Consider the following 72089-nt stretch of genomic DNA (forward strand, 5'->3'; position numbering starts at 1 on the left):
CAGTCTGGAAGCATTTCTTTGATAATCAGGCTCAATCACTCCCTGAGGACTGGTCACAATCTGTCATCCTTCTTGATTACAGCATTAAAGAAACAGTACAACACTCGGCTGAGAAGTCAAACACTCCATCACACTCAGACTGAAGATTTGAAGTAGTAAGTAGATAATCTCTTACTAAAAGTGGAGTAATGTTTTAAACAATGAGTACAGCAGATCAGTAAAACAGCTGGTTATAGAATGTTCTTCATGTTTCTAAATTTCTAAATCAAAGTCTGGGATTCTTTTATATAGTTCAAAGAACACAGTGTTTTTTTACATCCTTCCACCTGTATTATTCTAAACTGTAAAATTACAACATCCAACTGTCAAACTATTTAAAATGTCAGAGATTTTGATAGAATTTTTAATTCATATTTTCTAATAGTTTGTTATTGTATTCAGTGTTTCTGAACAGCAGCAAAATCTTAAAATTTGCGCTGTAAATGCTTCTGCATTGTCTGTAACCTTTTAGACAAATACATTCTGAAAGATAGAGACTACTGTGCTTATTACTATTCTAACACTTACTCTGAAATGGTGAGATGCTGTAGATAGAAATCAGTACAGAACTCATCCCATAGCCCTCACAGTACATCACATCACATCGTTGTGTATTTTCTACACATAGCAATGAATCTACCCAATATGTTCAAGTACTTGCCAAAATATTTGAGCATTTGAGAAGGCAGCTATAAAATACACCGATAAATGAATCTTCAGTTTAAGTTGCAGTATCTTATGAAGAGAAGAGATATAAAAAAGATTTTAATTTCTTGAGAGTAAACTTTTATATTATACTGCAGACATAAATTGTCCCCATGCAACCTTATAACTCTGAGTTATTACTTTTTGATGTACATGGGAATACAATAACCATAATTTTTCCTTATTACACATCTATGTAAACCTGTGCAGTTGACATACGTTTATTATTAAAAACTCCTTCCTAAAATATTTAATGTTTCAAAACATGTTTAATTCCATTCAAGGCAGAACTGTGATGCCTCTTCTTACATGTAGCAGACTTTTTTATTACTAAAAGAATGTGACTTGGGTTGGGTTTTTTTTTTGTTATTTTAACATATTTTTATCTAATTGTTATTCATTATCCTATTATTTAGGTTAAAAAAACCCACAAAACAGTGGTCCACAAATTTTAAATAAGTTTTGCAGTGATAAAATTTGTGGACACTTTTTTCAACTGCTAATTATTTCACAAGCAGTGAAACCACAATTTCTTATTTATAGAAACTTTCTCATTGCAGGAGTCCAAATACTTTGTGGACTTTCTAAACATGTGAACAAAATGTTGTGCTAATATGCCAGATTTGGGAAAGCCCTTGTCAGTGAAGAGTCTGGTCAGATATTGAAAGAAAAAGAGACTTAAATACGAGGTATGACTATGGAGTTTTATTTCATTATTTCTGCTGCAAATTAAAAAAAAAAAAAGACACAAATACCATTAAAAACTGTATGATTTCTTTTAATGAAATATCTTAATAAAAATATTTATTTTTTTATACAGAATTTGGTGTTCACTAATGCATTCTGTAACACAAAATGTTCATTTAGAAAAAAAATAAAGAAAACAATCTTTTTCAAAATCCATGATATCACTAACATTTGATATTATCATGTCTCACGGGAAGGTATGTCTTTCATTGTTTAGGTGACAAAGCACTAATGGGGTAGATTTTTCCTCCTTTGCAGCTATTGTTGATATGAATGAAATGTACAACATTTTTTCTTGTATTTTCTTTTGAACAAGTACACTTTGTTTTCTTGCTAGTGGTCACTGTCTCCTAGGAGATGGATCACATTGCTGTTTGAAAAATTAATCCAACCGTTTGTTTTGCGTATAACTGAATGAGAGAATACCAGGAGAAGAGGATATTCAAGTAGAAAAAAGAAAAATTAAAAAAGACTTTATAAAATAGGAGCAACTAATAAATAAGAACAATATTTACCGAATCATAAATAGCAGTATGGGTTAAGTAGCACTGTGAGGTAGTATCATGAAACAACACCTGTCTGCAGTCCTCAGCATGCTTCAAGTGCTGTAGATCTGTTCCATAGAAAGAGACATCTGCACCTAAATCTCCTGTGACTGTGGCCCTCCTATCCACCCTCCTTTTGCTTGGGCTAAATAATTTTCAGGATAACTTGTCAAGAGTCAGAGAACCTGGTAGACATCTGTAGGGAGGAGCATAATAAACTGTATTTCACGGCCTAGAATCCCAAGAAAACTGCCTAGAAAACATCAAGGAAAGCAAGATAGGTTTGTTTACAGTTTTTACTTTTATAGAAGTAAATGGCCTCCAGAGCATTCTCACAAGATATTTTTGTTTGACAAATAAATAGCTTCCAGCAAAGTATTACTTCATTAGGGGAATTTCTGGCTAGGATTATTAAAAAAACTCAAAAAAACAAAACAAAACAAAACAAAATAAAACCAACCAGACACTTATATTAGCAGTTCTACTCACTTTTTTGATAGAAAAAACTTAGAAGTGCTTAAAGAATTAAAAAATCAGTTGTCAATCATAGTGAAACATTATTATTATGTTTTGGAGAATGATTTTTCTCCTTTTTCCAATGAAGTAGTTTTTTACTAAATGCAGTAGTACTCCTGAAGAAAAATATTTTGAAAAACATGTTGTTCTTCTTTTGCTTATATTGTGCCCTCTTTTTCTCTTTCATCCATACATATACAAAGTCATGTCCACACACTTGCATATACAGTCTCCTGCCCACTCTTCAAGAGGCTCAAGTGACAGTCAATCTTGTTGCAAAACCCACCATTTAAAATGATACATTTTCTTTTTCCCCACAATATGAAATGATTCAAAAAGGACTGCATCGATATATCTGTCATTGCAGTGCCTTGCCTTTCTGCCCACTTGTCTAGCTTGCAAAGGGGAGAGTGACAAGAAATCAAGAAGGACAAGTGGGTGGCAATCATTGGTCTCTATTTTGAGGAAACTATTTGGAAAACTGTAGAGTTCTTTTATCTGTCAGTGATATAACGGAGCCTGACATGCCTAGCAGTAGGCAGAAGCAGCTGTCAGTAGTAGTATAATTTATTAGTATCTTTTTCTGAATAAGGAGGCTGACAGATTAACATGGGAGCAAAGGGGAAATCTGCCAAGTCATTGGCTTGTACCTCAGGCTCAGACTGCTGATAGCCCACTGTGGAGTGTATATGGTATTAAATATGTATTGATTAATTCAGTGGCAGTCTACTGTCTGCATTGTCAGTGATAAGGAAAATTGCTGAGTCATCACTTCCTCTTTCAGCTAACAGAGAGACTCCAATGCTCAACACGCTGACTTTTAAAATTCTCAACAGGAATAGCTAAAGATGTTCACAAACAGGATGGCCTGGAAGATTTTTTATTTTTGTGCATGTTGTAAAGCAAAAACAAATCGTCAATTTAAAGAAAAAAAAAAGAGATGATGGATAAAGGAAGTGATTTTAAAATCACACAAGTAGTAATTATTGCCTAATAATTATGTAGTAAAAAAATCAATTTGATTGATGACACCATGGAGCTTTGATTTGATTGATGACACTACGCTGTTGTTAAGATCTAGACTATGTAGCATCCAAAAAACCAAAGTAAACCAATTGTCTGTGATTATTAGATAAATATGAGAAAGTGGCGGGGAACAGAAAACACCTGTTTTTTAAGTTCTTAGTATTGCTTTAGAAAGTGTCAGAAGGGAGATGACTCAAGAGCACTCTTGGGGGCAGAGTGCCTCTGCATAACACCATGCATAGGGTCCAATACAACATAGACTTGTGGTAGTTATCAAACACAGTTTATAAAGACAACATTTAACATCACTGTTTGTAGGCACAAATGTGACTTGGACCAGCCAGCTTGAATAAAGAGGGTAGGGACAAGTTAATGCAGCTGGCAAGCTACTTCCAATTATCAGAAACAGGTGCTGTGAGTTAATCAGTTTGGCCCTGGGTGATCACATGGGTGGAAGCAGCATATAAGGAAGTAGCCAGCAAAGGAAGGGTGGCTTTGAGTCAACTCTGTTGGTTGTACTATGTTGCCTGTGTATGTCTCTGCAAGTGTATTACCTAGCCTCTCTAAATCTTTGAATGAATATAGCTTGCACCACTACAACATTTGGTGACCCTGGTGTGATCAGCTGAATTTGTTGGATTAACAACCCTCGAAAGAAAATCTCCTGGATTCCTGTCTGAAAAGGCAAGTGAGCCGACTAAGTTGGTATAATGGGAAAAGCAATAAACACGGAGGAAAACCCTATTGACACCCTCCCGCATATCCTTGCTGAAATAGGATTCAACTATGAAAAAGAGAATTTCTTAAGCCTCGTAAGATGGGGACAGGATGTAGGTTTCTTCACCTCCCCACAGGAAGTATATGAAATGGGACATTGGCAAAATCTAGGAGATCACATTGAATGATGCTATTGGCCTTTGTAAACTGGTATCGTCCATCCTAAAACAACTGTAAATAAGCAAACATTTCCTCACATTAGTTCCTGCAATATGTAAGTTGTCTTTGTGGCTGGGGTGTTTGGGACATGTTTTTTTTGTGAAAGTTTCATGGTTTTTGTGGTTTTTTTCATATAGCAGCTCACAAACAAAAAGTAACCATGGAACTCTGTGGTAATATCTGGTAAATAATAGCATCTTAATTGTGAGTCCTGAATGTCTTATACTGAAAAGCAATCAGAATAGAAAAGACCAAGTAATTTTTAGGAATTTATGTCTCCCAAGTATCATGAACATGATTACAGACAAGAGCTGCTTCAGTACTTCGGGTTCATTATCTTAAAGAGTTTATTGAGAGCCTTTTAAGTCTTTGCAATGCAACAGAGAAAGAGAAACTGAATTAACAACTGCCTCAACTTGATAATGAAGCCAGAGAACAATTCCTAATTCAATCTATTGTTAATTGATATTGTGCTATTAATGTTGGAGAAAAAGGTAGCAGTGATTTAGAGGAAGGTTTAAGTGGTAATGTTTTTGCTCAGATTCTCTGTGGCTTTACAAATGGAGTGAAGTCATACTCTGAACTAATTTTCTACAATTCTTTCCTTTTAATCTTCTCGGCTGGTGGTAGTTCTGCAGAGAGAGACCTGGGAATCCTGGTTGATAATAAACTGAACATGAGGCAGCAATGTACCCTTGTGTACAAGAAGGCCAATGACATCCTGGGATGCATCAAGAAGAGCGTGGGCAGTAGGTCAAGGGGGGTTCTGGTCCCTCTCTACTCTGCCCTGGTGAGGCCTCATCTGGAGTCCTGTGTCCAGTTCTGGGCTCCCCAGCTAAAGAGGGACAGGGAACTTCTGGAGAGAGTCTAGTGCAGGACAACCAAGATGATCAGGGGACTGGAGTATTTTCTTTATGAGGGAAGTCTGTGGGAACTGGGGTTCTTTAGAGAAGAGGAGACTGAGGGGAGGTCTCATTCATATTTATAAATATCTAAATGGTGGATGTCAGGTGGTTGGGGCATCCTTTTTTTTCCCTGTTGTATCTGATGACAGGACAAGGGGTAATGGGATGAAGCTGGAATGGAAAAATTTCAATTTAAACATAAGGAAAAAGTATTTTACTGTGAGGGTGAGGGATCACTAGCACGGGCTGCCCAGGGAGGGTGTAGAGTCTTCTTCTCTGGAGGTTTTCAGAACCTTCCTGGATGTGTTCCTGTGTGACCTGATTTAGGTGGACCTGCCTCTGTAGGGGAGTTGGATGAGATGATCTTTAAAAGTCCCTTCCAACCCCTACCTTTCTGTGATTCTATGGTTCTGCACTAGACTCTCTCTAGCCTCTCTCAGCACAAGAAAAACAAAGGTATTGTTTAATAATCTGTCAACTAGATAAATGTAGAAATCTGATTATAATTTCACTTTAATTCAAATGTTGGAAACAAAAAAATGATTACTTTTAAATCCTCTTTTTTGTTTGAATACTTTGCTCATCTATTAGAGCTCAACTTCATAATTATATAAGCCTTGAAAATTATCTTAAACTTTCCTGGTGATACATAGATAGCTAGGTAAGTTTAGGTTATGGAAGCTTGCTTATTAAAACTTACAGTATTTGTTAGAAAATCACTCATATAGTTTTATGAAATTGCAAGTCCTGTAAGTCCACAAACAGAGCTATTAGAAAGACACAGCTATTTCTTGTAATATAACTATTGCTTAGCATTGATAGTTTCAAGACCTAAAGAAAATTTTTGACAAAGGTATCATGTTAGTTCTACATTTGAACATTTGGACACCACTGATAATTACAAGGCCTGGCTAGCCATAAACAAAACTGTTATCTGGGATGGCAGAGGTTTTAGGCCAGTTTTCATCCTGTTCAAGGACCCAGGAGTAAAGATACATCACAAGAAAAGCTTGTCTCTTAATCTAATAGCAATCCCTAATGACTGCTGAAGGAAGCAAGAAGGCACTGAAAGAAACCAGATAGAGGCATAACATGGGTGGGCCCTTTCATGGAAATGTAATGAATATTCATGTTTGTTGTAAATATAAGCTGAGAATCCAAAGGCTGAGACGGGCACGTTTGGTGGAGAAATCCCCTGTGTTACCCAGCACTGCAATAAAGAATACCTGCTTAATAGTCACATTGGCTATTGAGTCCTGACTGGCTTCTTCACGGCATCACTGGGAGCATGTTATTCCACAACTAAAAATTTTACAAAATTTTCTTACAACTTCCTTTGAAATAGCTTTTACTGGTGACTATGGAGTGTTTGTCATTCAGCCTTTAACTTTATTTTAGCAATACAGTAATTGAGAGATTTTAGATATTTTTCAGATGAATGGAATTGATTTGTTGTAGTAGGAAAATTTCAATTTTTTTTTCATAAATATATGACAGGAAACAGGTTTCTGTATTTGACATCCTGTTGTCAGGTAGCCCTTGTCATTATGTGTGAGTCTGTTGATACTGAATGTTAATTTTGTTTCCCAATGGACAGATTATAGATACTATTATGAAAATGCTAAATAAACTTAAAAGACCTACAACTTTGTTCACCATATGTATCATATTCAGAAATTCTAAATGAATCTTTCTCTTTGGGATGGAAACTATGTCTTTATTCTGGGAACTGAATAGGTTTTGCAGAGACACATATAGTGCCATTAGCAACATTTCTGAAACCAGAAGGGGTTGGAAGGGAGTCCTAGAGATTATCCAGTATGACACATGATCACGTTGCACAGGAACATGTCTAGTCAGGCTTTGAAACCCTCCAGAAAATGAGACTCCACAACCACTCTGGACAGCCTCTTCCAGTGTTCTCTCACCCTCACTGTAAAAATGTTTCATTGTGTTCAAATGGAACTTCTATTCCAGCTTGTATTCATCACTCCTTATTCTGTTGTTGAGCACTACAGAAAAAGACTTGCTCTGTCCTCTTGGCATCCACTCTTTAGGTTCATAATGTTCCTTCCAGACTAAACAGTTCTAAGTCTTGCAGCTTTTCCTCATAAGAGAGATGTTCCAGTCCTCTAATTATCTTGGTCCAGAAGTTCCCTATCTGTTTTGAAGTGGAGAGCCCAGAGCTGTACACAAAACTCCAGATGTGGCCTTACCAGAGCAGAGAAGAGGGGAAGAATAAATTCTCTTGACTTGCTGGACACACGCTTCTTGATGCATCCCACGATGCTATTGGCTGACTCATGACTAATTTGCTGTCCACTGAAACTCCCAGGTCCTTCTCTGCAGTGCTACTTTCCAGTAGGTCAACCCCAGCCTGTCCTGGTGCATGGGGCTGTTCATTCCCAAATGCAGGACTATGCACTTGTCCTTGTTGAACCTCATGAGATTCCTCTCTGCCCAACTCTCAAGCTGGTCGAGATCCTGCTGAATGGCAGCACAGCCTGCTGGGGAGTCAGCCAGTCCTCCCAGTTTGGTTTCATGGATAAACTCACTGAGGGTACACTGTTTCCTCATCCAGGTCGTTGATGAAGATGTTGAACATGAGTGGCTCCAGAACCAATCCCTGTGGAACTCCACTGGCCACAGACCTACAACTTGATTCTGTGCCATTGATCACCATTCTCTGGGCTCTGTCATTCAGCCAGCTCTTGATCCACCTCACTGTCCACTTATCCAAGCCACACTGCATGAGCTTTTTGATGAGGGTGTTATGGGAGACAATGTCAAAAGCCTTGCTAAAGTCAAGGCAGACATCCTTTGCTCTCCTGTCATCTAGCCAGCCAGTTATGCATTCATAGAAGGCTATCAGGCTGGTCAATCAGGATTGATCGTGGTGAATGTGTTGACTACTCTTGATAACATCTTTTCCTTTGTATATTTGTAAATGACATCTAGAATGTGAAATGTGACACAGCATACCAGTCTCACTGAGAAGGAGCAATGTGTGTAAAAGTATCTTCTTGTACAAAAATGTTTTTCTACAGCTAATTAAAATATTCAAATTTGGTTTCAATCTCCAAAAAACTTTTAGATGAGTCTTTTGTAGCCTCAGTTTTATGGTCACGTCTTGATTCTGTTGTGTGCTTTAATTTCTAGACTACTGAAAAAAACCTAAGAAAAATATAATAAAAGTCCACTAGAAATATTGTCTTAGCTTTAGAGTAAAAGGAGAAAAGAATATTTCATTCTAAAAAATTCAGAAGTACTTTTCTCAGGGATTGCAATGTAAAAAACTGCTAAAATAATATTTTTATTCCAGAATCTTGAAAGCTTGAATGGAATCCTTAATCCTACCCTAAGATAGAATATTCAATTAATTTATTATTTTTTTAGGAAAAACTATGTAGTAGGCAAGTGAATAGTGATTCTAATACACCAGCTACAAATCTATCCTAAATCCAGAGCAAGTCAGATATCATTAGAATAAAAGAACATTTCTTTTTTTCTTAACCACATCATTAGGGACCTTCAGAATGAGTCACTGGTCCTATCATCATGCTTAATATTTTATATGATAAAAGGCTTTTATCTACACACTCAAAGGAGAACATAGCCCCAGTGATGGACAGGATTATCCCAATGCCCTGTCAGAGGTATGAACCCTTGCCCTGGACCCCAGCACTATCCTAGGGAAGCCTCAGCCGCAGGGGCTTGAGGACATCCCACATCAGAAGTCAGCAGGGACAGCATTCAAAGACATCTCACAGGCTGGGTATGGGTCACTGAGTAAGACTACAGGGAAAACATATTGGGAGATCAAACAGGATTGGTCATGAGATGTTTAGAGGTGAAATTGAAGGTGGAAAAAGAAAGAGACTGAGGTTATTTGGGAACAGGCACAACAAAATAAAGGGATAAAAAGAGCTAGACACAAGTTAGCAGTACCTGGTCAGTATCTGTGTCTGGCTGTGCTCTGAACCTCACCAGCGTAGTCTCTCCTGTCTTATTAAACTCCAATTTCCTGGGTGAGGGACTCTATTCTATGTTTATGTGTATATGAGTGAGTCAGTGCTATCAGCAGGCCAGAAATCTCATGTGTCTAAGGGTCAGCAACTGAAGAGACCAGAGTGTGTGTGTATGATATGGGTGCTTATGTCAGTATGTGAGCACTATGTGCTCCAGAAATGATGGGAATATAGCACAAGTAGAATAAAAGTCTTGGATCCAGGCATTGGAGGTGTGTTAATTCTGAGCTAGGTGCTAGAAAGACTAAAAGATCTGTTTGTTGACTGCTGGAGAGACCAGAAGGTTCAAGTCAGTGTCTGAGGAGGTTATGGGGTCTGGGGTTCAGCTCCTGGTTTGGCCATAGGTCTGAGACAGCTACTGGAGAGACTTCTTTATATGTGCCCATGCATCTAGGAGACCAGACAGTGTAGAAACCAGTTACTGAAGACATTAATATTGTATGTATTTCTTTATATATATATATATATATATACACACATAAGTATAAAATGGGATTTTATGCTAAGAGAAGGGAGTGATGTATATATGTACTATGTGTATATGTACGTGTACCTATTGAACACACATTCAGCTTCACTCCGAGCTGGACCTAGGGAAATGAAGCTGTGAAAATCTTGAATCTGTTGGAATACTGGATTCAGCAGCTTCTAACTATTAAACCCCATTGGACAAACATATGATATAAATGTTATTACCTTTCTCCTAAGAAAAAACAGAAGAATTTCTTATAAATTGTTTTTATGCAGATGCTGAGAAATCTTTGCTTAAGCAGAAAGAATATTTTGTACATAATGACTTCAGAGACCTAGAGGCAATTTATAGCTGGCCAAAGTGCATATAGAAACAGGGAGAGTGATTTTAGATTTAAAGCAAGATGTTAAGTCTTCAGGGTATCAGCCCATAAAGATATTTAGTGGTTAATTTTTTTTTTAGAGGGGTTAATGTAGACATCAGTTATTGGTGAAGACAGAGTGTGTATGTCTCATCACTGATCAGATTAAGACTCCTTAGAGTAAATGAGTATTTGTCTTGGGAAGACTCATTTTTGAAGACGGCATTTGAATAGTCAGCTAAAAGGAGGGCTCATTGCAGCAATGTATATTTACTGCCCATTTTAATTTCCCAGAGCTTTGTACAGAGCCTGAGATGAGCAGCTATTTGACCTCAGAGTTACAACAACTTCTCTTTTTAAGAGGATGCACATCAATTTGATTTATTTTCTCTCATCTTTATGCTGATTAACTCTCTCCAGGCAAATATAGTTTTCCTGGTAAGGTCTCCCTGTGCAGTTCAAGAATCCATGTGTATACAAAGACTTCTTTCCTGTACATCCTTCCGATTATTTCCCTATCAAATATAAATAATTCAAGCTCAGACCACTCGTTATGTATCAAGAAAAACTAAGACAAAGCTCCAAGCTGTCTGAGATGCTTAGATGCTCAAGGGATTCTTTAATCATCATATGATTCTTCTGAGGTACAGGCAAATAACCCACATCCCAAGTACAATGTACCATTGTTCCCAAATGCATGTATTATTTTATGAGCTTACACCCAATGTTACAATTCCAGTGCATATATAAAAAAAATTATGATTGAATAGCCCTTGAGACGCACCCTACATTTTCCTTTCATCAATCTATTGTAATGAGAATACACAATCATATTCTCTTCAGACTTTCCAAAAAAGGATTTTTTAAGGATGATTTCTACAACAGAAAGTCTCTGCACAGCACTGTTTTATTAGTTCTCTAGCACACTTTTATCAGCTTCCTCCTGAGAGCAACTCTATTACCATTTCTCTTTAGAGAAGCACAACCTTTCTTTATAATCCTAAGGTCACACAGTTCAGTTAGTGCTTAACTGTTAGGTGGTGTCTATTTGAGCTGAGACTATACCTTGGTTATGAAATAATCTTATCCTTCATGATTGGCTGATTTGAAAGGTCTTCCTTTTCCAATCAGTTCTGGGTACATTCCATAAAAGTAGGGAAGCTTGTAAATTTTGTCACATACTTACCTGCAGATAACAGGTAATTTATTTCAGTAGGACAGGACCAGGGATTTTCAAAGGGAGATTTAAGTATCTGTCAGGGTGAGCATCTCTAAGTGATACCCCCTTGCATTCCTCTCTTCTGGCTGTCAGCCCCCAAAAACTGCCACCAGAGGTGTGATACATTCTCTACTTGGTACTCCTTTCATCTTTCCTTAGTTTGGATGTAGTTACACTGTGCTGTTGGGTTTTATCATCTGTGTTTGTATGTTGCTGCCTTTTTTTTAGCAGATCTAGAATTTATGCTGTCTCTTGGCTGTCTATTACTTTCAGGTCAGGCACATTTCTCCCTTGTTGTTTTTGATGAGGTAACTTTTATTATTCCGTACCTATTACTGTCAATGCACCAAGCTGAAGATGTCATTCTCATAAGGGATAGAGAAGGAAATTTTTAAACCCTGGGAATCTACCATAAAATATGTGTTTAAGATTTCTGATCCCCTAGTTTCTTTTAAAGAATCAGAAATAAGCCTCCCTCTGCCTTCTTGAGCATATTTGCCTGACAGTGAGAGTCTGGAATTTCAAAATTTTTTTTTATGCTTATTTTTCTTCCCTTTCTTTCTTAAAATGTCAATATCTCATTTGAGATATACTATCTTCATCACCTGAAGATATTGTAATACTGAAAAATGCTTCCTGATTAAAATTCGTGTTTCTCCTTATTTTCTGTGCTTTTGAAGTCAATGTAATTTTTTGTTTCTGTTAGATAGCTCTCAATCTTTTTTCGGAGTGCATATTTTTTCTCCGTTATACCCTGCCATTTTTCCTTTCTTTCTTGTTGTGAATCTCCCTGGATAAGCTAAATTCCTTGATGAGAGAAAGGCAATCTACTTTACAGGTTTGAAGTGTTCACTAAAAAAAAAAAAAAAAAAAGTTTCTTATGCAAATTTAAGGTGGTCAGAAGATCCTTTGTAAATATCACAGAGACTAGTTTAACTCTTTCCTTCTACTCTTCCTTTAGAGGAACTGAACAGAAGGAGCTTACGGGTTCTGATAAAACAATTTGCTGTCTACTTCATTTTAACAATCCAGAAATGGATTAGATAACTGTGTTTAAATTCTGTCTGAAATAAACCCTGTAGTTTCCATAATGAGTAATTCCAGATCTTCTACCTTACACTTCTGTGAGGTAAAGAGATGCAGTTCTCTACCAATTAATGTATGCCAAGTGCTCCTCTTGCACCATTTCCTGTATGATACTATGTAAGTTTCCCCCAATAATCCAAATTTGTTAATACAAATAAAAATTACTCATTTAAAAAGAACTTTCATTGATAATTTATATGAGAACCTCTTTTATGCAGTTATATCTTCAACCATTTGAGTACTTCGATTTATTTACATTTTTCAGTGCTAAGAGAACACTACAAACTCCATATTAAAGAGCAAGCCTGAGGGTCCAGTAGCAGTTAGCTTATGAAGTAAAATCAGCACACTGTGAAGTGCCTGCTTGCCATCATTTAGACCTATGGTGAACCAACAGTTACACATTAAAACTCAATGTCAATACAAAAGATATTTGTAGAGGTTTCACTATATTTTGGATCAAAGCCGGTAAAATATTTCTGGTATAATTTTAAAGTCTTTTAAAGACTCAGAAGATCATTTCTGAAGCAATTCTTAGAAAATTAAAAAAAAAAAATCCTTGCTTAAATCTTGAGGAAATATCCTTTAATTTCTACTTTTGTTTTTCAGTTATTATTTCTGTCCTTTACTATTATTCAAAATAAAAAGAAATAAAGTAAAATATTTTAATCAATGGAGTCAGTAATTTTTCCTTTATTCTTGTAATTTCTGCATAATTTTCTATGAAAAAATCTATGCATTTTAATTTTTCAATATATGATATATATATATATAGTTATTCTAGTAATTTTGAATCTTCAATGAATCTTTTGAACCTTTAATCCACTTAAGCAACATAACCTGTGCATCAGGCAGTCTATATTTTAAGCTATGTGTTTTCATAATTCATAAAACTTCATTACAATGCCTCTTTTAGATCAACTAAGCTGATATTCTGTATATTAAAGTCCCTTTGACTTCCTGAATACCAAGATCCCTAATCTGTTCTCTTTTGACCTGCCACTTTGTACTATTTTTAGAAAAAGTTAGCAGCTGTATGCTGTAGGTCAACCAAATTAAAGCTCAAGGTGCCATCAACCTCTCAGAATCTTTATATGGTAGGATTTAATTCAGATAATATATGCCAAAATGACCCTAACCTGTAATACAAATTATCTGTTCCAGATGATCACTACTAAAAGATCCCTTACTGTAAAGTTACTGATCAATGTATGCCTTAATAAGTAAGAAATATTAGGTTTCTGATGGACTTAATCTTAAAGGTCTCTTCCAGCTAAAACAATTACATGATTCTATGATTCTATACATAATTTCATATGTAACTTATCTCTGGAAATGTTTTCTCTTTGGTCGTGACTAATCTCTGATATGAAAAAAAGGTGGAGAAAATAACATAAGATCTATTTGACCAATTTTGTATCATGAGAAAAATGATTTCTCAAACTTACATACAACTAGAATAAGCCTTCTGAAAGTAACAATGGTTCCCTAGCACTCTATTTAATATCTAATTACCTCACAGTCAGGAAATTACATCTTATTTCAAGGCTGAGTTTGTCTAATTTTAGTTTTCAGCCCCTGTATCTTGTTACGTGTTTATCATCAGCTGGGGAGAACCGCTGTTCACTAATATTTTTTGTCATATGATCCTTTGTTTAATGATTGAGTCATCTCTTGAAGTTCGCTTTGGTAAAGTCAAACTTTTTAAGACTTACATCATAAGATTTATTTTCCAGCCCAAGGACCCTTTTTTGTGTTTTGTTAAATGTATAAATCATTCTGATAATCCATCATTTCTCTCATGAATGGACATAAAAAATAGACACAATACAGTATTCCAGTGGGTACCAAGAGTTTGTTACAAAATGACCCAAGTAGGAGCATTTTGCTGTACATAAATTTTATTCCTACTTGTGTACATCCAGGAATCTTATTAATCCTCATAACACTAAAGTAGAAGCTTAAGCTAAGGTTGTCAGGCCTCTCAGTCACTGTCTTCTTAGACAGCCTTTCATGTTGTCCTTATTTGATTTTCCTCAGTGCAATGTTTTGCATTTAGCTCTTGAATACACCTTTTGTTAGAATATAATCAGTCCACCGCATCTGAGAACAAGATGGTTAGTCAGAAGGAATCACACTGATCTAGTGGAAAAGTATGAGTTTCTACAGCTAGAGTAAGCAAGCAGAAAACAGTAACTCATGAAAACCAGATATTCCTTACATACTTTCCGCAATGGTAAATATACATTTGAAATTCCATTTACAATGTATGGAAAAAGTTAGGTCCATATTATAGCAATAACAAATCCAGTAAATTGATCAGGGAGATTTATAGTCATAGAACTGAACACCCACAGAATGAATGAGATTGGAGAAACCTCTGGAAGCCCTCTGGTCCAAACCTCCCACATAATTAGGGTCATCTAAAGCAAATTGACCAGGATTGTGTGCAGATGCCTTTAAATATCTCCAAGCATGGACACTCTATGACCTCTCTGGGCAGCTTGTTCCCACGTTTTGTCACCTTACAGTAAAAAAAGTGTTCCCCGGTGTTCAGACAGGATCTCCTGTTTTTCAGTTTATGTCCGTCCTGTCTGTCACCAGATGCTGTTAAGAAGAGCCTGGCTTTGTCTTCTTTGAATTCTAACTTCAAGTATTGATATTCATTGATAATATCCCCCTGAGCAGTTTCTACTTCAGGCTAAACATTCCCAGCTCTCTCAGATTTTTGTCATAGGAGAAATACTCCAGTCCTTTAGTCATCTTTGTGACACTTCATTGGTCTCTGTCCAGTATGTCCTTATCTCTCTTATGGTATGGAGTTCAGAACAAGACACAGCACTGGAAGAGTAAAAGTGAGAAAAAGCAAGGGTTACGATAAAGACAGTTTAATAAGTAAATCAAAGCAAATCAAGGAATTGATTAGCCACTTCACATGGGCAGGCAGATGTTCATCCATCTCCAAGAAAGTCAGGATCCATCATATGTATGAGTTACTCAGGAAAACAAACATCATCACTCCAAAAATCCTCCTCTGCCTTCATTCTTCCTCTCCTAGATTTAGAACCTGAGTGTGGAATATATCCCTCTTGATAGCAGACAGCCCTCTGATATGTCAGTGACTCCTCCCAGCTTTGTATTAATTAACTCATAAAAATCATCAATGAGACAACTGGTTTGAAAGAATACATCTCTCAAAGCTTTAGCTACCAAACTCTGTAAGGGAGTATATTCTGTGATTCATCTTTTCTGAAATTAGTTGTCTATGTCAGGTGAATCCTTTGTCATTTGGAAAAAAAAAAAAACACTCCAGTTTTTTTGAATCCCTCACACCAGGATTGCAAGGAAAGCTGATTACTTATCAGATAATAAAATGTTAAAATGTTATGGGGATAAATATTATAAGCAAAATAAATAGGTTGGCATCTAAGGAAGTACTTGTAGTAAACACCATATCATAAGCACTTGTACAGTGTTTTCACAGATTGCTTCAAAAGTCATGAGCCTCCCCCAACCTTTTAGCCAAGGTGCTGAAAATTGAAGAATTTTTCAGTGCCAATTCTTTCTTTTTCTCTCTATGCATGACCTCTGTCAAACCTGCCATGGATAGAACTGTCCTTTCACCTTAACGAGTAATCAAAGGACTACAGAAAAGAAAATAATAGCAACAAGACCAAAGAGCAAGGACAGACATGTACTGTTGAAGGTGAAAATTATACATGTCAATGAATGATATATACCTAATGACAACCTAATGACATATTCAAAGATCTTTAGTGCACATTAAATTTAGACCCTCTCTTACACTTATTCTATAGTGTTAAAGCCGAAGAAGTTCTGAATTTTAACCTAGCATAAATATGTCCGACATATAACAAATCTATAAATTGAACTTTAATATCTCTGATGGTTATTTAAAAGGAATGTTCAGCTTATTCAGAACCTGTGGAGAAGCAAACTAAACATTGTTATTTGATCACTTTTGTTCTGATGGATACTAAACCATGGCTTCTAACAAGGCAAACACAGTATAAATTACAGATACTTCTTTTGCAAAGTTTTATTACCCACTTCAGTTATTATTTAGCAGTATTGACACTAACTTACAGCTTACATGTGCTTTCCATATGACTTTTCTTAAAGTTAGGAATGATTTTTTTTTTTAGTAGTCAAATATAGTTTTAAATTAAAACTCAGTTTCCAAAACCAAAAGGAGTGTCTGGGAAAAATGTATCAAGAAACAAACTTCTGTGCATTTCAGCTTAAGAGCTGGTATCTACCAGAAGATTAAATACTGTGGTGTCAATAAAACTACTAAACTCCTTCTGGAAATTGCTGCAGTCAGAGGCAGCTGAATGGGTCCGTCTCTGTGTAATGTGGGATAGCAAATTTTAACCATTGAATACAATTCTCAAATCGTACTTAGAACACTGAAAACAACAATAACAAGAATAATGTTCAAGGGTAATTAGCAACAGTGAAAATAGTTATTTTATATCCAATTTTATAATAAATGATCTTTAGTAAAACTGTATATAATTGAAAGTGTGTCCATATAAATATAAAGGATATTCACACAGATGAAGCAATGCCTGAGATCACTAAACCTGCCTGTACATAATGCAACAGACTTCAAAGCTTCAGATTTTATATTAACTTTTTTAGTGTTTACAACTTCTTACTTTACTTTGAATAATTTTGTTAGTCTGAATTTCAGTAATTTCACCAATAACTGGAAAAATTATGAAATCAGAGTTCTAACTTTCTCTTCTCTTAAAGAAATAATAGTATATATTCCATAATTGAGATTGTAAGTGACTATAAAGAGTTCCCCTTCAAATTGTAAAATGCATTTTGATTTGCTTATTGTTTTGCCAGAATTTAATGGAGACAGCTTTTTCTGTTTAATATCTAGCACATACTCTTAAATGAAAAAAACCCCAAAAAACAACCAAGAAAAAACCCCAACAAAATAAAAATATTTCTTAATCTTGTAGTCTCATTATTATTGAGGAGAAGGACAGATAAAAATATATTGTCCTGTGTTTGTGAGGAACCACTTTTGTTTGGTAACAAGGAGAAGGGGCTGCAGTGAAAGTCTGGTAAAAAACTTCTTAAACTTTTCCCCAGCTCTGGACCCATCTCCAGCCCAACTGGGCCAATCTGATGCCTCTGCCATCACTATTTAAGGTAGGGAATTTGAAGTGTGTGATAAGAGGTGGAAGAGAACGGCCAGGTGGAGGTGATTATGACTACACAGACCCTGCAGTCAGGTAAGAAGGCCAGGAGGAGTGGTGCCAGACCAGAGACATCCTTGCAGCCCACAGCAAGAGATGGCAAATCCATGAAAGAGGAGGTAAGAGCTGGAGACTCCAGATCAGAAGGAGTGAGCAGTTTAGACTGCAACCTGGAGAAGTCAAACTGAGGTTGCAACACCCCATGGGAGTAGCCCGTGCAGGGCTGCCCAGTGTGTGGAAGACCCTGAACTGGAGCAAGGGAGGGCTGGCAATGAACACTTCTCCTCAGGAGTGCCATAAGTGGCAAGAGACATTAGGAAAGGACTGACTGCACCCCCCATTCCCTGCTCCTGGCACTGCTTATGAGGAGGTAATGACACTGGGGCCAGGGCTCTGAGCCTAGGAAGAGAGGAAGGGTGGGAGAAAAGGGATCTTAAAGGGCTGGTTGTACTTCCATCATTTGCCCTACTCTGTATTATTTCTCCATTGGATACTTTCCTTGTGTTATATTTTGGATTGAGGTGGATTAAATTAAGTTTTGTTTCTTTCCCCAAGTTAAGTAGCCTTGTCTGTTTTTTTCCGGGACCATAAGTGGCAACTAATTCGTCCCTGTCCTTCGGGAGTTCCAAAGTCTGTGGTTCTTAAGTCTAATCATGATCTTTTGTCCCTGAATGAGCCTTAACCATTACGTATATTTATAATCAATATTAAATTTCTTACATCTACACATTGAGTTCTAGCACATCTCTGCTTTATATTTGGAACGTAGCAGTGCATATCTCTAGTGCAAAGAGCATATCCCTAATTGGCACATCTACAGCTTTTCCATCAGTTCCAAATATCTGAAAATTGTTGTTTACGTGTATTCCATAAGAAAAATAGAATCAAATTGATATTTCAGTTACTTGAGAAAATCCTACCTTTACAAATTCTGGTCTTCAGCAGAACAAGGCACGCTCTCAACCACTGCTAACTTTGAATTCCAGCAGAGCTGTAGTAGTTAACAGGTTGCTGAACGGTATGTTATATTGGAAATCCTGGAGGAGATCATGAGGTTTTAGTTTGTTGATGTGACTAGTGATGGACAATTTACAGCCTTTTGACTGAACCAGTCACACTCCAGCATTATTTGGAGGGAAAATCTTTACTCAGCCTACTCAACTAGAAACTAGTATAATATCATTTCAGTTGACAAGAAAAAGACTACACTGAAAGTTTCACTTTAAAACTTGTTGATGGCCTGCACAATAAGGGAGCTGTCAGCACAAGTCTGTTGGATTGAATTGGCTTTTTCCATTTTTCATTAAGCAAATTAATCTAGGAATTTACAACAAAAAGTATTTTGAAAGAATGTATCAGCTACTAAGTCTATCTCAGATATTTAAGGGTGTCAGAATTATTTTTAAAGCATTAATAACTGCCCTTCTCTTGGAAGTGGCTTTATAAAGCAATGTCCAATAAAATATTTCACTTTTTCTTTGATTAACATCTGTTATTTGCATTGAGTAGGCTAGGTAGCACAAGATGGAATGGCAACGCCACCCGGTATTTTTGTTTGTTTTAAAGAAGTGACACTTCCTCTGAATCACCAAACATCCCTTTGGGAGCAGGATGCTAGTACTATGCCATTTTACTATTACAATAATAAAACAGATTAGCCCTGCTTCTTGGCCACTCAGTTCTTTTTTATGATTTGTTGAATTAAAAATGAAGGAAGCAAATAAAAATGAGCCAGGCTGAAATGGTTTTGAATATGTTATTTTGTGTTGGTCTCCTCCTAATATTAACTGTTTCCTGAGAGAGTTACTTTATTGTGCCTTAAGAAAGGTGTTGATGCAAAAATGTAGTCATTTTGTACTGCAATTTATGGTCTTGCACAGCTCTAGCTGAATTCTTTGGCTAAGTGCTTGCCATGGCTTAATCCCAGCTGGCAATGAAACACCTTGCAGCTGCTCGCTTACATTCCCCACCCCCAACTCCTGTGGTTGGATAAGGAAGAAAAAAGATCATAGAATCCCAGAATGGTAGGAATTGGAAGGGATTTCTAGAGATCATTTAGTCCAACCCCCCTGCTAAAGCAGATCCACCTAGATTAGGTCACACAGGAACACGTCCAGTTGGGTTTTGAAGATCTCCAGAGAAGGAGACTCCATGTTTACATGGCCATATACAAAGTATTAGTCTCATAAATCTACCTCAAAAGCTTGATTTTTAGCTGCTGAGTAGGCATAGATGTTGACTTTGGTGTTGTTGTTATTCAGCATTTCTGAAATTACATTCTTCTGCTAAAGCACTAGGAATTTTAGACTGCATAGATTATGAGAGTCTGGCCTTCACAGAATCACAGAATGTTAGGGGTTGGAAGGGACCTTTAGAGATCATCTAGTCCAACCCCCCTGCAGAAGCAGGTCTGCCTTCATAGATATGTTTTCTTTCCTAATGAATATCAGAAGCAGGCTAAATGTCTGATAGTTAAGAATGTATCTGTGTTCACTGAAGAAATGCTGTTAAGATATTACTTACTTTCACATAAACATAACACCTAAAGCCCTAGGCTGCTACGAGGAAAAATATGCATAATAAATTTAAAGTGTATTGGAGAAGGAATGTGGAAGTCCTCTGGGTAACTGGTATGTAGGTAGAAGCCAACACTGAGAAGTGAAGTATAAAGTTTTTCCTCTGGGCTTAAAAATGTGTGCAGGGCAGAAGATATTACTGGAGGTGAGAGAAATCGTTCTTTATCAGCACATCCTCTGAGTGGAAGAGACAAGCAGTCTAGCTTATGGAGAGTCAGTGAATCTCAGTGGCCACAAATGTCATGATGTTGCTCTGGTAAGAGCCTGGTAATCAGCTTCAACGACAATTAGGGACTTAAATTCATTGGAAAATGTTAGCAGATAAATTTAAAATCTAGATACCAAAAAAATTTTTATAAGCTACATTTATCCTTTCACAAAGTGGAATTCAGAGTCTGTTTAGCAATACCATATTAATTCTACCAAGTTATTATTTATTGCAGAGTTGATTTGAACTTGTTTTGAGCTGAAATTTTCATTTTTACTTTCTTTTACTCAGTGAAATAAGCATATTTTTTAAAAATATAACTCTATCAAAAATCTCTCTAAGCTGTTTTTCATTACTTCTCCTGAAAATAGGTTCTCCAGATTACATAGAAAATAATCTATTGAGGTGTTCTAATTCACAGTGAAGCTATAGAAAAGGCATCTCAAAGTTGTCAAAATAAAAGTATGGGAAATATTAATTTAAATTGAAAGAGTTGAATGAATATGAAAATTTATCCATAGATTCAGACTACTGTGTGATTATTTTCTTTATTTGCAAATTACCTTTTATAAAAGCTAAATTCCAGCCCTTATGAAATGCAGTTTATTTCCTTGACAAATACAGTAGTAATTTATCCCAGTTTTTGGAAGGATATACTTTTGGGAATAAAATGAAAAATGTTCCCTGAAAGAAAAATTCTTGATGAAGGAGTTTTTTGAGGTTGTTTTTGGTTTGATTTTTACACTGTTGTTAAATTTTGCAATGAATCAATGGACTCAATAACAGATCTTTATCTTATCAACGGGAAGCTTCTTGGAAGACAATCTGAATGAGTCCTTGTCCTTTCACTGCAGCTTGAAAGCTGATGAGCAAGATGAGCTTGTTTATGCTAATACCCACTTACCCACCTTGCTAGGAGAGTCAGCAACCTAGTAATATACTTTTGATATATTTTCATTCTTAATAAATAAATCCAAACCTGTGCCAAAGATTCAGTACTTACCCAAAATCAATTATTTTTCAGTCATTTTCGTTCTTACATTACCCTTGTTAAGTTTTTCCCTGTTCATCCCTCTGTCATACAGCAATGTCAGTTGTAATGCACAAGAGTGCAACTACTGAAGATTTTCCCTTTGATTCTTTTAGCACAGTGGAAGAATGTACATTCCTTCCCAACAGCATAATTATCTTTTTTTTTTTCAGTTCAGTGTGAGAAGCAAAGCTCCTGTAATTCAAGCAGTTGACAAAAATAAAGACGAAAAGTCTATACATCTTTTTTTCATTTTGCTTTACAATACAAGCAACATTACCTGAGAAGATCATATAACAAGCCCTGTAACTGCAGAGTAAACTAGATCCCTCTGAAATGATAGATCCCAGTGGAAGCAGAGTGTGCCAATTAAATGATCATACCAATTACAAGAGGCTCAGGGGGATATATTGTGCTGGTATGGTTTGTAATCGCTTTCATTTCATGGATTGATTAAAACAAGCAACAGCATCAGCTCCCCATCTTGATTACCTAACAGAGATGATTTATTTTGTATCCCCAGAGAGATGTGTGACAAAAATAGTGGAACTCATTGTACAATATGTGCCAAAATAATAATAAAGAAATCATTCCCAAGTGGCTTAGTGGAATTCTTTATCATTTACTGTTGAATACTCCACTGCCTGAGAAATATATTTTAATATCAAAGAAATAATTTGATATTGAGTTTCATCCTAATCCAAGAGGAATTAAATGTAAATATTTAGTTTTGAGCTGACAGCAAAGCTCATCACATGTAAACACAGAAAGTGAAATCAATGCTAAAACTGTGAGACTTCAGTGAAATCAGTACTTCATTCAGAAAGAAAAATAGAACATATCACCTAAAACCAAAAATAAACCAGTGCTCAAGTCAGTCACTTGTTTCTGGAGAAACTTAGAAGAGCTGTGCACTCTTAGGAAAAAAATAATTAAAATCCTCACTGTTTAAAAAAGAGAGGTTATTTACATTTATCCAATACTATTTTACTAGGTTTTACCCTTTGAAAACCCTGAAGAGATCCCAGAAAGTTAAAGAACCCCACACAATACAGATAATTTAATATATTTTCACGATTAGGATAATTCAAAAATAACTTTTGAAATAGAACTGGGGAAATGTGATTAGGGCAAGCTAGTTACCTTACTGAATTCTTTTAGTGGTATTTCACTGACTTTTTAAAATTGGATGAATCAAGAAAAGAGTGAGGTTACTCCTATCACCCACTTCGTGTGCTTCATTACAATGTGATGCAGAATACCTAAAAGAAGCAGTCTTTATTTTTTATAAAATCAGTAGGTGACTTCAAGCAGCTAAAATTAGATGCCTTAAATTATATGATGTTATTATCTTGCTGAGAGTCAACAGAGAGGTATACATCTGTATGTTTTATTGATTATGATTGCATACTAGATACACACAGCACTCTGGAAGCTCAAAACATTACAGTAAATTTACAAAATAAAAACAATGTTGTGCTCATTTTATTTTTAGTGGAATACATACTTTTGATTTTGAGCACTGTTTTCCTTTTAAATGACTTTTAATCTGATTATTAGGACCAATATTAAACCTTACCATTAACCTCAAGGATCTTCAAGATTTAATGTAAGAATACATTTTAGTGGGTTAAACATGGATTTTCAAACTTAAACATATTTTTGTATTTTTAATTTTATTTATATTTTTATATATATTTTTTTCCTCATATGAAAGATGTTCCAGTCCCCTTGTTATCTTGGTGGCCCTGTGCTGTACTTTCTCCAGAAGGGGGAGAAGAACCTCCCTTGACCTGCTGGCCACACCCTTCTCGATGCATCCCACACTGTCCCCTTCTTGGCCATGAGGGCATATTGCTGGCTCATGCTTAGGTTATTATTAACCAGAATTCCCATGTCTCTCTCTGCAGAGCTGCTCTCCAGCAGGTCAATCCCCAGCCTATACTGGTATATGGGGTTATTCCTTCCCAGATACACTACTCTGCACTTGTCCTTGTTGAACCTCATGAGATTCCTCTCTGCCCAACTCTCAAGCCGGTTGAGATCCCGCTAAATTGCAGCACAGCCTTCTGGGGAATCAACCAGTCCTCCCAGTTCGATGTCATTGTTGAGTTCACTGAGAGTACACTCTGTTCCCTCATCCAGTTGTTGATGAAGATGTTGAACAAGACTGGCCCTAGAACTGATCCCTGTGGAACTCCACTGGCCATAGACCTCCAACTTGATTCTGTGCCATTGATCACCACCCTCTGGGCTCTGTCATTCAGTCAGCTCTCGATCCACCTCACTGTCCACTCATCCAAGCCACACTGCATGAGCTTTCTGATGAGGATGTTATGGCAGATAGTGACAAAAGCCTTGCTAAAGTCAAGGTACATGACATCTGCTGCTCTCCCCACATCTAGTCAGGCAGTTATGCACTCATAGAAGGCTATCAGGATGAGTTGTTCCATCATCTTTCCATGGATGGAGGTGAGACTGACAGATCTGTAGTTTCCTGGGTCATCCTTCCTGCCCTTTTTGAAGGCTGGCGTGACATTGGCCTTTCTCCAGTCCTCAGGCACCTCACCTGTCCTCCATGATTGTTCAAAAATGATAGAGAGAGGCTTAGCAATCACATCAGCCAGCTCTCTCAGCACTCTAGGATGCATCCCATTGGGACCCATTGACTTATGAGCCTTAATTTTGGCCAACGAATCTTTAACCTCTTCCACCCAGGGCAGTTCCTCTGCTGTCCTGGCCATCCTGTTATCCTTGCTGGACTGGGCTTCCCGAGGGCTGGCCTTGGCTGTAAAGACTGAAGCAAAGAAGGCATTTAGTACTTCAGCCTTCTCTGCACCCTCGGTCACCAGGGTACTCTCAGTGTTTAGCAGTGGGCGCACATTCCCCCTTGCTATCCTTCTGCTGCTGATGTACTTAAAAAATGTCTTATTACTGTCCTTAACATCTCTGCCTAAATTTAATTCTAGAAAGGCTCTAGCCTTCCTAGTTGCACCCCTGCATGCCCTGGCAATGTTCCTATACTCTTCTCAAGAAGATCAGTTTATATTAAAATTGTAATAGAATAAATATCAGTAGTAAATGTTAAAAAATATGAATAGAAGATACAAACAAAGACTAAGAAAAAATATTTCCACTGCCATTTTAAATGAGTAAAACTCAGTAAAGTGCTGAGATAGGTAGAAGTGTTAAGAATGTGACTGCAAAATACAGATTTTTTTTGCTGATAATAGGTGTAAAATGTGCTGGGTGAATATGCAGTACTCACATAGATAAAACATTTAGAAGAAATTATGAGAGAAAATCCTGACTGCAAGTGCCTTTTCACTTTCACAGGACTAGAATGCTACCCAAACCCTTAAAAGCGGGAGACATAACTTCAAATTCCAATCAGCCATGTTAACACATTTACTTGCAGGTAAAGTCCTTCACCACCACTTACCCTTGTCCTTCTTACCTATAACAGATTGGCAGATTTTATCTTCCTCTGCTTTGTGGATCATCATTACAGGCTGCTATATGTCCTTCCCTAGCTTCCATCTTTTCCTTGTCTTTTTAAAAGTAAGCTCCTTTAGGAGACCCTTCTGTCATGAATAGGGATTCAAGAATAACTGCTTTTACGTTTAGCCTTCAGCAGTTTAATGTTCCTTCCAATCTCAAGGGTAACAACCTGTTCCTTTTATCCTTTATATTTTATCTTTCTGTACAACCACTGCTTCTAGCACCATCTTTCTAACATTACTACTTATCCTTGTATAGCCTCCTTTGGAATGTAGTACGTTATCAGTTAAACACAGCTCCTGCAATTTCATTTTCTTTTCTCTCTAGGTATCAAAATCTAGTTAAGTAGTCCATTACAAGGGTTTCACCCCCACAGTAAGTTTCTTGGCATTCATGACTCTTGAGGGAGAAATTTTCAGTATGGTATCTGAGGAATTAATGTGCAGTTTCCATCGCTGTTAATGGTGGTGCAATTTCCTGCACTTCATGTTGACAGTTCATTCTTTGATGACTAGGACAGGCTTCACGGCAAAAAGAAAATTCAGAAACATTCTAATTTGCAATAAAATTAGAAAAAAATACACTTATGGTTTCTAAAATCTGACTTACATTGATTGACTTCTTAAGACACAAGAAAACTACAAAAAAATGAAGATATTTATATCAGAAGGATAAATTAAAAGGATATCAGAAGCAAAATTTCCCATATCTATTTCTAGCATATAGAATTCCTAGTAGTATAAGAAAATATGCCAGTTCAAAAAGCTATCTGTATTTTTTATATTTAGATACAGGATCTTAACTGTATTCAGATGTCAATTAATTACTTGATATTTTGTAGAATTCTTTCTAGAAGAAAAAAAATCTACATTTTTAAAAATTCATAATTCAGAAAGAAATAATATTGCTTTCTGTTTATTGGAGGCTAATATTTACCAAAAAAACAGCTTAAAACATTTAAAAGGACTGAAAGGAGATATTTTTTTCTAGAACTGAAAAAAACCCACTAATTCTAATAACTTTCAGGGTGAGACTACAAAAGTATTATAGCATACAGTTCCAGAAAAGCTTTCATACTCATGCTTAACATTAAGCACATGATTTTTCTAATTACTTAAAGTTAAAGCTATTGTGGATCAACATTATCAGCAATACATCAGCAACATCATTTCACTGTCTAAATGCAAACTTCACTGACAGAATTCAATGTCAGCAGTGGTATTGCTAGATATATTAATGGTATTCTAAATGTAAAACATTTGCTGCAGTTATAAACTAATGTGTCATCATTTTACATATTTTGGTGACAGAATCAGAAACATTTGTTACATTAAAATTGTTCACTGAGAAAAAACCCCTACAGCATGTTTATATTGGAAATTGTGTTTAGCTTATAGTCTCATTATTTCCCTATTAAAATAACAACTATTCTGGACCATGTCTTTTCTAGAAATAAATTGGGAAAAAATAAAAACAATTTAATAATTCTGTCTACCCTTTTTATCTACTACAGTTTGCTTTTAGCTTGAGTTACCTTGATTTAGTAAATAAAAAACTCATAAAGGAAATTCAGAGCTTAAAAGCAGTGATTGTTGGTAAAATAAATCAGAGGTACTTCTGCTGAAATACCTGCAATTGCATCTTCTCTTTACTATGGAAGTGATAGGAAAGCAAGGTTCTCTCTATAAAGTATAGCACAGAACCAACACCAAGAAATTAATACAGTAATAACTAACAGATGAAACAGAGTACAGCAAACTTTGCTTACATGGCTTGTACATGAGCTTGTGCATAGGCTTGGAGGTAATCCTTTGCATGCAGGTTACTTCTTCTGAAAGATGGTATGAAATGTAAATTGTGGCTTTTACTTCTTTAATGTCCAATTTAGTAAAAAGAAATTAAAAAATGTTCACCTTGTGTGCTATTTTTATATTTTTAATATAATTGGATACAGATTTTATACAGTCCTGTATAGGTAGAATGAACACATACAAAGAGCACTGTGGATATTTACAGACATTAGAATGAATTCATCCAGAATGGGACAGTTCTGTAGCTAATGCAAATACTCCTGCTGAATTAGGAGAGAGAAAACCATGGTAAAATATCTCATAGCTTGGTGTTCAATAGTATAACACAGGAGAATAAGGCAGTTTCCATTGTTGTTATCAGAATTTTTTAGAAGTCATTGCACAAAAATCCTTTTGTGTTGCCCACTGAGGGAAATGAGTACTGTTTCATTTTGTGATTGTGACCACGTAAAAGGAATTCCAAGTTGTACACAGGAATATTTATAGGAATTAGTTTTAAAATTTTCTTATGTTTTGTAACCATGAGGAGTTACACTACTGACGTTCAGAGTGACCTGATTAGGCTGCAGAAATGTTCTCGTGGGTACCTCATAAGGTTCAGCAAGCAATAGTGTCAAAGTTTGGTACCTGGGGAGAAATAACTCCATGCACCAGTACAGGCTAAGGATAAACCATCTGGAAAGCAGCTTTGTAAAGAAAAGACCTGATGGTCTTGGTGGACACAAGCCCTGGACTGCATTAGAGAGAGCATCAAGAGCACTTCAAGAGAGGTGATACTGCCTCTTTAGGCAGTCCTAATGAGACATACCTGGATTACCAGGTCCAAGTCTGAGCTCCCCAGTAGAGGAGCAAGTCCAGCAACAGTGATAAAGGGATTAAGGGAAAGGCTGCTGTGACTGTTTAATCTTAGATTGAGAAGGCTTATTAAGGTTTTATTGATATATATGAAAACATGATCGAAGGAGTAAAGGACATAGAGCCAGACTATTCTCAGTTGTCCTGTTGAAAGGACAAGAAGCAATAGGCACAACTGAAATACAGGAACTGTGATTTAAACATTAGAAGAAAATTAAGGCTCAAATACTGTCAAGTACAGTCAAATATTGGAACAAGTTGTCCAGAGAGGCTGTGGTTTCTACAATCTTGGAGATACTCAAAACACAGTTGGGCATGGTCCAGCAAGACATGCTGTAACTGGCTCTGCTTGAGCACAGGGGAGTTTGGATAATCTCCAGAGACCACTTCTGACCTGAATCTGTATATGATTCTGTTATTCTATGGACAGATAACAATGACTGAAACGTTTCTGAATCCATTTGGCCTCTGGAAGCTGCAGTCCTGTAAGACACAAACAAGCAGCTGGGACAGAAGAGTGACTATACATACAGAAAAAAACCCAAAACACCAAACCAAAATATAAAATCTCCTACAAGTATGACAGTTCATGTTTCTAAAAAAAATTCTTATCTTGTGATAAAGTAATCTCCATCTTAGATACTCCTAATCAACAGGAGATTAAATGTTATTGAAAAATTATTGTTTTGGATAGTTTACTTAACCAAAGAAAACTGTTGATAATTTTCTTCTATTTTGAAGACAAGTGTTCATAGGAAGTTGCAATTTCCTATGTGTGTTCACCTACATTTGTTTTTGTTTCTAACTGAACTCCTATAGTGTGTATTGAATGGTGGTAAAACTGGATTTTAACTGCAAATAGCTGTGCTGGCAATTTATCTCACCATCACCTGTTCCTGCCACACTGAGAGATAGAAGTGATTTATCTGGATTTATAATACAACACAGAATACAAGTACCACGGAAATCGTGCCATATTTCATGATTTTTTTTTTTAATTCACCCACCTGCTCAATAAACGGAATTTGATGAATGGAAACCAAGTTCTATTTTAGTCAGACAGTGGTTTTGGGCACCAAATTCTTATCATTCCCAACTATATACTATCTTGGTGATGGATAATGCCAAGCTACTGGCATTATTCCTCAGTATGACAAAACAGTGGTGAGAGAATTAGGAAAATGCCCAGAGATTCAACTTTCATTTTCCTTTGAGGACTACCCATGCACAAGGAGACAGAGCAATCTGACTCTTCACATTGTTAGCTGTATCATTTCACTAGTACCAACATATTTATCTCAGATGCTCTGCTGTTGTTTACGTGACTGCCATGTGTATTGTCTGTTATCTGTCTTGAAATGCAGTGATACAGGATTTTATCATATATAGCTGTACAAGTGTTGCCTTCAACCCAGTGATGTCTGTCAGAGACTAAATGAATAATCTTCGTAAAATCAATTATTAAAATAATTTAAAAATTATTAAGTTACTCTCTTATACTTACCTTATATGGCTATTTTTTTTCTGGGTATTTTATTTGTCATTTTCTTTTCATATATTTTATAAATATATAGTAAAATATTTTAAATACTATGAGACAAAAAAATCCACTGTTTGAAAATCTTACAGCTTATAATATTTGCCAGGAAGAAAAAGACATTGCAAACCAAAACCATGCTTCTATTTAAAAGTTCTGGGAACATTAGATATGGTATAAGAACAAGGAAGCATTGAAAAGTCATTTAATACATTCCATTGTGTAGTTAAAATTTTCAAAAGAAGCTGAAAACACGAGGTAGAAGAATCTGTCAAAACAGACATTGTTTAACAAAAACTCTTTCAAAAGAAAATTAAAGTTATGATGAGACAGAGAAATAAGAGATAATGAGGACTCCTTTACACTGTTTTCAGGGTATATAGCTGTTGGGAAAGGTAAACATACAAGATGACAATTTTTTAATAAGCTGCACTGAGGCAACCACTTAGTTTTTGCAAGAGAGTACATATGTGGTGAATGTTCTCAAATACCAGCTGACTGTACATTACTACAACGAATTATTGAAAATGTGTGGAATCATTTCTGATTAATAAACAAGATCAGATTGGCTTTGAGTGTTAAGACAAATTTTTAAACAGAAGTATTTGCCTCTACACTTTAATATATTCATTCTTTTTGCAATCTCAGAAATGACAACATACATTTAAATGGTTTTCCTTTTACTTGCTACAAGAATTCATCTATACTCATTTATTCCAAGGCATAAACTGAAAGTCAACTGCATCTCTCACATACTCTGACATAAATAAAGTGTATAGACTGAAGTTATACAAATGCAGTGTCCAGTGGTAGGACTAGGGGCAATGGACATAAGGTGGAATACAAAAAGGTCCACTTAAGGAAAAACTTCTTTACCGTAAGGGTGAGGGAGCACTGGAACAGGCTGCCCAGGGAGGGTGTCAAGTCTCCTCTGGAGGTTTTCAAAACCCAGCTGGATGTTTTCCCGAGTGACCTTATCTAGGTGGACCAGCTTGAGCAGTGGGCTTGGACTAGATGATCTCTAAAGGTTCCTTCCAATCCCTACCATTCTGTGGTTCTGTGGTTTTGTGAAATACAATTTCACTCTACATTCATAATTTGAATCCTATACAATGTTTTGTCTTTGGAATTTCTCACTTGAAACAGGCCAGAGATTATACATTTCTTTTTGGTCTGCTGTTCTATCAAGATCAACCTTATGAATCCATGATATCAACTTACAGCTTAAGATATACACTTAGGCAAACTGTATTTTCAAGTTTTGTTCAGAAATACTCTAAAACGTTTAGATGGGTATTTCATGTTACTTAAAAATAAATAATTAATGATTCTATGAGAGTTCTGAAATCCAACAGCCTTTTTCTCATTGAAAAGAATATAATAAAATAATAATTAAAAAAAAAAAGTTTAAAGTATTGCTCAGCTGCAAGGTAGATTAGCAATAAAAAATGAGTTAAGGCTAAAATGTCATGTATGGCCTGACAGGATATAGAAGACAAAGGGACCCAGGAATGAACTGAGAAGCTACTGAACAGATGTAGCACATATTAAAGTAAATATATACCTATTAAAGTAAAATAAACACTATTAGGTACTAGAAGTCAATATCATATTAGCATGAGGCTTTTGATAAACAAATTTACAATGTTGATATTTACCTAAATTATGCTGTTTATTTGAAGTGAATTATATGACTGATTGGTAGCAGGTATGTATCTGCTTAGATTAAGTACAGCCTTTGACTATGTATAGATACATATGCCATGCTCATCTTCCATTTTCTGATATCCTGTTTTGAATGTGTGTATTAAAGCTAAACAAACTTCTGCTAGATTTCGAGAGCTCAACACATTTTTGTGTTCCTCTGATGAACTCAGTGAAATATTGAGCTCAGCTAAGTAAGGAAGAAGAAAGTTTCAGCAGTTTTCTTCATAATTTTGGGAGTTTAGTTTCACAGTATCTTTTTTTTTTTTTATAAATCATATGTGGGAAAAAAATGACCTCTTCCCTTTTGTATTCTTCCTATGCTATATTTGTATTGCCTTTATAGATCTATCTAGCTATGAAATGTTGCTGAAGATTATCCTAATCTTACAGCAACCAGTCTGAACCACGAGGGTAGCAAACTCCAGGTTTTCCTGGTCAACATAAGCAGATTTACATGTCAGTTTAATGAGACTGAATGATAAGGCGCTACTTCTCTTTGGAGACCATATGGCTGTGATTCTACTTGTAGATTAAACACTGCCTGAAATACTCCTGCGTGCTGAAACTCAATCATCTCTTCTGCTAAACTGCTAAGGAGGTCTGATGTTTTTAGTCTGTGCAATCTAGAACTCTCAAAAATTATTCCTGGATGTAGTTTGGGAGTTCAAATACTCCATAGACCATTTTCAAAGGATTTAGCATGCAGCTACATTCTTACAGATGCCAAAAAAATTTACTAACATAGATACTGCCTGCTTTTTTTAGCAGTTGCACTCAGTGTCTGAAGGAATAACCAACAACATTTAAATTAATACTCTAAAGCTAATTTATGGGCCTACTTCAGGAGAGGAGATTTTACTCAGGGAGTTCTTGTAATTTAAGATTTGAAAAAGTATATGGTAATAAAACTGATCTCAGGAGACAGGCTAGAGAAATAGGCTCTATAAGTAGAGCTGAACAGTGTGTGTTCAGATGGGTTTGTGAAAGTTTGGCTTCTAGGACTGAAATTTATATAAATACAGTGTGATTAAGAACTGAATCTGCTCACAGTCACCAACATAGTACATGATACATGGAGCCTTCCAGGACTCTGGTTTTGTTTACTCCTGCTATATCTCCTGAGGAAGAGCCCAAGGTAGTAAGTGTGCTAGAGACCTTTGGACAATGTTGTAAAGTGTAAAATTCAATTTGAAAGACAGATTCTACATGGAGATGTCGTCCTTTGTACTGTTTTAGCATCAGTGAAGACTGTATCATACCAATACATCACCTGCTAGGGATGAAGTTTCAGCCCCTGATTTATGTACCTTCATTTTAGTGGAGTATGTAAATTCCACATAGTCACTGCATTGCTAGGTCTTGATTCAGTTGACTACACATAGTATCACTTGGGATATTTTGTCTTTCCTTCCTGGTTTACTAGTTAAAAGGGCATCATCTATCCTCAGCTCTCTGTTGCATCCTCTAGATCCACATATAGTAGGTATCTTAAGATATCTGATGTTATCTTGGATAATCTAGGAATCAAAAGTCACTGTAAAATTTATGTATAAGCAAAGTATTTGTTTAGGGCTTCTGATTAGGTCTTCTTAACTTGAGCCTTTTAATTTCACATAAGGTATGCCAAGGCATTTATTGTTTTGATTGCATAGTAAATTATTCTCTGTGTTCAGCTATAACTTATTACACCCTTCTGTTCAGTTGAGAGTATGGAACATGAACATTTCCTCTCCTCTTCAGTTATTGTTTCTGTTGCCATTGTGGATGGTAATACTATAAAGAAATAAAAAAAATATATCTATAGGCCCTTTGTACAGGTATTTGTGCAGAATGAGTTTTGGGTTGCATTTCAGAAAGGCCAGAATCAGTCTTTTATTTCCCTATTGTGAAAACTAGTCAAGTATACAGAGAGATGACTAGGCTCTTGCCAGAGTTTCAGATAACAGACCATGAGAAACTGCTGGATTTGGCATAAGAAACTGGTGAGCATAACAGAGTGAGAAGCATCTCTGAAAATAGCACCTGAAACACCACACAGCAGCTCACTCACTCCTCTCTCCCAATGGTGGGACAGAGAAGAGAAAAGACAATCACAGCCTTCTGGGTCAAGGATAAAAAGACGTCATTCACCAGTTATTGTCACTGGTGAGACAGACTTGACTTGGGGAAAAAAAAATCAGTTCAATTCACCACCAATGAAAACAAGAAACAAAACAAACTCCAATGTTAAGAAATATAACTTGCTCTTAAAAAACATTTTCTTTTCCACCACTCCCTTCTTCCCAGCCACAGACTTGCTCTTGATTTCTCTACCTACTGCAACCTCAGCAATGCAAGGAGGCAGGGAATGTGGGTTGTAATCAGTTCATCACAGATGATCTCTGAAACCTCATACTCCTCAGGGGAGAGGACTCCTCATATTTTTGCCCTCCTCCAATTTAGGACTTCTTCCATGGGATACAGTCCTCCACAAACTAGCACGAGTCCTTTTAAAGGACTGCTGTCCTTCAAAACCATATTACTTTCTATCTTGATCTTCCCACAAGTCACAGACTTCTTTGGGCACAGCCATCTCCTCTGAAATGGGGTCCTCCATGAGCTGCTAGCAGATCTCAGCTCGACTGTTACTCTCCATAGGTTTCAGGGAGACAGTTGCCATCTCACCATGGGATTCAGGGGAGTTCTTTGCTCCGGCACAACTCCTCTTCTCTTCCTTCATTGACCTTAGGGTCTGCACGGTTGTTCTCTGTCTTCCTACTTCCTCTCCTTCCACTTCCTTTTCCTGCTGCAGATTTTACCTTCTTAAATATCTATTGCAGAGGTGATTGTTAGGTTTGGCCTTAGCTATAAGTGGGTCTTACTTAGAGACTGGGAAGTTGCAAGCTGCTACAACTGCAAGTCCTTCCCCACTGTCAAAGAAACCTTCCACAAAAACACAACACAAGCTAGAAAACTAAGTTCTGCTTTAGAAACAATCCAATATTTTTTCTCATTTTCTATGTGTTTTCCACAGCTTAGCTCAAAATCTAAGGTCTTCTCTGGCTGCATGACTTACAATGAAAGTATTGAAATCCAGAATAACATCCTTTCTCTCAGGAGACATCTACTTGACATCTTTTTTTTACTACTAAAGGCAGAATTTAAATGTCTGACTGCACTTTCAAAACTGTTTTCTAAAGAGAAAGCAGTTTTTTAAATGTGTCCCTGCTCTCTTCCCCTACTTATCTTCACTGAAATATGCATAGTACTGGGAAAGACTTAGAAATATCTAGTTTTGGTGGGGAAAAAACCCACAAACAACTTCAAAACCACATATCTAGATCATAAATGACTACATGATTGTTAAGCAGTGGATTTCAGAAAAGGTTTTTGTCTATTGTGATGAAAAGATTTGCATCTTACATTCCAATCACACAAATCTAATATTTTCAGACTACACCTGTATTATCTTTAAAGATGACTTCGTGTTTTTGAGAACTGAGAGCTTTGGGTAAAAAACCCTGAACTTGGCACAAAAGTCAGCCTGAAGCACTTTGGATGGTTTCCCAGATCTGCTGTATCTCTTTCAAGCTTTATAGTGACATCAGCATTCTACACCTCAATATTTATTCTAGGGAGGAAACAATTCTGAAAGCAAAATAAACAATGATATCATTAAGTTGCAACTTTGCCAAGGAATGCAAAGAGAGAGGAGCTTCTGAGAGGTTTTATCAAATTTTTAAAATGCAATGATGTACAGAATGCTTATCGAGTTCTGATAAGAAGTTCATGAATATGTTTGTTGCAAGCTGGCAAAATGTAAAGCAGTGAGCTCTCATCTTGTTCAAAGGCTGTTATTTTCTAGTAATGCATACATCAGAGCTCCTGCTGGCATTCAATAATCTACCCCCCCAAAAAAAGAAAAAAAAAAGAATAAAAGGGAGAAAACCAAAATATCTTTTAGAAAGTGTCACATATTTCAGCATCTTTACATATGACTTATGGGACACCACAGACGTGTTGACAATAAAGTAGTTAGAAAGAGGAAAACCATGAGCCGCATGAGCTGAAATGACCAATATTTATAACATAGTCCTCCAAGGAGCTCCTGAAACAGAACACATGAGTCAGCAGTCCCACACTTTCTTTGCTAGGACTTTGGTAGGGCTGCGGTGCAGTGTTGAATTGTTTGATTTCCTTCTTGGATAAGACAAAACCAAGTTCCTAGTGATCTCCACTCCTCTGTGTTACTGTAATGTGTACTGCAGTGGCTTGTATATCTAATTGATTGAACAAATCCTGATTTGGGATTTCTGTTAGTCCTCAATTTCTATACCTTGCTCCTTATCAAATTTTAAGTACTAATTTATTTAACTCTCAATAGTAAAGACATTTCCTCTTTGATTTTGTGTGTTTTGTAGATTTTTCACTTCTGTGCACAATCATTAATTACTTAATGTACAAAAAGGAGAGAGATTTCTAAATATTTTGCAGGAACAGTGATAAGAATAACCTACGTTTGATAGGTAAAATAAATGTTATGCATGTCATTGTTTTCTCTAAAAGAAAGAATGCATATTCTCTTTTTTCTCCTGGTACATCATACATAACAGATTTTAAGGATGAAAACAATGGAAAATGATAAGTTATACAATGAAGCACTCACCATAAGAATATCCAGGAGTTCTGTAGCCTATTGTCACAGCTGTGAGAATATTCTATATATGTGATTTATTGGTTTTAAAACTGATCAGGAAAAGTCTAATATATGTCTGCAACATATTGTAAAAAAAAAAAAAAAAGCTAAAACAAAAAAAGCTAACAATAAGAAGCAGTTTTGTAACTGTCTTTTTATTCAACAGAGGCCTGTCCCAGAAAGTGTTAATACAATAACTAAGGATAAATCATGTAGAGAAAAATTGGAAGAGTAGTCCAGTTTCAGTCATTATAATAGTAACTTTATAGGGTAGACATTGTGCTTCTACAGGGAACAAAACTGTGAATATATAAGAAAAAGAAAAATGCTATGGTAACATCATAAGCACACTCACAGATTCAGGTCTTATTCTTAGATATAAGTTTGCTCTTCCTTTTCTTTTTAGATATATATTAACATAGAAGTTGAATTTTTGCTGAACTGGAAGGCAGCAAATTTAGATTGTAAAAAAAGATACAAGGAAAAATAGCATGTCTTCAGATAAAGGACTGATTTAAAGCCTACGTCTGTTCACAGAAGTATTTTCAAAGATCCTTACAAAGTCTTCATCCCAGATAATCTGTGTAGTCTCATAGACTGTTTAAGTGAAGTCATGCCACTGGATTTTGCCAATACCTTTAATATGATCAGTCTACTCTAGATCTGAGAAAACCTCTAGTTTTTTTTTTCTTTGACTATAGAGGGAAATTGGAGATTTCAGTGATTGAAAATAGAAGGGAAGGGTCCAATTTTTCATACCTTGACATAAGCTAAACCATTCAAGTAAATCTGTTTGGGGATTACACTACCTCCACAAATATTGCAAATTATATAGTAATATAAAAGTCATTTTAATGTCTTATATTTCTCTGTATATAATTTTGATAACCTCTATACATACTTGAAACCCTATTTTCCTTATGCCTTTTTCTGGAATGTGGTATTCTAAGCTGCAGAAACAGCTCTTCTATATTTGACTAATGTGGTGTCCTTCAGCAGGGATTTAAGATAAGGTATAGAAAATGTATTTTTACTTCTAAAAGGGAAATGAGATGTTTATAATACTTAAAGTAGAGACTACTGCAGATCCAGGAAAGATTCTGTAACAAAACCTAAAGAATGGAATTCACAAAAGATGTAAATTGTCTAAACAAGAATGAGAGCAGCCAGTAAGTGGCAACAAAAGGAAACTGTGCCTGACCAACCAGATTGTTTTATATAATGAACTGACTGTCTGTGTGGTCAGAGCTCCCTCTGTCAGTGGATGCTGCAATCCTCAATTTTTGTAAGGCCTTGGACGACCTTCTACAGTGTCCTTAAAACAATATGGACAAGGAATGGACTGAATAAGTGGATGACAAAACTTGTGGAAAGTGATGGGACTACTTGGTTCAAACCATCATGATCAATGCTGCAAAATCTGCCAGCACCTTCTAGTTACTAATGATGACCTTCAGGAACTGATACTAGTGCCCACATTGGAGCTTTGTTAATGACAAGAATAATGGAAAAGAGTATATTCTTAAAATGTGTGTGGCTGAGACAAAACTGGTAAGAGTATAGGGAGGAATATAGGAACATTGCCAGGGCATGCAGGGGTGCCACTAGGAAGGTTAGAGCCTTTCTAGAATTAAATTTAGCCAGGGATGTTAAGGACAGCAATAAGGCATTTTTTAAGTACATCAGAATAGAAGGATGACAAGGGGGGATGTGGGGCTGCTGCTAAACACTGAGGGTGCCCTGATAACAGAGAATGCAGAGAAAGCCGAAGTACTGAATTCCTTCTTTGCTTCAGTCTTTACAGCCAGGGGCGGCCCTCAGGAAGTCCAGTCTGGCAAGGATAACAGGACGGCCAGGACAGCAGAGGAATTGCCCTGGGTGGAAGAGGAAGAGATTAAAAACTCGTTGGCCAAAATTAAGGCTCATAAGTCAGCGAGTCCTGATGGGATGCATCCCAGAGTGCTGAGGGAGCTGGCAGATGTGATTGCTAAGCCTCCCTCCATCATTTTTGAACATTCATGGAGGACAGGTGAGATGCCTGAGGACTGTAGAAAGGCCAATGTCACACCAGTCTTCAAAAAGGGCAGGAAGGATGACCCAGGAAACTACAGGCCGGTCAGTCTCATCTCCATCCCTGGAAAGGTGATGGAACAACTCATCATGAATGTTGTCACTGAGCACATGAATGAAAAGATGGTTATCAGGGTGAGTCAACGTGGCTTCACCAAGGGGAAATCCTGTTTGACCAACCTGATAGCCTTCTATGAGTGCATAACCAGCTGGCTAGATGAGGGGAGAGCAGCAGATGTCATCTACCTTGACTTCAGTAAGGTTTCTGACACTATCTCCCATAACATCCTCCTCAGAAAGCTCAAGCAGTGTGGCTTGGATGAGTGGACAGTGAGGTGGATGACAGAATGACAGTGAGGTGAGCTGGCTGAATGACAGAGCCCAGAGGGTGGTGATCAGTGGCACAGAATCAAGTTGGAGGCCTGTGGCCAGTGGAGTTCCACAGGGATCGGTTCTGGGGCCAGTCTTGTTCAATATCTTCGTCAATGACCTGGATGAGGGCACAGAGTGTACCCTCAGAAAGTTTAATGATGACACCAAACTGGGAGGACTGACTGATTTCCCAGAAGGCTGTGCTGCCATTCAGTGAGATGTTTACCGGCTTGAGAGTTGAGCAGAGAGAAACCTCATGAAGGACAAGGACAAGTGCAGAGTCCCGCACCTGGGAAGGAACAACCCTGTGCACCAGTAAAGGCTGGAGACTGACCTGTTGAAGAGCAGCTCTGCAGAGAGAGACCTGGGAGTCTTGATTGATAATAAGCTAACCATGAGCCAGCAAAGTGCCCTCGTGACAAAGACGGCCAATGGCATCCTGGGATGCATCAAAATATAGGTCAAGGGAAATTGTCCTTCCTCTCTCCTCTCTTATGGTGAGGCCTCATCTGGTTAATGTGTCCCATTCTGGGCTCCTCAGCTCAAGAGGGACCGATACCTTCTGGAGAGAGTCCAACTCAGGGTTACCAAGATGATCAGGGGATTGGAACATCTTTCGTACCAAGAAAGGCTGCAGGAACTGGGGCTGTTTAGTCTAGAGAAGAGGAGATTGAGAGGAGTCCTTATTAACATTTATCAACATCTAAATGGTGGATGTCAGGAGGTTGGGACACCTCTTTTTTCTGTTTTACCTAGGAACAGAACAAAGGGTAATGGGATGAATCTGGAACACAAAAAGTTCCACCTAAATATAAGAAAAAACTATTTCACTGTGAGGGTGAGGGAGCCCTGGCACAAACTGCCCAGAGGGGTTGTGGAATCTCCTTCCGTGGAGGTCTTCAACACTCACCTGGACATGTTCCTATGTGACCTGATCTAGGTGACCCTGCTTCTGCAGCGGGGTTGAACTAGATGATCTCTAAAGGTCCCTTCCAACCCCTGCCATTCTATGATTCTATAGTAAGTGGGAATGGAAGGGCTAGAAACAATTGTTAGTGCACTGAATGACACGTTTGAACAAGTTGGAGAAATGGGCTGACAGGAACTTCATCAAATAGTGAAAAAAAAGAAGAAAAAGTCTTGTACCTGAAGAGGAATAACTCCAAGCAGCAATACAGGCTGGACACAATCAGCTGGAAAACAGCTTTGCAGGAAAGGAGTTGGGAATCTTGATGGACACAAAGTTGGACATTAGCCATCAGTGTACTCTTGCAGCAGAGCAGACCAGTGAGGTCAGGAATGTGATCCTTCAGTACTGAGCTCCCCACTATAAGAAAGATGTTGATGTGCAAGAAGGTATCTATGCAGAGCTGCGATTTCAAAAGTGTTAAGGATATTTAAAGATGCTAAATTGTCTTGAAAATAAAAATAAAAATCCCTAGGTAGACAGTAGATGTGATGCATTGGGATCTTAGCAAAACTTTGAATACTATTTCTCTCAGTATCCTTCTGGATAAACTGTCCATCACACAGCTAGACATGTCCATAATACGTTGGGTGAGCAGCCAGCTGACAGGTGGGGCTCAAAAGGTTACAGTAAATGGGGTTACATTAGGCTGGAAGCCAGTCACCACCAAGGTTCTCAGGGGCTCAGTTTTAGGGACCATGTTCCTCAGTTTTCTTGAATATGATCTGGATGCTGGAATCAAATGTGCAGTATTTTACGTTTGCTGACGATACTAAATTGGGAGGAGCTCCTTATGGCTCTTTTCCATCTTGAAGTATTCTATAATTCTATGATTTCTACATCTCTTTTAAGGTTTATGTTCAAATAATTTGGTACTTGTCATATATTATGACATTATTTCAGTAGGCCTTGAGTTTTAGTTTCACTGATCACTTTCTTAATTTCAAACACTGTTGTTCTTTGATTAATTCTGAATCTCACAATGCTGTGGAATTTTGGGAAAAGACATTCAAAAAAGTCTTTCAGTATCCTTTAAAAATTCTCTCTTAGAAAAATACAACAATATTTAGAGAAGCAAAAATATTTACCTCATTTCTTCATTGATATCACTATTCATATTCATAAATATCCTCTCTTTATTTTTCTGTATTGTTCCATGCAGCTGCTTCTCATTGTACACAATCAATATGCATAATATACAGTCTTCTGAACGAAAAAAATGCTCTGTGTCATAAAGAAGAGTACTTACTTGGGATGAAGGCTTCTTGGAACTACATGAATAGATTAAAAAGTCAATTAAATGCGAGTTTGATGATTTATTTTTTTAAGTCTTGCTGTTGATTTTGGTTAAATGATTTTTATTAGTGTGTTCATGGACCTGAAGACAAACTCTAAGATATTTTACAGGCATCATTGCAAAATTATCTAGACTACAAAAGTATCAACACAGAAATACTCATTAAACTTGAAACTTGGACGTATATAGAGAGATGTACCTTAGCAGACAGTGCTGAAATCAGTACATAAACTAGAAGTAATGATGAATATAGAAAAAGGAAAGAAAGAAGAAAATACAGAACATTTTTTTAATTTCCACTTGATGATTTTGTATACAAATACTTTACAGTGCAATTCTAAAAAGCTCCAGCTTTTTCTTGCATTTTCCCACATTTTGAAATGATATATAACATTATAACACATCTCAACTTCAATTTTCTTAGAACAGTTTAATTCTACTTTACACAACTGTTTATTATTTTATGTATTTTTTGTAACTGAAGATAAATGCTCCTGCTTCCAAAACAAAAGAAATAAAAAGAAATAAAAACACATAAAAAGTGTTCTCATTATATATCCACATCTATGTTTTGTTTTGAAGCTTGTTCAAAGTATCTGCCTTGGTTGACATATTTACAAAGATTTGTCTTGATTCAAAGTGAAGTACTGATGTGCAAAAGCTAGATTCTCTTGATTTGCATCAAATATACCATCAGTCCTTGATGGAGTGATTCATAGCAAAACGACATTTCTCAGTATGTATTGAATATGAATATGAGTTCTATGATTCTATGAGTTACAGACAATTGACTGAGTTTAGAGCTGCCTCCAGGCAGCACCTGCTGGCCTTAATGCATGAGAACCAGAAGAAGATGTAAAAGATGGTTGAGACCTGAGGACAGATCACAGTCATATCCACTCAGGCAGGGGCTGGTTTATGCTTTTACTTTGCAGGGATCTTCCATAGGGATCATGCTAGGTTGGGAGAAAACAATACTGCAGGAAAGTCTCAAATATTTAATGACTACAGGAGATTCTCCCACTCTGACATAATCTTACCAACATGAATTTGTATCCTACATCCCTTTATATCTGCAAACCTGCCACAAAAGTAGAAATTTCCATAAAATAATAATCTATTTTTATACTCCTAAAAAATCAGTTTAAAATTACCAGAATCAGTTCACATGGGATATTGTCTAACAATCCATTACTCCCCTAACGGTGGCATCTGGTCGATATGGATAGTGACTAGCTCAGAATTAGGAGTAGATTTCAGACAGCAAGCACTGAAATAACATTTGGAAACAAATAGTAAGGCTGCATCTTCTTGGACGAGGGGTATTTCCGTGGTTGATGGTGGTAAGAAGGTAATGGAGTATGGTGATTTGGTTATCCTTCCCTATAGGATTCACACGTAGGCCTGCAGATGAGGAAGCAGAGATTTGTAGGACAGTCTCTCAGATAGCTTTGAATCACATGCATGGAAAAAACATTTAGTTATTTTTGTTTCTGATTGCTTCTACGTCCTTGCATGGCTAAGAAAAAAAAGCATTGAAGAGTATGGATACCTTAGTTTTGCACACTATCATGGTTAAATGTGAACAAGCATGTAATGCAGTGGAATACAACTGGAGGAAAGCATGACTCGATAGTTATTTGGTCGAAATACAGTCTTGATTGTTTGTAATTTCTAATACTGTCCTACTTGGTTTAGCATAAACAAAGATTTCTTTTTCAGGTACAATCATGTTAGATACACATAAGCCTTCAGACACTGAGATATATAACATTTATGGAAAAGGTAAACATTTAGTCAGCTATTCACATATGATTTTCTGTGTCTTTCCATCTAAGAAGCAGTGTTCTTAGGGTATGTCTTTACAGTACTCTAGAAGCAGATCATGAAACTGTGTTTTGATTAATCATAGAATCACAGAATCGTAGGGGTTGGAAGGGACCTTTAGAGATCGTGAATCATTTTTTATAATAGAAATGTTCAGTTGCAGTCACTTTTGTAGCAACATTTCTTGATTAAAAATGTTTGTCAATAATAAAATGAAAATCCATAAGGAAGATTCATTATAAATGTTCTTTGTTCCTTGTATTTTTCTCAGTTAAGTTTAATTTAAAATTTCTGTCTTCATCTATTTTGTGTCACTAGAATTTCACTCTTTCACATAATAGGGAAAATTTATGAATGTTAGATTGAAGTAGGTTATATAGGCTGCTGTTCAATAAGATTCTGTACACTCTAAGATGTAACATACGTATTTGCTTTTATTAAGAGTTGTCTAAAAAGTTTGGGTTTTAAAAAAATCTGCTTTTAGTTGAAGAAATTAAATTGTTGTAATATCAAGAGTTACATGTAATCTGATGCTGGGAAATAAAACCTCTGTGTTTGAAGCAAGAGTTCAAGTTGTAATTCTTATATGTGTGTTGGGATTTGAACTACAATTATATCTTATACTTATCCCATAAACTCTCAGCTAATAGTTCTGAGGTAAAGAAAAGGGTGATTCTCCTGAGAAGGAATTTACCTCACAAATCTCAGGGGTAGTCTGGATTTGCAGTGTGTTGTCAAGCTCATAACAGAATTTCAGCTGGAGATTGGACACCAAGGAAACAAATATATCTGTTGTGAGGTTGGACTGACATATAGGTTTTTTTTCTTTAGGTTTATTTGTTTACTTTGATGACAAGAAATATTCACTACTATTACTGTTGTAAGAAGTTGTTGTAAAAGTAAGTTATATAGACTACAGGAGTGAGAGGAGGGGATTTTCAATAGTTGAAGGCTGCAGACAGGACGTGGAACAAACTTCTTTACAGTATTGGAGAGATCAATCTGATTCATTCACACCTTGGCAGAGTGGGGAGGAGAATTAGGAGGAAAAGCTTTGTGGTTTGAGATAAGGACTGTATTATAGAATAGTACAAGAAGAGAACAAACAGACAAAACAACAATAAAGAAAAAACCACCTGAAGTCTGCCACTCGGTCCTGACCAAACAGCCACAATTTCCATGAACTGCCACATCCTGGCATCTCCCCCTTTACACTCAGACATCATACTTACACTGATATCAAAAAAGGATGGAAAAGCCTGGCCACAGCCCCTGATGGCATCTGATGAAAATTAGCCCTATCCCAGCCAAAACCTGGCCACAGCTGCAGAACTCTGATCCTAAGTAAAAATGATCTACTAGGAATAAATGCAGGGGTTTTAATTTTCCTGCTGAATATACTTTTTTGTTTCTTTTTTGTCTTTTATCTTTCTGAGAAGATCAGAGGTTTGCTTAATCAATTACTTCCACAGTATATTTCCCTGATATAAAGACCTTCACAGTCTACCGAATCACTGCAATTAGAAATAAACTAGAATGAACTCAGAAAGACAATGATGACAGAGAGAGATTCAAATGCAGCTGTATACATATTTACTGTAGAACATGCAAGTAATGGAAAAACTGTATCTTGTTTAAAACTTTGATCACTTTCTTTTCCCTAATGCTATCAGAGAGACCGTTCAAATTGTGCACCATAGTTCCAAAGAATTTGCACTTTTTTCTATAGGAACAAGCTTATTAAAATGTCAATAATAGACTGCCCTCTCCAATGTCTCTTGTATGAAAGAACCTTGCCATTTTACATGACCAGTTCTGTACTAAGGTTTTTGGTTTTAATGCTGTCTCTTTGAAAATACAATCTTTAGAGTCTGTGATTAAATTTGTACATATGTCCTCCAGCACAGATACAAGAGGTTAAGCAGTTTCTAATGACTTGATTTTACAACTGTGAAAAGTGCAGTTTCCCTATCCCAATATAACAGAGACTAATAATGTCAATAAAATTCTTGCAAAAGAGATTTCATATGATTAAAATGGACATGGGAGACGCCTTTAGAGAAAATGTTGCCATTTTCTTCCTAAACAGTCTTTTCTAGGTGTCTTGGTAAGAAAGATTCTCTTGAGGAATGTATCTATATTTGTATCCCAAGGGACTTGAATATCTTTGAAAATTGCAGGTATCTGTCTGCCAGAGAATAATTTAATTTAGATATTCATATTGCCAGTGGCAGATAGCAGCTTAAAATATATACATGAGTCAGTGTCTTATTGATATGTCCGGCCATAGCAGTAGAGCACACGTGATTGTTGAATTAATTAAATCAATGCTATCACATTACTGTTATTAATTTGGTCCAGACCTTTCAACTAGGCCTGCTGGCACAGATTTTCATAGAATCGTAACAGAATCATAGAACGATAGGGGCTGGAAGGAACTTTTAGAGATCATCTAGTCCAACATTGCTGCAGAAGTAAGTCCACCTAGATCAGGTGGCATAGGAATGTGTTCAGGCAGGTCTTGAAGATCTCCAAGGAAGGAGACTTCACACCCTCCCAGGTTAGCCTGTGCCAAGATTCCATCATCCTCACAGTAAAGTAGTAGTTTCTTATGTTTAAATGGAAGTCTTTGTGATCCAGCTTCATCCCATTACCCCTTGTCCTGTTGCTAGGTAAAATAAATACTTATAAATATTAAATATTAAGTCTCCTCTAGACTAAACAGCCCCAGATCCCACAGCTTTTCCTCATAAGGAAGATGTTCCAATCCCCTGATCATCTTGGTGGCCCTGCACTGGACTCTCACCAGCAGTTCCCTGTCCCTCTTGAGCTAGGGAATCCAGAAGTGGACACAGGACTCCAGATGAGGCCTCACCAGGGCAGAGGAGAGGGGGAGGACAACCTGCCTCCACCTGCTGCCCACACTCTTATTGACACATCCCAGGATACCATTGGACCTCTTGGCCACAAGGGCACATTGCTGGCTCATGCTTAGTTTGTTATCAGTCATGACTCCCAAGTCTCTCTCTGTAGAGCTATCCTCCAGCAGGTCAATCCCCAGCCGGTACTGATGCATGAGGTTGTTCCTTCCCAGATACAGGACTCTGCACTTGTCCTTGTTGAACTTCATGAAGTTCCTCTCTGACCAACTCTCAAACCAATTGAGATCCCTCTGAATGACAGCACAGCCTTCTGGGGAATCAGCCAGTCCTCCCAGTTTGGTGTCATCAGCAAACTTGCTGAGGATCCACTCTGTCCCCTCATCCAGGTCATTGATCAAGGTGTTGAACAAGACTGGCCCCAGAATGGATCCCTGTGGAACTCCACTGGCCACAGGCCTCCAACTCGACTCGGTGCCATTGATCACCACCCTCTGGGCTCTGTCATTCAGTCAGCTCTCGATCCACCTCACTGTCCACTCATCCAAGCCACACTGCCTGAGCTTCCTAAGGGGGATGTTATGGGAGACAGTACTTACATAAACACTAAGACTCACTGTGTTCTGAATGGATGATATCATCTTCATTTTGTTATTATCTCGACTGACAATTATTTTGTGCCCCAGAAAATTGACTAAATGAACACATATATATGTTTTATTTACTGGCAATGAAAACCTGTTGTGCTTCAAAGGCATGTAAACATAAATTTCCCTATTTATTACCAACTCATTGTAATAAGAAGTAATGATACTTGTATTCAGAGAAGTTTTCTATAGAGTAGAAGATTTAATTGGTAAATATATCAAACAGGTTCTACATTTTATTGTGGAAATTATTTTCAGATTAAACAATCTTTCCTATTGTATCTTTAAATCCACAGTTACATGTAATACTATAAAATATGAAATGGCCTCATGCCATTTAATTGTAATGATTAACTAAATTATATCAAGCTATTCTGTAAAGGCCGATGGAGAGAATAAAATTGTGTTCAATGTTTGTATGTTTGCACTTGTTTGTTCCTGTAGGGTTTTTACTTTGTAGACACAAATTCTTCTAATCTCCTTGGATAGTGTCCTGGTTTAGGCTTTGGAAATTATAGTATAATTTGGAAATTATAGTATAATTCTAGACATGAGTATTAATTAGAGAATAATTTTTAAAGTAGAGAGAACATTTTAATCTACTGAACAACATACAATGAAAGGCATGATAAGTTTAATTTCAAATATCTTGAGAAACTTTCATATTTTGTTAGAACTGGCATTACAAAAATCAGTACAATCTGACTGTGATATACAGGGAGGTTGAAGGAGTTGCGTCCACTCAGCTTGGAAAAGGAGAAGGCTGAGATGGGATCTTATTGGTGTTTATTGTTGGGTACAGCTATTTAGTAGAAAATTACAGAGAAGATGAAGTGAGGATCATCTCAAGAGTGCACAGTGTCCTGGTTTAGGCCCATCAGGGAACAAAGACCACGATTAGCCTCCAGTACCGAAGTGGCTGAGAATTGCTCAAGGGCAGGGAGGGCTTAATTGCCTCTTAAGGTTCAGGACAAAACAGACCAGGCCACTCGGTTTGGGGAAGAAAACAGAGAAACAATTTAATGCAACATCAACTAAAACATACCCCCAAAAACCCAAAACATAACCAAAATGAAACAACCCAGAGTAATACATCAATGAAGAGTCCAACCAGCCTTTTTAAGAACACCTTCCCGCCACACCTCCCCTCTTCCCGGGCTCAGAGCCCTGATCCCGGGGTTTTTACCCTGACCCCTCCTGAACGGTTTGGGGGGGCAGGCAGTGGGGGTTTCAGTTAGTCTGTTCCCGAGAGCTTCTGCCGTTTGTCCCTCCTCAGGACGGGTGAACTCCACACCAGTCCTCCCTGCAAGTCCGTGGGGTAACTCACACGCAGGGCAGCCCTGCACGGGCTGCTCCGACGCGCACTTATTCCAAAGGCTGCAGCTCCTCTCTGCCTCTCGTGTGGGGCTGCTCTGCGGCGTGCAGGCTCTCCAACACGGCCTGGGCCATGGCCGTCTCCCCACACAGTCCCTCGCCCGTCCGGGCTCACTCACATGGAGCTGCTGGTAACTCTCGGTCCTGCCACGGATCTCCATAGGTTGCAGGGGTACAGCTTGTATTCTCGCCACGGCTTGCAGAGGAGTCTCTGGTCTATCACTTCTTCTTCCTTCCTCCTTCTCTGGCTGAAGGGTCCGCGTGGTCGCCTCCATCTTGTATCACTCTTACACCTCCTGCCTCGCATTCCAAATTCCCGTCCCTTAAATAGTGATGGCAGAGGCGCCAGATTGGCCCAGCCGGGCCAGAGGTGGGTGTGAACCCAGGAGCCAGGGGAGAGTCCGCAAACTCTTTACCGGGTCTTCACTGCAACCCGCTCCCCCTGTTACTAAGCCAAAAGCTGATCCTTGCTAAACCAGAACAGATAGACAGTTCTTACAAATTTGTATACTGCAATAGTTAACAATAGGTGTAAGTCAATAGAAATCACTCAAGATTTTTCTAGATATATCATGGAGATAAACTTTAGATTGAAAGTTCAATGAAAATATGAACTAATGTGATTATAGATGACAGCTATAGAAGAAAGGGAAGCAAGAAGTGATTATAGGAATAGCTTTCACTTTTGTTTCTTAGTTTATTTTGTTATACAGTTATCAATGTGTGTTCTTTAGGAAGAGCTTCAGAGCATGGCCGCCTTCTGCTGTCCTTTACCTATGTATTTCTCTAATACCTTCAGTTGTTTTCTGAAGATATTCCTGCTCCTTCTCCGTAGTAGAGTGCATGAATCTGCTGTCCAATAACCCATTTCTTTAAAATCTATTTTATTTTTTTTAAATTTACTGATATTATTGGCCTCTATCACCTCTTGTGGAACCACATTCCCGAAATTCACTGGGGAAGTAAGTTTGGGGTTTTTTTTCTGTTTTAAATTGATTATTGATTTTCTATTAGTTTCAGTGAATTCTGTTTAGTTTGAATTTGGAGAGATTTGGAGATGAGCAGTTCCTATCCACAATCACAGAGTTTTCGAAAACTCTGTCATATGCCTCAGCCTTCTTCTATAAAAACTGAAAAATTCCAGCCATTTTAGTCTTTCTAAGGCAACTGTTAACACCTCTAACTTTTACAGTGCTGCCTCCTCTAACTCTGCCTTGCCTTTCTTGACATGCTAAAAGGTGTACATAATGCTCACTATGCAGTCTTGCAAAGGTCTTAGAAGTAGTAAAATGATACCCTACCTCTATTTTCAGATAAATTTTAATGAAATACAGCCTTTGCTTGAATTTTTGTTGATGGTGTTTTAAAGGAATGTTTTCAGAGAACTCTTGAGTGTTCCTTAAATCTTTTTACTGAGGTTGAGCTGCTAGTAGTATCAGGTAAGAATGGTTTAGATAACACTCCTCTAGATGTATCATCTTACATTTGAAACTCATGAAAATCTATTTTCTAACTTTTAATTTGTTTGTTCCATTTTATGAGAATCTGTGCATTTACCTTGACATCAGTATAAAACTCGAATTCCCAAAACGCCGTTAGTGTCATTTGTCAATTTGGAGGTTTTGGTGGCACATTGTCTTCTTTTGGTCATTGATATCCGTTGTGATTTTGCCTCAGTGAGATGGGGAACAGAGCTATAAATAAAAAATAAAATGCATCTGTTGAAATAAAGACAGTTAAACAGAATAGAAAAGGAAGAAAATGATAATAATGATAACAGCAACAATAATGAAAATAATAATGATGTAAATAATACTACTACTGCTCCTCCTAATAATAATAGAATATACAAAACAAGTGGTATGCAATGCAATGACTCACCATTTGCCGATGACAGTCAGGTTCCCAAGTAGGTGTCTACGACCAACCTTCCCTTCAGTTTATATACGGAACATGATATCTTATGGAATTAAATATTCTTTTGCCAGTTTGGGTCAGCATGTCCTGCTTACATCCTCTCTCAACTTTTTGTTCCAGTCCAAGCCCTCTTACTTGCAGGTCATGAGCAGCTGAAAAGTCTTTGATGTAATATAGACACTTAGGAACAACTGAAAACATCAGTGTGTTATCAACATTATTCTCATACTAAATTCAAAACATAACTTTATCCCAGACAAAACCTGGACTATGAAGTAGGTGAAGTGCTGGTACCAAGATAGAAGACAAAGAGCACTGGCAGCTGAGTGAAATGGAATTTCCCTCCATTCAACCACCTATTGCTAAAAAGAGCTTCCTTTTGTGATTATAGAACTTCATTCTGTAAGTGATATTTGTTTAGTTTGAAGACCTTCAGGATTGTACATACAAAAAATACCCAAAATGGTTTCAGCCCTTGAGGTAAATTACCTTTCAATGGTATGCAATAATAGTCTAATATCCTAAATTACTCAGCCCACAGCTCTTATGGAAGAAAGTAATTTACAAATCTAAGTTGCAGGCAAAGAAATAAGAAATTTGATTTATTGAAAGCAAATACGATGCTGAGAAGGTAGGAGAAAGATTTACCATAAATCCATTGTCTGCTTATTACATCAGTGAGGCCTGCAATTTTAAACATAGTCTATACAGAACAGTCTTTGAAACATTTTCATTTTCTGCTAAGCCTTCCTATTTCTGTTTTAGTAGAAACATGAGTTTGCTGTGATATTGAAGATATCAATACAAAAATTTCAGATGTGTGATATTCAGAAGATTTCTGCTAGTTTATATATTGCATTTGCTACCTTTACATTAAGCAAAAGTTCATTTATCTGTTATGTGTATTTGTAGAGGAAAAGAAAAAAAAGTATTAGCAAATGAAATAGATGGAGTCCAATGACTACTTCATAATTTTTGTGGAAAGTATACTACTTAATGATCAAAATGATTTTCTGTATATTCAATTTTACGAAAGCTTCCAAATTTATTATTGTTTTATATAAGTGATAGAAAACCTTTAAATGTGAAGAGAATCATACTGTGTTCCTCACCACAATGAGATCATAGAAACATAGAATCAAGGAATCATAGAAACATTTTGATTAGAAAAGACTTTTAAGGCCCTTGAGTCCATCCACTAACTTCACATTGCCAAGCCTTTCTCTAAACCATATCCCTCAACATTTCATTCATGCATCTTAAACATCTCTAGGGATGGTGACTCCACTACCTCTCTCCGCAGCCCATTCCAGTACTTGACAGCTCTCTCAGTGGAAAAGTTCATCCTCCCCAGTGCAACTTGAGTCTGTTTCCTCTTGTCTTATCATTCATTACTTGGGAGAAGAGACCAAACTCCACCTTGCTACAACCTCCTTTCAGGTAGTTGTAGAGAGTGATCATGTCTCCCCTTAGCCTACTTTCCTCCAGGTTAAACACTCCCAGGTCTCTCAGCTGCTCCTCCTCAGACTTGGGCTGTAGACTCTTCACTAGCTTTGTTGCCCATCTCTGGACATGGTTCAGCACCTCCATGTCTTTGTTGTAGTTCTGAACACAGTACTGAAGATGTGGCCTCATCGGCACTGAGTAAAGGGGGACAATTACCTCCCTGGTCCTACTGATCACACTATTCCTGATACAAGCCAGGATGCTATTGACTTTCTTGACCACCTGGGCACATTGCTGTCTCACATTCAACTGGCTGTCGATTAAGATTCCCAGGTCCTTTTCTGCCAAACAGCTTTCCAGCCACTCTGCCCCAAGTCAGCATTACCTGGAGTTGCTATGGCCCAAGTACAGGGCACGGAACTTGTCCTTGTTGAACCTCATACAATTGGACTTGGCCCATCATTCCAGTCTGTCCAGGTCCCTCTGAAGACCTTTCCAGCCCTCAGGCAGATCTACACATCTGTCCAGCTTCATATCACCTATACTTACTGAATGTGCACTCAATCCTCTCATCCAGTTCATTGATAAACAGAACAGGCCCCAACATTGAGCCCTGAGGGACACCACTGGTATCCATCTGCCAACTGGATTTAACTCCATTCAACACCACTGTCTGGGCCCAGCCATCCAGTTTTCCAACCCAATGAAGAGTTTATTTATCCAAGCCATGGACAACCAGTTTCTCTAGGAGGATGCTGTGGGAGACTGTTGAAGGCCTTACTGAAGTCCAGGTAAAGAGCATCCGCAGCATTTCCCTTATCCACTAGCTGCATCATCTTGTCATAGAAGGAGATGAGATTGATGAAATAGCACCTGCCCTTAATAAAGCCATGATGACTGGGCCTGAACCCTTGATTTTCTTGTGTATGCCTCAGGATGGTGTTCAGAATGATCTGTTTCATAACATTCCTTTTCACCAAGATTGAACTGACAGACTTGTAGTATCCTGGATCCTCCTTCCAACTCTTCTTGTAGATCAATGTTACTTTTGCCAACTTCCAGTCTGCTAAGACCTCCCCAGTTAGCCAGAACTTCTGGTAAATGACCAAATGACTTGGTGAGTACTTTTGCCAGCTCTCTCAGCACCTTCAAGTCGATCCCATCTGACTCCATAGACTTGTATGCATCAAGGTGAAGCAAGTCACACACAATTTCCCCTTGGTATATGTTGGTTTCATTCTGTCCTCTGTACCTGTCTTCTGGCTCAATAATTTCCTGATCGCTATGCCCAAAATGGCCTGTATCACGTCTCCCACAAGATCTTCTCTGTTCAGAAACACCAAATCAAGCAAGGCACCCTCTCTCAATGGCTCTGTTACCGGCTGCATGGAGAAGTTATCCTCCACACACTCCAGGAACCTCTTGGATTGCATTAGTGTAGAAGCAAGTCATGACCCCTATGTAACCATTTTCAGCTGCTTCTATGGCCAACACATTAGTCCTTACCTCTCTGCTACCATGGGGTTCTCCATATCCTGCCTCCACTGATGTAGCAGACCAAAGCACGCTAGCAGCAGACCATCCCTAAAACACTGGCTTGTGTGCCCCCAGGCTTCTCTCTGTCAAGCCTGGTTTTGCCTCTCTTCTATTCTATTCTCTCAATAAGGACAATTAACCTTGACCCTGTATCCTTCTCCCTCTTTCTGATGAATGTATCCTATCTCTTTGAAGTAGCCCTGGTACTGTGGAAACTCTTCCATGAAAAAAAAAAAAAAAGATCTGGAACTTCGGGCTTGGAAGCAAGTGTTAATTTGATGTCTCTTCCAGTTACTTACCTCATCTTTCACCATAACCAAAGAGATGGATGAGGGCACTACCTTTGCGCCTGATCCTCTAACCAATCATCTCAAGGCCCTGAAATCTCTCTTGATAGCCCTTGGACTTCTGGTCACAACTTTGTCATTACCCACCTGAAAAAATCAATAATCAGTAATAATCTGATGGCTTTATCAAGGTTGTTTTCATGTCTTTGACCCACACCCCAGGAAGGCAGAATATGGGGGAGCAGCTGTGTTTTGTCACACAAAAAGTTGATAAAAGTGTGTTACATGTACAAATACAAACACATATATATATATGTATAATAATATCTATTCAGCTACAGAAATGAAAAAATATTTTTCAAAGAGCAGAATGACTGTAGGTGATAGAATTAATTAATCACTGAAATTTTACAGAGAATTATCTTTTTTGTTGTCAGCAAAGCTACACTGGAATACCACTGAGCCAAAACAGTTCAATTCTACCTTTGAATCTTCAGTGAAGCAATGTTACTATTATTGGCTGCAGAAGAGAGTGAGATTTTTGTCTTAGAAAAAGAAAAGTTTCATTGTTTCCACAAAAAAAAAAAATGTTGCTTGTCTGTCTCATTTTTTCTGAAAGCATTATTATGCCAAGAGAATGTGCAAATAGTTTATTATATGATCTTTAACATCAAGAAATTTATTTTGTAATAAAATTATTGAAATTAGAGCCTGAAGGAAAATATTTCATTTTAAAAATACATTTTTTTCAACATATTAGTTAGTCTTTGCAGATCTTCATTGAGAAGGCATTTATAAAAGAATGAACTGCTGACAAATAATCTGCTCACTTTGGCTGGATTTTTAGAACCTTATAAAGAAGTTCAGTCTGTCAGCCATGATTCCTTCAGCCTGAGCAGGTCAACGAACACTGCTGGTTGGATATATCTGCTGAGTTTCCTTGCTCTCAAGTTAACTACCTGTATTCAGCGTCTGTGTTAGCTATCAGCAGCAGTGATCTCCAGGGACAGCCTTTGTGAGAAGCTGGGGATGTCTCATGCCAAACACAGCCAGTGTAGTCTCCAACAAACCCACCACAGAGCACAACTGAGCCCCTCAGCAAAGATGGTGGTGCATCTGTGAAAATGCACCTAAGAAAGGGCAAAACACCAGCACTTGGTCTTATTAAACCTCACATGGATACCCTTCTCAAGTTTGCCAAGGGATCTCTGAATGGCATCCCTTCCCTGCAGCTTATTAATGGTACCACTCATCTTGGTGTCGTTTGGAGAGTTACTGAGGTTGCACTCAATCTCACTGTCTATGCCATTAATAGTTGAACAGCACCAGTCCCAGTACAAGCTTCTGAGTGATACCACTTGTTATTGATCTCCATTAGACCATGAAGCTGTTGACTGCAACTCTGCACATGGCCATCTAGTCAATTTCTTATCCATCAAATAATCCATCCATGTAACTCATATCCCTCCAGTCTAGCACCACAGATGTGTGGGATCGGTTTTCTTATATTTACTTACCAGGTATTAAACCACGTATTATGTCACAAAATAGCTTTATTTATGAAAATTTTAATACCTAGAATTTCCAGTGATTGACAGTGATATGAGCAGTTTAAATCAAAATCAGTCAAGTTTGAAGAATATCTGGAATTTCTTTGAAAAGTTGTTTAGATGCTTGCATATGGATTTAGTTTCCTTCAAGAGCTCTATTTTTTCACCTTAGTGCCATGTCTGAAATGCTCTTGAGAATAAGTGGTGTAGAGAAATACGGAACTGACGACCCACAACATTCTGCTACTGCTTATATGTCAAATTTAATGGTTGTGACAGACTTGTTAAAGCTAAGGAACTCAAGCTTTGTATGACAGATTGGTTGTTTATGAAGTTACTTGATATGTGTACATAACGTCATAATTTGCATACTTAATTTATTGTTGTTGTGAGCATTACATTGGCTTGTGTAAATTAACCAGTTTGCAGTTCACATAAAAATAGATATGGATGGATTTGATTTGACTCTGTATATTTTGGTCATGACTAGATGAAATTTTTTGTTATCTATCATCAAATGTCAGATCTGAGGACCTAAATCAGTGGACACAGTAAAAACTCCTTAGGCCTTGATACTAGCAGAGTTCAATCTTCTATTCACTGTTCTGAAATAAGAATAATAAGAAGGCTGATAGATCACCTTCATAGTTGAGTGCTTGTAACTGTCACCAATAGATGTTGGGCACTTAGTAAGCTCATATATTCAAGTTTTTAAATAAATGCTTCATTTTATAAATACGTGTTTCAGTTAAAACAGTTTCCTCAGAAGATATTTACTGCAATTTCCTGGAATGTAGGAGGCTTAAATATATGTCTATTCTACAAAATATGACTTTAAAACAGGTTTCTAGTTTTACCCTCTAGTCATCACAGTCACTATATGACTGGATATATAGTGGAATACATCTTTATGTTTTGTTTTCTTTCTTTTTTTCCCCTGGCATATAACTATCTCAGTTTATAAGTCTAAGATTGATATGGGTTTATCTCTTTTCCTGTTGAAGAGTTAGGCCTATTTTTTTTTTCCTTTTAGATATACTGTTCATTATTTATACTTGGATATCTTAGATAATTAATTTCTCAACTTAGTTCAGGTATCTGTGAATTCTTTCCTAAGCCTACACAAATTTCCCAGAGACCTATACATTTCTTCTGAAAAAAAAAAAGAGACTGTGAAAATAGGTAAAAATATTGGTAGATTTGTAATGATGTATAATTTTAAAGGCTACTTACTGCCTTACAACTGGCTTAAGCTAATTTAACTCTGAAAAAACAGAGTTGCTTTGGCTTAAGTTGATCATGAAGCAGTATCCTAAGATGTACTCAGGATTTCTCTTTCACAGTCCTTCAAATAACTGTAGCCAAGCCCAGACTTTTAACCTATGTACAGCAACAAGGATGCATCTTGTGCATCTGAGACCCTTTTACCTGTTTCCATGCTTTTGTTACCCTCTTATTATACAGGTGTAATAAAATATACATTGGTCAGATTGAAGCAGTAAAACGCATGGATCATGCTTGTTAACTGTAGTTTCATGTTGTGATTACATCACACTACTTTATGGAAAGTAATGACTTGCAAAAAGCTTCTGCAGGCTATGTAGGGTCTTTGTATTAACCTATAATATATCTATTATGTATCAGCTCCTCTGTTTTGTTCACTCACTCATGAATATTATATTGCAGTTGACGCCAGTGGCAACTTCTGAACTGGTGTTTCCTGTTTTAAGTGGGAGGCAATTACTGACAGAATATCATCTGTTGTATTTTATTCTTTACTGTGACTCGTTATAGCCTACTTTACCTCCTGTGAATATTTGAAAGGCTACCCCTTCCTCTATGCCCTTAAAAAAATAAAATTGCTGGTGACTATCTGGAAAATATTGCAAGCTGATCAGCCATTTCTAGCACATCTTGCTGTACATTTTAATTAATGATGTTTTGTGAGGAAGAAAAGGATCTAGAAAAAGATAGCACATGTTTGAAAAATTTACAGTGTATTTGCTTTAAGATGAAGAAGCAATAACCAGATGTGTCTCATATTTTTCTGTAATAAATATAAACACATACTGTATTATAGTTAAATCTAAACTTATTTGGTTTTATGCCTCTTAGAGGGTTTTCTGCTCTTATTCATACAAATTCATAGAGAGAATAACATCAGCAGAGGGAGGGTGATAGGTAAGAATCTGCTTATGTATATAGTCAACTTGCATGCACTTCCTAATACATTTAAACAAATGAATATATCATACATGTCAAAAACAGCACTCTAGTGCACTTCAGACAAATGAAATGCTAAATATTTGCAAAATGGAAGCTTTCAAAATGGCATGTTCAAATTGATATTATCAATTTTAAACACACTTTAACATCCCCAAGCACAAAAAAATGACATAAATTTTGAAATGCCTGTGAATTTGAATAGTCTGTCAATCATCTTCTCTTTACTAGTTTTAAAGGTTGATTTGTTTAACTGAAATAATGCAATGTTAAATTCATTTCAAAATAATATGAATGAAATAACATGGCTACTCTGAAGTAAATGTGGATTTTTCAGCAACACATGGCAGAGGTATTCCACAGAAATTACAGTTTATTTTAATGCTTATAAATTACTATTATAGCAAATATTTCACTAATTAAAACATCAATAAATGTACATAAATACATAGAAAGATGTTTAAATAAACCATATGGCATTTAAAGAAAATAACAATAAATAACTTGTAAGAGTAATGAGCAGCAAGGTTCCTAAATGTTATTTATGATTAGGAAGGAATTTAGAGAAGAGTGGAGAAATGTGTATAAAGACTTGGTGGGAGACAAGATGGACATACACTGGTTTTGGCTAGTGGTAGATTAAATTAATTTCTGTTTTCCTCCTCAAGTTGAGTAGTCTTGTCTGCTTTGCCTGGGACTATAAGTGGAAATTGAGCCCTCCTTGTCCTTAGGGTGTTCCAAAGGCCCTTGGTCCTTATGGCTGATCATGATGCTTTGTTTCTAGATGGGCCTAAACCAAGACATAGATGGTCTTGTGTAAAAGATACATCAATTTAACTCAAATATCTCATATCTTGTACAGATAAATAAAGTCTTAAATATCTCTACTATATCTTTACAGTACACTGCTCAGTTACTTTCCAAACATTTAGCTTCAAGTTCCCCATCTGACCTTCGTGCTTGCTAAATACACGTTCTTGATATGTTAGCTTACTAGCAAAAAATAAGTAAATTAATAATTTGTTTTCTTAAGATATCTGCCAGCTGTGTTTTTCTATGACCTTAATGATTAAAAGGATAGTTGAGTATGTACAGAGAATCTTAAAGCCCATATTCTGGCTTCACATCTTATTGATCACAGAATAAACTTCCACAGGTCCCCAGTGGCAATATGAAGATTCCTCATCTATAAAATGCTTTGAAATGAGTGATGTATGCACAGGTTGTGGATGAATTAAGACAGAGGCTTATCATTATCGTTTTAGTTATAGCCTGTAGGTGTTTATGTCCCTCTTTGTAAAATAAAAGTGGATCTAATAACTTTCCAAAGGAATAGTAGAGCACATGAAATGAGCCATTCCTGAATAAAATTTTGAATTGATATTCTTTTATAAGTCCCCAGAGGAATTAGAATAGTTTGTTCTAAACTGTACTCTATATTTTAATGTGTAATAATGTAGGTTCGTTTAATCATGATATCAGCTAAAGATTTTTAGTTTCATAAAGACTTAACCAGTAATTTTTCTATGGCATTTCACTGATCTGTTGTGTTAGGAGATGCCAAACCCAGTAATCTGACAGCTACGAGACTGCCACAGCTCCATGTCCCCACATTTCAAAACCAGTGAGGTTAAGCATATGCTTCAATAGACACACTTGCACATGCATGTGCACACACACACAGACACAGTCAGGACAACCAGCCTACCCTGTAGCTGGCCTTTCAACTCCTGATTCCGTAGTCTCCATAGTCAGTTGTTCTGACCTCCTGGTCCCTCCAGTAACCGTGAAACGATTTAGGAATGGTGTTTAATAAGGAGAATAGACTATGTTGATCATGTACAGATAGCAACCATTAACATGTGATTGCTTCTTATTTATGCATTGTCCATGTCCCCGCTTTTTCCCCTGAAATCACCTCAGTCTCTTCTCCATCTTCAATTTCTCCTCCAAACATCTCCTACCCAGTCTTGTGAAATCTCTCCATTTCATTCTCTGATGGATTATTCCATGCCCCAGAAAGTCACTCCCAACAACTCTTGGTGTGGGATGCCTTCTGGCTCCTGGATCCAATGGGTCCCTGAGGCCCAGGTCACTCACTGGGTCACTGGGATACCCTTGCCTGTCATCACACGACTGGACTCCTTATAATGGATGTGGGGACAAGTCTTTAATTATACGTAGTCTTGATAATCCCTGCGTACCATAAATAACTCAGATATTTATTAGCATTAATAAATTAGTGGATCAATTCCACACAGTCAAAGTCTTTATTGACATCAAAACTGATCCATCAAAACTAGGGTTGGAATTTGTTGTGAAATTATGGACAACAGTTCTTTGAAACTTTTTAATGATTTTAAAAGAATAAGACATAATTAACTGATGATAATAATTATTGATAATATTTTACATAATACATAGCTTCAGAGACTTCATTTTGTTAGATCTGTTTTGGTTTTGGTTTTGAGGTTGTTTAATTTTTTTTTCTGAAATATAACTAAGATCTTTTCAAAATGCTTTTTTGAAAATTTAATATCAAAGCAATCAATCAAGAAGCCTGTGGGTCTTTAATTTGTTTTTTTAATTAATTACCCTGAGCTGGGGTCATAGTTAGTAGAGTAAGAAATATCCTAGGACATAGATTTTCTCCTTTTCTTGTTATTTTGTTAAATCCATTTCATAGGATAAGATATCATTTAGGAAGGACCCAGGTTTTGAGGCTTAAGAAAGTCTTAGATAGTAAGTATTCTTTTTATTTTACCTGTCCTCTAGATGATTAAATGTCACCAAGAGAAGTTTTTTTGCTTAATTATCTTTTCTGTTATTATTTAAGTACATCTGAAATAGTTTCAAGTTAACTCCAAGCACTTCAAGATCTGTCAGTAGTTTCTTGTTATTGAATTGAGTTTCATTTTTTTCTTACTGTTTTCTATAGTATAAGGAATTATATAGGGAATTTTCTCATTTGTCTAAGGATAGCATTATTAAAATTCAATGTTGGAAAGAAAAGGTCTCACCTGTGTGCTGGATAACACACCAGATCTTAATTCTAGAGGTTTTTTTTTACACAATGTCAGAGAATTGTTTGTTCAACTATGGCATTAGAAAGATGGTTAAAAGGATCTGACAAAGGTTTTTACAGTTATCTGGAAATAACCTAGAAATACATGAAAAATTCTTAAATCCTTGAGACTTTCAGAATAATAAATAGGTCTTCCAGATGGCATAGTTTCATCTCCTTTAATTGTTACTGAATCTAAACTATCAGAAAAAGTTTTCATCTGCAGATGCTCACCATTTTTAGTATTTCCGATGCTCTGAGATATTCTTCCGTATCACCCATGGAGTATAACCAACGCATAAAATCTCACAGAAATATGTTGTTACATCTTGTACTTCATTGTTACCTTCTGTACACAGCTGGTTTACTCTCAGTATGATTTCTGATTTTGATATCTGTATGATAATACTCATGAAAATATATTCACACTGAGAAAGACTTTGATAAACACATTTTTTTTTAATCATTCCTTTAACATTACTCTACTGAATCTTATCTGCAATTTATTTATTGGAAGTACACAAATCTACGGGACAAAGTATGTTAGTTTCATTGTTAATGAACAGCTATTCTTATTTAATAGCAAATGTTTCATATGACTATCTGAGAATATAACTTTTTTTTTTTTTTTAATTAATGTCATACTGAATCAAATATATAGCGTTGTGTTGAAAAGCCCTATTTCAAACTCCAAAAGCAAGTTGCCCTATCTCCCCACTTCACAATACAGTTCTCTACATTTCATAATATGTTCCCTTCTGTCCTGTATTTAATTGCAATAAAACACATTCTTGTTTGATCACGATCACTTAACCAAGAAATGTTTGCAAACTCTACAACAATAACTGTTGTTCATTTTCATTAGTCCCTGTTTACAAATTTTATCAAAGTAGTATAGTAAAATCTATTTAAAAACAAAATAAAAAACCCCAAATAACAAAAAAAACCCCACCCCAATTCCTACAGAATCCCAAGAAAACTTAACCTCTTGTAAACCAAACTACAGGTCACAGAATCACAGATTCACAGAATCTTTTGCATTGGAAGGGACCTGAAAATATCATCTAGTCCAATATCCCCTGCAAGAGCAGGACCACCTAGAATAGGTCACACAGGAACCAGGTGGGTTTTGAATGTCCCCAGAGAAGGAGATTCCACAACTCATCTGGGCAGCCTGTGCTTCACCTTCACAGTGAAGAAATTCTTCCTTATATTTGTTTGGAACCTCTTATGTTCCAGCTTGTACCCATTGCCCCTTGTCCTATCACTGGACATCACTGAGAAGAGCCTGGCTCCATCCTCCTGACACCTACCCTTTACATATTTGTAAACATTAATGAGGTCACCCCTTAGTCTCCTCTTCTCCAAGCTAAAGAGCCCCAGGTCCCTCAGCCTTTCATCATACGGGGGATGCTCCATTGCCTTCATCATCTTTGTGGCCCTGTGCTGAACTCTCTCCTGCAACTCCCTGTTTCAAGTTTCCTATATACTCCAGTTCTGAATGCATTCAGACACTATAATCTCTTCATTGAATGAATTGAGCATACATATTTGAATGAAGTGGATTAAGTCTCACTTAATCTAATATTTTTTATGTGATGCATTATGTAGAATTTTAACCTATAAATATTCAAAGTCCTGTAAAAAGGTAAAAGTATTTGTCATATACATGGATATTGTAACATATTTGCTTGTTATCATCCAATCTCTCCTATTTAAGCTTCCATAATTCAGGAACATGATATTGAAGTAATGTCACAATATGTCTAACATATAACACCATAGTATATAATTCAATAGACTAAACAGATATAGAGATGTATCAGCAGTACTTTGAAAATTGGATTAAAAATTCACTGGTTTTACAAAAGAGGAAAGAGTTCTCATGGAATATGAGGCTGATGTCTTTAATTACATGATTTTATACTATTTTTTGTCACATATTAATACACTGCATAGTCTTTTGCATAGAAGGTTTTACTGTCTATCGATGCCACTGATCATAATACACTTCTGTGGATATTTATTGCATGTAATTTTGTTCTCTACCACATTTATTAAAAGAAACCACACACTAAATTTATTCTGAATACAAGACTAGTGATTTGTATGTAACAGATTTATTGCACTCCAATTCAGTCTTAAGTTAGCTATTTATATACATCAGTTTGGCTCCACTCTAATCACCACTGATTCATAGAGATATATATATAACCCAATACTAAATCAACAACAATCCATCTCCTCTTATTTATCCAGATAAATAAAACTATGGAAAAAGATATATACTAATGACTGCGAAACTTACGGAATAGGAAACATCAAGGTCAAAACCCTTGATATTATTGCAAAAGTAAATATGGGAGTTTTTTAAACACACAGAACACTGCTTATTCTGACTTTGTCTTATTCTCAGGATAGCTTTATTCTGGGACTGAGTTAAAATTTTATTTCTGATGGTCAGACATAAGAATTTATTTCTATAAAATTGTGAGAAAAAAAGTTTTAGTCTTAAATAATATAAGGGTTTTATAACATGATCTGGAGATCAGATTTCATATGGTCTATAATTTGTCAGAAGTAAAAAGAAGGCTAATTACAATCACAACACTGAAATTGATGGGAAAAAAAGAGTCTGAAAATAAAGTGTAATTCAATCCTAAAGAGTCATTCTTCAGATGTCAGCATAAAGATTCTATCTTCCCCAATCAGCTTTCTTTGCACAGAATAAGATAGATTATTATCCCTAATGATTAATTTCTTACTGTAGTCCACAGATTAAAAGACATGAAATACGAGGTAGGATGTATAAGTCATTCTGTCTGCTTAGTAAAAATTTTATGTATATTTGCATGTCTAAAAATATGATCCCATCACTGCAAGACTATGACAAAAATTTCAGTTTTGGTTCTCACAGAAATCTGTTACTAGAAATTTTTAAAAATTCAAGGATAATTGTGAGGAAGGTCAAATTTGATAGGACAAACTTTAAGTTTGAAGGACTTCATAAGGCTTTAAGTTAACACTACATAGAGTGCTATAATCAAGGATACTTCAAATATGTTACTCTTTTTCACTGTTTAAAAAAATAACCCATAAAATACTAAAAACACTGATCTGTATATGCTTGCTATCCTGTATTAAATTTTGTTTTCCATGTAATGTTTACTGATGAATAAAAAGGAGTATTTTAAAGGATTAATTAATATTTAAAGTTGTGGCTCTGTAGTCCAAGAAATATGTCACTGCTGTGCCTAATAAAAGATACAGGCTTCTGTCACCATTGAAGGCTGAAGGATTGTCTAGATTTATCTTGGCCTGAACTGACTTTAGATTGTTTCGGCTGTCATGGTAATTGTTTAATGATTGGATAATGATTGACTATCTCGAGGTTTTGGGTTTATTCCTGCATACCATATTCAAAAACAAATATGTGTGTGGGATGAGTGAAAAAGAGCAAGTAAGCAGTCTGCATTGGCAAACATATGAAAGCAACCCTAAGATAGAGAAGGAAGAAAATCCTCTCCATCAAATCTATATTCTCCCAACACTGAATCTCTGGCATCACCAACTCTTTGCAACTCAAGTAAGGCAGATAGCGTTAGCTTCAGGACTTAGGCAGTTGAAAGCCGAATGTAGCACCAGAGGGAAAAAGGGTAGACACGGAAAAAGAGTTGCTTATGTAAAACAGTGAGAAACTTTGCTGAAGGAGGTGTTAATTCATTAATTATATAATTCAATCTAGATTAGTATCATTGTAATCAGACTAAAAATAACTGTATTGTTATATTTTAATTAGATAGCTGTTGATTGATCAAGTGTTAATTAGATTAGCAGTAAGTTTCCAGATACATATGTAAGACAGTCTCCTTTTACACATAATATAATTTTGAATGCAACATGATATATGACAAATGTATGCACTACATAATGTTGAACATTATTTTGCACACCAAATTACCTCAGGTAAAATCATTACTCAAAAAGATCTTGCCTATGAGCCTATCAATGTTATTTTCCTTTTGATGCAGAGGTATGTTAAAAGTGTCTTTACCAGTAAGTACTCAGAAAGAAATATCTTTATCCAAAAATATAAAAATTACAATAAAGCCCTCACTGCCCAATACTTAAAGCATATTTTATGTACAAAGTCTTCTCTTCGTATTATAATAATTACCTGTTCAGATAACTCATCTTTATAATACTCATTCAAACTTTGTCTTGGTGTATTCAGTCAAAGTATGCTACCAAAGGTAAAGCAATTTCATATTAGATATGTTTCTGAGTATATATGTACTTTTTTAGACACATATATATTTGGAAATATAAACATAAATGAGTTTTCACCATAACTTAAACCCAATTGATTTTTCTTAGTGTTACTTCAATTATATAAATATAATTATGACTGAATCTGTGGATCCATTGTTCATGTGTATTATATGTATGTTTATGTGCATGGGTTTAATTCTGTTTCGAATTTGAAATGTTTTATGTAAGATTATAGGATCATACGAATAGAAAGATAAAATGATAGAAGTCCTGCTGCTTAATGGATTTTTGCTTGGTTTTTTTTCTGCTTTTTGTAAAAAAAAACATTATTTGGACTTATTTGCTTTGGAGTTTTGGAGTTTATGAATACTCAAAGCTCACTGATTCTGTTCTCTTTTGCACTCTCTTTATGCTTGCATTCGTAATTGACAAGGTGGTAAAAAATGTTTTTTAATTAACAGGGTTCTTTGATGCTTTTAGTCTTACAATTTCCAGTTAGAGTTATGTTTGTTTCTCTCTGGAGACTCAACATTCACTGTTAAATTAATGAAGACTAAAGACTGGTACTGATTAAAATAATTATTGCTTATTTAAGAAAATATGCAAGTAAGTAATCATTAACTTCTATTGCATTTTCCATAATTTGTTACATTTTTTAATTTATTTTTAAAAAGTGCTTTTATCACTGATAGGCTTGACCTTTTGTTTATTATTAAAATCAGTATATCAATTCTCAGAAGTGGAACAAAAACATTTGCATCTTTCATTCAAGTTATTTGCTGCTTCAAATTCCTGGGAAAAAACAATCTATTTCTATTAGATTTCTAGAAAAAGTAATTGTATATGGTATGATCTAATAATTAACCCCATTCCACCCGGGGATTAAACACAGACTTGAACTTGGGATTTCTTAGCTCTATATCATATTATAAATTACTACACCATTCTTTATCTCAGGTATATCTCCTGATGAAACATATAGGGCTCAATGTATTTGCTTTTTAAGATATATATTTAAATTATGTCACCAGCCATAGCTGAAAATTACCCATGGAGAATATCAAAGAAGAGCTTTTAAAGAAGCAAAGCAGAAGTGTCCTGTAATTTTAATCTTTGAATTGATGGTTAATTTTCAACTTAGGTATACAAGGGAACAATTTTCTTGAATTGAGGCTTATATTTTTTAATAGAGAATAGATTTTTCAAATTTTATTTAAAAAAAATAAAGCCTTTTGAACTCATCATTGTTTACAATGTCAAAATTTTGAGAATATTTCAGGGCTTGTTCCTTGATGAATGTTTTTACTCCCTAACCTAGAATACTGAAAATTTTAAATTATGAAATGTGAATTAATATTTTCATTTTAAGAAAATAACAGCTTTCACCTAGACCTAAAAAGATGCGGATTTTTATTAGCTTTTTGGGTTTTTTTTTCCAAAAGGGTAAATTTATATCTATTGGAAGGTTTAGTTGCAATGTCCATAAATATCTTGTTGAATGTCAAGCTCTGATGACCAAATATTTGATCAATGGTAACCTAAACATTATTTAGAAAACCTCTATTAGATAATGCATCTATACTATAGGTCACATATCAGGCCAGACATCAACCCATATGTGCAGGTCTTTAATTCACTTCAGCAGAGGGCAATAGAGGAACTTAACATTTATGCTGCTTTTCTACAAGTGACAGAATATGTTGGCCTTTTCAAAATAATACTGTTTCGCTGACAGTTTAACACTGAACTTCATGTATAAACTTAATTGAACTATTTAACAAATCACTATTTGGATTTATATTCATCAATTACCATATGCTGTTTTTAGAATTAACTGACCTCTTTCTGTAACTAGATAATTAGAAGTTTATTATGATGTTTAATATTTTGGAAGATATACTTGAAAATGGAAAAAAGCAGTAGTAAATAACTTCATTTACCTCATTAATGTTTACAAATATGTAAAGGGCAGATGTTAGGAGGATGGAGTCAGGCTCTTCTCAGTGCTCTCCAATGATAGGACAAGGGGCAAGAGGTACAAGCTGGAACATAAGGGGTTCCAAAAAATACAAGAAAATTCTTCACTATGAGGGTGAGGGAGCACTGACACAGACTGCCCAGATGGATTGTGGAGTCTCCTTCTCTGGAGACATTCAAAACCCACCTGGATGAGTTCCTAGATGAACTACTAAATGCTTCAGTTTTTACAGACAAGGTCAGCCCTCAGGAAGCCCAGTCCAGCAATAATAGCAGGATGGTCTGGACAACAGATGACTTTGAGTGGATGAGGAAGAGGTTAAAGACTTGTTGGCCAAGCTTAAAGCTCATATGTCTATAGGTCCTGATGGGATGCTTCCAAGAATACTGAGAGAGCTGGCTGATGAGGTTACTAAGCCTCTCTCCAACCATTTTTGAACAATCATGGAGGACAAGCAAAGTGCCTGAGGACTGGAGAAAGGCCAATGTCACTCCAGTCTTCAAAAAGGGCAGGAAGGACGACCTAGGAAACTACAGGCCGGTCAGCCTCATCTCCATCCCTGAAAAGGTGATGGAGCAACTCATCCTGAACGTTGTCACTGAACATGTGAAGGAAAAGATGGTTATCAGGGGGAGTCAACATGGATTCACCAAGGGGAAATCCTGTTTGACAAACCTGATAGCCTTCTGTCAGTACATAATCAACTGGCTAAATGAGGGGAAATCAGCGGATGTCATCTACATTGACTTCAGAAAGGCTTTTAACACTGTCTCCCATGACATCCTCATTAGAAAGCTCAAGCAGTGTGGCTTGGATGAGTGGATAGTGAGGTGGATGGAGAGTTGGCTGAATGACAGAGCCCAGAGGGTGGTGATCAATGGCACAGAATTGAGTTGGAGGCCTGTGGCCAGTAGAGTTCCACAGGGATGGGTTCTGGGGCCAGTCTTGTTCAATATCTGAGGGGACAGAGTGTATCCTCAGTAAGCTGGCTGATAACACTAAACTGGGAAGATTGGCTGATTCCTCAGAAGGCTGTGCTGCCATTCAGTAAGGTATCGACCAACTTGATTGTTGGGCAGAGGCTCAGCAAGGACAAGTTCAAGAAGGGAAGGAACAACTCTATGCATCAGTACAGGCTGGAGGTCGACCTGCTGGAGAGCAGCTCTGTAGAGAGAGACTTGGGAGTTCTGGTTAATAATAAACTAAGCATGAGCTAACAATGTGCCCTCATGGCCAAGATGGGCAATGGCATTCCGAAATGCATCAAAAGAGTGTGGCCAGCAGGTGGAGTGAGGTTGTCCTCCCCCTCTCCTCTGTCCTGGTGAGTCCAATTCTGGGCTGCCCATCTCAAGAGGGACAGATAACTTCTGGACAGAGTCCAGGGCAGGGCCACCAAGATGATCAGAGGACTGAAGCATCTTCCCTATGAGGAAAGGCTGTGGGAAGTGGGGCTGTTTAGACTAGAGGAGACTGAGGGAGGATCTCATTAATAAGAATCTAAATGGTGGATGTCAGGAGGTTGAAGCATCCCTTTTTTCTATTTTACTTAGCAACAGCACAAGGAGTAATAAGATGAAACTGGAACACAAAAGTTCCATTTAAACATAAGAAAAAACTTTCACAGTGAGAGTGAGGCAGCCTTGGCAGAGACTGTCCAGGGAGGTTGGGGAGTCTTCTTCCTTGGAAGTCTTCAACATCCACCTGGACCCGTTCCTATGTGACCTGATCAAGGTGGCCTTCTTCAGGACAGTTGGACTAGATGATCTCTAAAGGTCCCTTCTAACCCCTATGATTCTATGATTCCATGATTCTATGAACCCTTAAGATCCTGTGATTCTGGGATGTTTTTTTGGTTTATTTTTCTCTGTGTCTTTAAAAATATTTGATCAATTAATAAGTTTAGTGGATTGGATGCATTAGTATTTCATCTATTTGAAAAAGTTGTCCTTTTACAGGATAGCATTAAAGGTGTCTTCTGAAGTTTGATTTAATATTTATTAAGTTTTTGCTTTTTAAAAAAACAATCTTTTAACAATGTGTTCATGATCTACAATAGTTCTAAGAGTAATGAAAAGGATGTCTTTCACTAAAATAATTTCAAAATCTAGTTATAGTACACTAAATAGGTTTTTGGGGTTTTTTTAATTTAATAAAATAGAGACTATTTTTTTCACAGGCACCATTGTTATTTGATTGGAATATTTTCCAAAGTTCCTTGAATTTCTGTACAAAGTTTCATCTGTAGATTTTCAAATAACTATTTGAGTTTTAGAAACTTTATTAATGTTTAGTTACATTATTTCCTTCAACATAGCATAAACACATTGTTCCTACCCTAATATCTTTTTAGCACTAAAAAATTAATCATTTTATTTTCTCTATTTCTAAAGGTATTGTGGTGGGCTGATCCTGGCTGCATGCCAGATGCCCACCAATGCCACTCTCCTAACCTGGACAGAGAAGAGAAAGATTGATTCACTGGTCAAGAAAAGGACAGGGAAATCACTCAGCAATTACTGTTATAGACAAAACATTCTTGGAGAAATTAGTTGGATTTATTATCAATCATAAGAATAAAGAAAAAATAAAATAAACCTCAAAACACCTTCCCCCCACTCCTGCCTTCTTCCTGAATCTCTAAGTCCTCCCCTTCCAGAGGTGAAGTGGGAGAGGGAAAAGGAATTTGAGTTCACCGCAGATTGTCTCCAGCATGGAGTCTCTCCCATGGGGGCAGCGATCTATGAACTTCTCCAATAAGAGTCCTTCCCACAGGCCTCAGTTCTTCATAAACTACTCCAGAGTGGGTTTTCCACAGGGTAACAGGCTCCTTTGGACATCTACCTGTTCCGGTGTGTGGTCTTCCATGAGCTGCTGATGGAGATCTGCATCTCATTTCCCTCCACCGACCTTGGTGTCTGCAGAGTTATTGGTTTCACATTCTCACTCCTCTCTTTTTCTACAGTTTAGTCTTGCACAGTAACCTTTTTTCCCCTTCTTAAATGTGTTAATCACAGAGGCATTACTACTACTTCTAATTGGCTTGGACTTTTCTAGTGGTGAGTCTGTCTTGGAGACAGTTGGCATTGGCTCTGTCAGATACAGAGGAAGCTTCTGGCAGTTTCTCACAGGAGCCGTCTCTGTAGTCCCCTGTGTCACTAAAACCTTGCCACGTAAATCCAATAGAATTGTGATATTTGAAGACTGAAGTTCTGGACTGCAAATGTGACAGACAGACAACTACTTACAGAGTTGTAAAAGAACCAGTAAATTGCGAGTGAAAATTCTACTCTTCCCAAAGGGAAATGATGCTGAAATTTACTTTGTAATGTACATTTGTACACCCAATGGAACTTCTTTACTTTAATGGTCACTTTTCATTGAGCTAATGCTATTGTAAATGCAGTGATTCCAGGAAAACTAATTCTGATCCTCATCATTTTACAAAAGATAATAAACCAGCAATATTACTAAGTCAATGAACTAATGCTGTAAAAAACCATCCTTATAATCTGATTTGTATTCTACAGTTTCTTTCTCTCAGCAATTTCATTCATTCTTCCTTCAGTTTGCTTTATTTTTTGGGAGAACCGGCTTTCATATACTTTGCTCTTACGCTGACTTTACTATGATTCATCAATACGAAAAGATTGAGATAATCTTTTCTACCCCATAGCCTTGACTTTGGCCTTTAAGAGATAAAAAAGTCTTTCAAGTAATAATTAGAAGCTGCATTATAAACCTTGTACTCATGCTAGAAGGAGTGACTGCTCAGGGAAGTGAATAGTATAATTATTTAATAATCACTTCTCACAAATGTTCAACCTCGTTTTCCTGAATGTACTTTAGGAAAGATACACTATAATGTTAATATTTTAATTTCTCCTGAATTTATACTCAATTTTTCTGAATTATTATTTTTTATTTTGCTTTTCCTGTGTTGCTGAATGTCGGTTTCTGGAAGACTGATTTCTACATTAGATTTCTCACTATTTACTCTAAAGTTGGCATATTTGGGTTAAAATTAGCTCTTTGATTTAATCTTTGCACACAATGTAAAACAGTGCATTTTTTTAATGTGTTTCTTTTCCCCCTAGGGTTCCATTCTTTGCCAGCAGCAGGGATATTTCCCTCATTCTTTGTGATCCCAGTGAGGGAGGTAACAGTCCCATATACCACAGCAAATGTACACAAATTCTTCAAAGTGTTTTGTCCCTCAATTTAAAAAGCTCTTCAGATAAAACATAATTGTCTCCACACTCCAAGGTTTACCTTGCCTTACTGGTCCCAAGCAGCAACTTAGGGTCAGGGGTAAGGTGCAGTAGGGGCTCTTGAGGTGGTGGTCAGGGCCCAGCTTACCAACCTGTCCAGAAACAAGGCAGCAGGGACACTGGGGCAGCCCCAGCCCTGGGCATCAGACATCTCCCTGGGAGTAGGCTGGGATGTTCGCTTGTGGCCTCTCTGGAATGTGTTGGGGCTGTAACTTGGGCTGGGCCAACAGTGGAGTTCAGCTGGTTGAATAGGGACAAGGCTGATGTGGGATGGACCCTGGCTCTGGCTGCCTGACAGCACTGTCAAGAAGTTTTGCAGGAAGCGGACATCCTCCATGGCCATCCAGCTCTGATCTGACATCTGACAAACTTCCAAGCCAGGGAGATGCCATCACGTCCTGAAGTTGAACATAGCTGGAGACTTCACTTATATATATACAAGTAGCACTGTTAAATATGTTAAATATACTTTGTGTTTATTTCTTATCCTGTTTGCACACTCTTTAGTGCAAGTACAGACCTTCAAAGACCACTATCTAGTTTGTCCTGTACACTAAATACACGTCTAAGAGTAACATACAACTCTGTAATTCTCCATAAATATGATTTAAATAAACAAACAAAAAAAATCACCCAACTACAATAAAAATCCTGTAAATCCTGTTTTGACATAGAGCTTCAATGACTTAGCAGATACAGCTTGTACCAGGCAATTTAAAAGTATTCAAGATGTAAAAAAATTGCATTTTCCTAAGAGAATAGGAAGAGTTTGAGGAATAAAGTGAAATCAAGGTGAAATACAAAGGTGGGGAGAAGGAGGAAATAATCATAGAATTAATCTCAAATTATACCAAACTGAAATCACTGTAGTGATTTTTGTGTAGCCACATTTTGGTAACAGGGGGCTACAGGAGTGACTTCTTGAAAACAAAGAGCTGCTAGAAGCTTTCCCAGTATCTGACAGGTTCAGTGCCAGTCAATTCTGTGATGGACTCACCACTGACTAAGGCTGAGCCAATTAGCGATGAGGATAACACCACTGTGATTAAAGGATTTCAGAAGGTGAAGAGATTGTTGTGCAGTTGCTAAACTGTAACAGCAGCAGAAGGGAGTGAGAATGTGAGAACAACATCTCTGCAGACACCAAAGTGAGTGGAGAAGGAGAGGAAGAAGGTGTCCAGGCATTGGAAGAAAGAGTCCCCTGTGACTTGTGGTGCAGCCCATGGTGAGGCAGCTGTGCCCCTGCAGTCCATGGAGGCCACTGGGGAGCAGAGATCAACTCACAGCCCTTGGAGGACCCCACACTGGAGCAGGTGGGTGCCTGAAGGAGGCTGTGACTCCATGGGAAGCCCACACTGGAACAAGTTCCTGGCAGAGCCTGGGAACTCGTGGTGAGAAGCATATGATGGACCAGGTTTGCTGGCAGGACTTCATGGAACACATGTTGGAGCAGTTCATTCCTGAAGGACTGTTCTCCCCATGGATGACCCACGTTGGAGTAGTTTGAAGAGCTGCATCCCATGAGAAACTCTCATGTTGGAGCAGTTCGGGAAGAACTGTCTGTGTGAAGGACCCACATTGGAAAAGTTCATGGAAGACTATCTCCTTTGGGGGGGATCCCACACTGTAGCAGTGGGAAGTGTGAGAAGGCCTCCCCCTGAGAAGCAGCAGAGACAAAGTCCATCTGTAATGAATTAACCATAACCCACATCCTCCATCCACTGTGCCACTGGAGGGGAAGGAAGGAGAGTCCTGGGAAGAAGAAATGGTTGGGGGAGGTGTTTTAAGATTTGGTTTTCACTTCTCATTTTCACTACCCTGTTTTGTTTGTTCACTATTAAATCAAAACATTTCTTCCCAAGTTGATTTTGTTTTTCCCATTTTTCACATTAATTGCTGAGTGATCTCTTTGTCCTTATCTCATCTCACAAGCCTGTTATTATATTTCTTTCTCCCCTGCCCAGTTTAGGAGTGGGAGTGATAAAATGACTTGACGAGTACCTGAGACTCAGCTGGAGCTAAACCACCACAAACACATTTGATTTTTACAATTATATTAACAGGAAAGTTCTGAGAAATACTAATCATTTTTTAATTAAACCAAGGGCTTCAAGTACTGGTCAACTGAAACATATTACTGAATTTCATTCATGAATCGTAGTTACATTTTCTAAGATGATGTCTAACTTTTCAGTTAATCTTCTGCTTTCCTCACTACCCAGCCTGCTTTCCTAATTAGCTGTTATTGATGTCTTTTCAAATATATTAACCTAATCAAACAGTATACATTTATTTACCTATGACCATAATAGAAAGCCCAGTGCTATAACTGAACATATTCTCTCAGATACACCAAAGGTTTGACTATTGTTCAAGAATTCAGCAGGTCATCT

The sequence above is a fragment of the Colius striatus genome, chromosome 2, assembly GCF_028858725.1.
Source record: "Colius striatus isolate bColStr4 chromosome 2, bColStr4.1.hap1, whole genome shotgun sequence".
Taxonomy (NCBI): Eukaryota; Metazoa; Chordata; class Aves; order Coliiformes; family Coliidae; genus Colius; species Colius striatus.